General features: G+C 34.7%; 1 protein-coding gene, 1 long non-coding RNA gene and 1 pseudogene across 2 annotated transcripts; 1 reads left to right on the forward strand and 2 right to left on the reverse strand.

Annotated features, from left to right (window-relative positions):
* Positions 1–22,781: 22,781 nt before the first annotated feature.
* Positions 22,782–23,702, reverse strand: LOC134260399 (uncharacterized). The gene is made up of 3 exons (XR_009990541.1): positions 23,676–23,702; positions 23,134–23,234; positions 22,782–22,918 (listed from the first exon to the last, which is right to left on the reverse strand). It is a non-coding gene; the product is annotated as an uncharacterized LOC134260399 (long non-coding RNA).
* Positions 23,703–34,547: 10,845 nt separating this feature from the next.
* On the reverse strand, positions 34,548–39,026 carry LOC134260476 (uncharacterized; annotated as a pseudogene).
* Positions 39,027–43,531: 4,505 nt separating this feature from the next.
* LOC134260486 (uncharacterized) lies at positions 43,532–44,413 on the forward strand. The gene has a single exon (XM_062743038.1). It carries the CDS (start codon positions 43,532–43,534, stop codon positions 44,411–44,413), a length of 882 nt encoding a protein of 293 aa, XP_062599022.1.
* Positions 44,414–67,738: the final 23,325 nt, after the last annotated feature.

Here is a 67,738-nt window from a genome sequence, read left to right on the forward strand (position 1 = left end):
AAATGCCACCCAAAAAAAGGAGAGCCAGCAAAAAGCCACCCAGTGCGAGTACAAGCGGGGAACCAACTGGGGAGGCCCAAACAGGTGAAGAGGGCACTGTGGCCACAAGTGGGGGAACGAATTTGGATCTGCAAGTTGACACGCACAGGCGTCCCAGTTCCAAAAGAAAGAGAGCAGAAGCTGCTCTTTCATCACCTGAATCCAATCCTGCTTTACCAGGTATATCTGTGCCCACCCCCTTTGAATTGCCAAATTCAGTTCAATCAGTATTTTCACCTCTAGCGAGCATTGTCTCAAGTAGCATAAGAACCAAAATAGTCAATTCTACGTACATTGATATTGCAGTGCTCCTAGATAACACTTCAATAAGTGAGACAATGGAGAAGAAAATTTATTTTAATGATAAGGGGGAACTGATAACCAGGGAAAGCTCCCAAACTAAAGTCAAAATAACCTCAATAGATAAATGGACAGACGCATTTATCATTTATGCGAGCATTTACTCAGCATCCCACCCAGATACTGTTCAAGATCTCTTTAAGTATCTGCACGACATTAGGCTCGGGGCTTCCCGGGGGGGCAGTTATATGGGATGGAAGACATACGATGAGCAATTTAGGCTCCGTCGTAGCCTGGACCCTGCGAGGTCATGGGGCAATATTGATTCTGAACTATGGCTTATGTACATGTCACCTGTAAGTTCACCTTCTGCGGTGGGAGGAACTAATTCTAGACAAACGGGGCACAACAAATGTTACAATTTTAATTATCAGGGCATTTGTACTAAAGCTCAATGCATTTACATGCACTGCTGTTTAAAATGCGGTGGGCCTCACCCATTCTCTACTTGTCCAGGGGGCAATAATTACATGGGTCAAGCTAAACAAACTTATTCTCCAAATGTAAGAAGCAGTTTAAGGTTGCCTCAGGGTCCTAACAATTTTCGCCCTCGAACACCAGTCAACCCTCAATACACGCGACCCCTCAGACCACAAACAAATCTGGGAACTAGGAAAAACCCCAATTAAAGTAGGCAGACTTAAGGAACATTTGAAAGATTACCCTGATAAAAAGGTCGTAGAATTTTTAGAAGAAGGATTTACAAAAGGTTTTAAGATTTGCTATATAGGTCCTAGAATCCATGTTTTATGCAAAAATTTGTCTTCGGCAACAGAATATCATGATCAGCTTTTAGAAAAAATCAACAAAGAAATAAGTCTAGGTAGAATTTTGGGTCCTTTTATTGAATTATCGATAGCAAACTTGCATTTATCTCCAGTAGGTGTTGTCCCCAAATCTGATGGGGGGTGGAGGATGATATCCCACCTCTCTTACCCTGAGTTAAGTGGTATTAACTATTTTATCGATCCTGAGCTCTGCTCAGTACAATATTCTTCATTTGATGGAGTAATAGACATGATTGCTAGGTTGGGAAGGGGGGCGTTATTAGGAAAAGTTGATGTCAAGAGTGCCTTTAGGTTGATACCCATTTACCCAGGAGATTTTGATTTGCTTGGATTTTCGCTAGATGGATTGTACTATATAGATAAATGTTTACCTATGGGGTGTAGCATTAGCTGTAAAATTTGGGAAACTTTTGCCACGTTTTTACATTGGCTGACAGGGTACAAATCGGGACTTAAAACTTTGGATCATTATCTGGATGATTTTATTTTTGCAGGGAGAAAAGAAACTCATGAATGTGATCTTCTTATGTCTCAATTTATATCATTAGCCTTTGACATTGGGGTTCCGTTAGCCGATGAAAAAACCACAGGGCCTACTACGAAGTTAACATATCTGGGTTTTGTAATTGATACAGTAGAAATGACTATTAAAATACCCCAAGATAAAGTTGATGCTTTATTACAAACTATTGAAGATTTTCTTGTTAGGCGAAAAGTGACTCTTAAGGAATTGCAATCATTAGTGGGAACTCTTAATTTTTTTTGTAAAGCAATTAGATCTAGTAGGGCTTTTATTCGTAGATTTTATGACGCTATGTCTGGGGGTTGTAAGCCATTCCATCACATCAGATTAACTTTAGATATGAAAAGTGACCTAAAAATTTGGGAGATTTTCCTGAAGCACTTTAACGGGGTAACATACTTCTCAGATACGGATTGGCAGGATTCTAATATCTTAGAGTTTTACACCGATAGTGCGGGTTCTAATGCTCTAGGATGTGGGGCTTATTTTCAAGGTAGTTGGTTTTTTCTTCCTTGGCCCAAACATTGGGAGAATCTGGAAATTATGAAGGACATTACATTTCTTGAGTTAATTCCAGTAGTGATAGCAATTGAAATTTGGGGGAATTTGCTAGTTAAGAAAAAGGTCTTATTTCATATTGACAATATAGCTTTAGTAAGTATAATCAATAAGCAAACATCTAAATCCAAGAGAATTATGGAGCTTGTTCGGCATTTTGTTCTGAAACTCATGGTAAATAATGTTGTTTTTAAAGCAAAACATATTTCTAGTATTGATAATAACATTGCGGACTCTATTTCTCGGAAACAGTGGCAGAGGTTCAAGGAATTGGCACCAACAGCCAAGCCAAATCCAGAAGTCCCACCGGGGGAGTTAGTGAACATGATATACAATCTGAAATAGACCGTTTACTTCAGGCATCAATTTCTACGAACACCAAGCTGTCATATCAGACAGGACTCGCATCATTTCACAAATTCAGGTCTACTTTTGACTTGGACGACATCTGGCCACCATTACCTAGTCATGTGATTCAATACATTGCTTACTTGTCACGCCTAGGATACTCATCTTCAACAGCTAGATCTTATGTATCAGCAATAAGCTTTAACTGCAAAATTCAAAATTGTAATGATGTCACTAGGAATTTCATGGTTACAAAACTATTAGAAGGGATGAGGAGGCTTAACAAATCAGCTGATTCTAGACTTCCTATCACCCACACTTTACTTGATAGGATATTGCATATGTTACATTCAGTATGTTTCAATAGATATGAGACGTTGCTTTTTAAGGCAGCATATTCATTGGCTTTCTTTGCTTTTCTTAGAGTGGGAGAAATTTGTTTAACTGTAGGCAATGACAGTAATTCAATTTTGAAAATTTCAGATATTAAATTTGATCAAGATGAAGCAAATCTATTATTAGTCATTAAACAGTCTAAAACTGATCAAACAGGCAAGGGTGTTACAATATGTGTTGAAGAAGTAGGTGGCAATATTTGTCCAATCAGATGCTTGAGAGAGTTCCTGTCTATAAGGCCCAAAGTTAAGGGAGCATTATTTTGTCATTTTGGGGGTGAACCACTGACTAGATCACAGTTCTCATCAGTTTTGGGCAAAGTGTTGAAGGTCTGTAAAGTTGAGGGCAATTACAAATCTCATTCTTTTCGCATAGGAGCGGCAACAGCTGCATTTGAATTAGGTTGTTCAGAGGATTCTATAATGGAGGCAGGTCGTTGGAAATCACAGGTTTACAAGTCTTACATTAGGTCTCCATTGGCAGGCTTAAGAAGAAAATAGAATTGTTGTTATTATTATGTAATATTATATACAGGTCTGAGTTGTTTAAGTGCTTACTACATAACCTTGCAATAGTTATTATACAACTGTCACTTTATTGTTAGTTAGAACTTATAAATTCATTAACTTATCAACAGGTATAGTTTTTATGAGAACTTGGAAAGTTTTTTGTTTTGCAGCCCCCTTGCAAGTATGGCGTGTGGGTTCCTCCATTATAAAAAGAGCATTCTTTGAAGCCTTTAAAAGTCCCTCGGGGGCCAACCTTGCTTTAGAAAGAGTCGGATTAAATATATGGTGGCAGGGCTACTCTGGACTTAAATTTATTGAAGTAAAAAGAAAACTCTTGCACCTGAAGAATTTTGAAAATGATCCTAACTTTATTGTTTTACATTGTGGGGGCAATGACATTGGTACCAGAGCATATTCATTATATGAACTTATTAAAAAATTCCAGACAGATTTAGATGAAATTAAGGGTCACTTCCCCCAGACCATCCTTATATGGTCCCAAATCCTTCCCCGGGTTCAATGGCGATATTCAGAAGACTTAATGGCCATGGAAAACTATAGGAACCGTTTAAATAGGGCAGTGGCCAAATACATATTGAAACAAGGGGGCTGCTATCTGAAATATCCAGATTTGATCAAAGATATCACTCAATTTTTGCTTCCTGATGGTGTACATTTAACAGAAGTAGGAAACTCCATTTTTCTTAATACAATTCAGGGAGGCCTTGAATACTTTGCTCTAAAAAGGGGTTGCGTGTATCCAGACAAGTCTGTAAGTACATAGAAAAAGTTTGGGGGGTCTAGGGCAGTATTGGCGTGGATCAGTTGGCTTGCGGCTTTCCCCCTTGTGTGGGGTGACTGCAAACTGTGCCAGTATGCAGCCATGTGGCATCTGCGCACACCAAGCCAACTGTTGACAATGTTTGTGTGAAACTTGTACTATACTCAACTGGACTGTGTTGATGTGTGAACCACAGTTAAGTGTAGTACTATGTGACAGTGATATGAAATGTGAACTTAAAAAATGCATATTTGATTTTGAGATCTATTTGAAATTTAAATTTTGAGATATTTGATATTTGAACTAATTTGAGTTTGAGATCTGATGATTGATATGTGAACTTGATATTTGAACTTTGACATTTGAACTTTGAACTTTGTTTGATGTGTGCTGACCCTCCGCGGTAAACCCGGGACGGTTAGTGTATACACAGATTGATTTGAATTGATGGGTTTGCCCAATTGAAATGGCATCCCAAATTGTTTGTGAATTATTATGCCACGACCAATACTCGCCATAACATTAAATATAAAAAACAACATTTGGTGTTGTATTCTTATCTCTGTATAAATAATAGCATCTATTTGCTTATATACAAAATAGATGCCTTTATTTTACGAGAGAAGTATTTTGTTTGAGTCGGGCTCGGCCTGACTACAGAGGTATATAAAGACTCGGGTTTGTCCTTCACCTTCCTTCCTGCTGAACCATTCAAAAGGTATAGACGTTAAATTTTGTTGCTGGTAAATTTAAATAATTTTTCTAGTAAATCTCAAATACCCTCCCTCCCTCCACATCGATATTAAGTTGTATGTTCAATTGTTATTAAAACAAAAAAGTTCTGGTGCTTGGGGTTTTTCTCCTCTTTTTCAGGATTTGGAGCATCAATTCCATTTGGACTTTGTTGGATACATGCGTCAGGAACCGTCGTGGCACTATCTTAGATTGATGACCATCTGCGCACACCAAGCCAACTGTTGACAATGTTTGTGTGAAACTTGTACTATACTCAACTGGACTGTGTTGATGTGTGAACCACAGTTAAGTGTAGTACTATGTGACAGTGATATGAAATGTGAACTTAAAAAATGCATATTTGATTTTGAGATCTATTTGAAATTTAAATTTTGAGATATTTGATATTTGAACTAATTTGAGTTTGAGATCTGATGATTGATATGTGAACTTGATATTTGAACTTTGACATTTGAACTTTGAACTTTGTTTGATGTGTGCTGACCCTCCGCGGTAAACCCGGGACGGTTAGTGTATACACAGATTGATTTGAATTGATGGGTTTGCCCAATTGAAATGGCATCCCAAATTGTTTGTGAATTATTATGCCACGACCAATACTCGCCATAACATTAAATATAAAAAACAACATTTGGTGTTGTATTCTTATCTCTGTATAAATAATAGCATCTATTTGCTTATATACAAAATAGATGCCTTTATTTTACGAGAGAAGTATTTTGTTTGAGTCGGGCTCGGCCTGACTACAGAGGTATATAAAGACTCGGGTTTGTCCTTCACCTTCCTTCCTGCTGAAACGTTCAAAAGGTATAGACGTTAAATTTTGTTGCTGGTAAATTTAAATAATTTTTCTAGTAAATCTCAAATACCCTCCCTCCCTCCACATCAGATATTAAGTTGTATGTTCAATTGTTATTAAAACAAAAAAGTTCTGGTGCTTGGGGTTTTTTCTCCTCTTTTTCAGGATTTGGAGCATCAATTCCATTTGGACTTGGTTGGATACATGCGTCAGGAACCGTCGTGGCACTATCTTAGATTGATGACCATCTGCGCACACCAAGCCAACTGTTGACAATGTTTGTGTGAAACTTGTACTATACTCAACTGGACTGTGTTGATGTGTGAACCACAGTTAAGTGTAGTACTATGTGACAGTGATATGAAATGTGAACTTAAAAAATGCATATTTGATTTTGAGATCTATTTGAAATTTAAATTTTGAGATATTTGATATTTGAACTAATTTGAGTTTGAGATCTGATGATTGATATGTGAACTTGATATTTGAACTTTGACATTTGAACTTTGAACTTTGTTTGATGTGTGCTGACCCTCCGCGGTAAACCCGGGACGGTTAGTGTATACACAGATTGATTTGAATTGATGGGTTTGCCCAATTGAAATGGCATCCCAAATTGTTTGTGAATTATTATGCCACGACCAATACTCGCCATAACATTAAATATAAAAAACAACATTTGGTGTTGTATTCTTATCTCTGTATAAATAATATCGTTTTCAGTTTTCCATGATTCTGTTGCGTTAGAGGAGTGGACCGGTGCATTATCATCCTGAAATAAATAGTCACCATTCGGGAAATGGCGCAAAATAACTGGCCATAAATTTGCATCCAAAATGTTAATGTATTTCTGGGAATTAATATTCCCATCTACCTCTGTAAATGTTCCGATTCCTTCGTGAGTAATACACCCCCAAAACATTGCCGAGTACTTTCCGTTCATACCGTGGAAAGAACTAAGGATCATGTTGCTCATAGACATTGATAAGATGGTTGCTAATAGATTTCCATTTGTCAACCTTCATTTTCCCATTGTTTCAACTTGACGCTGCTACCAAGTATGTGTGGTTGACTATACTTTTCATCCAAGGACGGATTTGACCAGCCCCACGCTTTTTTTTTTATTAATTAATTAAAAATTAATGTAGGAAAGTCGATAATGTATCCAGGAAAAATATTTTTTTTCTTTTTTTAATTTCTTCCTTTTACTGGAGTTTTTAGCTCACCTGAGCTGAAAGCTCAAGTGAGCTTTTCTCATCACCCGGCGTCCGTCCGTCCGTCCGTCCGTCTGTAAACTTTTCACATTTTCAACTTTTTTCTCAAGAACCACTGGGCCAATTTTAACCAAACTTGGTACAAAGCATCCTTGGGTTAAGGGGAATTTAAATTGTTAAAATCAAGGGCCAAGACCCCTTCACTTTTTCATTAAGGCATATTTTCTAATTATAGACGTCACGTGGTGACGTCGTGATGAAGTGCTTCGTGTAGTATAAGTCTCATTGAAGTCTATAGAATGCATAATTATAACAAAAGTTTTATGCTTGACATTTCCGATTGATTAGTGTTACATCATTATAAAAAAGTCTTAATTCGCCGAATTCTGGTCCATGTGCTGCCTTAACATACCCGCGTACTGGAGTTTTTAGCTCACCTGAGCTGAAAGCTCAAGTGAGCTTTTCTCATCACCCGGCGTCCGTCCGTCCGTCTGTCTGTCCGTCCGTCCGTCCGTCTGTAAATTTTTCACATTTTCAACTTTTTTCTCAAGAACCACTGGGCCAATTTTAACCTAACTTTGTACAAAGCATCCTTAGGTGAAGGGGAATTTAAATTGTTAAAATCAAGGGCCAAGACCCCTTCCAAGGGGAGATAATCAAGAAAATACGAAAATAAAGTGGGGTCATTAAAAAATCTTCTTCTCAAGAACCACTGGGCCAGAAAAGCTGAAACTTATGTGGAAGCATCCTGGGGTAGTGTAGATATTAAATTGTTAATATCATGACCCCCGGGGGTAGGGCATGGCTACAATAGGGAATCCAAGTTTTACATAGAAATATATAGAACAAATCTTTAAAAATCTTCTTCTCAAGAACCACTGGGCCAGGAAAGCTGAAACTTATGTGGAAGCATCCTTGGGTAGTGTAGATATTAAATTGTAAAAATCATGACCCCCGGGGGTAGGGCGGGGCCACAATAGGGAATCCAAGTTTTACATAGAAATACACAGAACAAATCTTTAAAAATCTTCTTCTCAAGAACCAATGGGCCAGAAAAGCTGAAACTTATGTGGGAGCATCCTGGGGTAGTGTAGATATTAAATTGTTAAAATCATGAACCCCGGGGGTAGGGCGGGGCCACAATAGGGAATCCAAGTTTTACATAGAAATATATAGAACAAATCTTTCAAAATCTTCTTCTCAAGAACCACTGGGCCAGGAAAGCTGAAACTTATGTGGAAGCATCCTTGGGTAGTGAACATATTAAATTGTAAAAATCATGACCCCCGGGGGTAGGGTGGGGCCACAATAGGGAATCCAAGTTTTACATAGAAATATACAGAACAAATCTTTAAAAATCTTCTTCTCAAGAACCACTGGGCCAGGAAAGCTTAAACTTATGTGGTAGCATCCTTGGGTAGTGTAGATATTAAATTGTAAAAATCATGACCCCCGGGGGTAGGGTGGGCCACAATAGGGAATCCAAGTTTTACATAGAAATATACAGAACAAATCTTTAAAAATCTTCTTCTCAAGAACCACTGGGCCAGAAAAGCTGAAACTTATGTGGAAGCATCCTTGGGTAGTGTAGATATCAATTTGAAAAAATCATGACCACCAGGGGTAGGGCGGGGCCACAATAGGGAATCCAAGTTTTACATAGAAATATACAGAACAAATCTTTAAAAATCTTCTTCTCAAGAACCGCTGGGCCAGGAAAGCTGAAACTTATGTGGATGCATTCTTGGGTAGTGTAGATATTAAATTATAAAAATCATGACCCCCGGGGGTAGCGCTGATCCACAATAGGGAATCCAAGTTTTACATAGAAATATATACAACAAATCTTTGAAAATCTTCTTCTCAAGAACCACTTGGCCAGGAAAGCTGAAACTTATGTGGAAGCATCCTTGGGTAGTGTAGATATTAAATTGTTAAAATCATGACCCCCAGGGGTAGGGCAAGGCCACAATAGTGAATCCAATTTTTACATAGATATATATAGAACAAATCTTTAAAAATCTTCTTCTCAAGAACCACTGGGCCAGGAAAGCTGAAACTTATGTGGAAGTATCCTTGGGTAGTGTAGATATTAAATTGTTAAAATCATGACCCCCGGGGGTAGGGCGGGGCCACAATAGGGAATCCAAGTTTAACCTAGAAATATATAGAATAGATCTTTAAAAATCTTCTTCTCAAGAACCACTGGGCCAGGAAAGCTGAAACTTATGTGGGAGCATCCTTAGGTAGTGTAGATATTAAATTGTTAAAATCATGACCCCCGGGGGTAGGGCGGGGCCACAATAGGGAATCTAAATTTTACATAGAAATATATAGAACAAATTTTTTAAAAATCTTCTTCTCAAGAACCACTTGGCCAGGAAAGCTGAAACTTAAGTGGAAGCATCCTTGGGAAGTGTAGATATTAAATAGTAAAAATCATGACCCCTGGGGGTAGGGCAGGGCCACAATAGGGAATTTAAGTTTTACATAGAAATATATAGAACAAATCTTTAAAAATCTTCTTCTCAAGAACCACTTGGCCAGGAAAGCTGAAACTTATGTGGAAGCATCCTTGGGTAGTGTAGATATTAAGGGGGGACCTATGTCCGAAAAGTCTTTGTGTGAAATTTTCAAAACTTTGACATTTCTTTTCTGACCACTTTATCTTAATTTTTAGGTATTAAAAACAATACCTTTATATGCTTATTTTTACACAGGAGCACGTGCAAAAACAGTGTGAAATGCTAAAAATAGATTATTTTCAGATTTTATTGTTCTACACCAAATATGTGCTAAAAAGAACAAAAATGTCAAAACACATTCGAAATCAACATGTATTTAATTTATATGACTTGTTTCTTTAAAATTAGAGCAAATTCATTGTAATTCATCTCGCGTGAAAAATTATAAAGGAGCACAATGTAAGTATCACCTTGTTTTTCTGGTTGTATTTTTTACAATTCTGATATACATAACAGGCAATATCTTAAAAAGTCTTTGTGTGAAAATGTTGTAATTTATATTTTTTTAAAGAACAGACCCCTCTCTTTAATTTAACACGAAAAAAATTATACCTTTATGATAAAATAAACGAGAAATATGACGTTTTCTTTAATTTTCGTACTCTTCTGTCACAAATATTGACCTTTCTGCACTAAAAAAGGGTAAATTCGCACTGACAAACGTCTGAATATAAACTTTTTTGAAAAAAAAAATTGTATTTTGTTTTGATAAGAAATAATTTAAACAGATAAACTCTTTTCTTCTTCATTCTAATCATTCTGCCCCCCCCTTCCCCGTCAGCAACCAACACCTAATAGAACTTAGGCATGACTTTATACAATAAAATCTACATGCACTATAAATCAATAAGTAAATATAGGTACAAGTACATTTCTTTATTTTTCTTAGTTTTATCCAGAAAATACTATTAATAGTAATCATAAAATTAAACATATTTCCCTAATTTAAGCCACTGTCTTTGCTGAATTTTAACTTATATTTTTGCATTTCTATATATTAAGCATACCATAGAGGTATTTCTTTACAACTGAAATTGCTATTATCGACCAAAGGAAGAGAATTCTGATATTAAAAAACTCCATAAATCAAATTAAACTGTTTTAATTGATGAAAAAATGTTCTTTTTGTAAACTGTGTACGTTTTTGATTAATAACAATGTTATGCCTATGATCACAGTTGCAAAAGTCAGCGGGAAAAAACAAACATCGCTATTGTGACGTCATATTAAGCTGCTTTGACGTCGAACGACATAGGTCCCCCCTTAAATTGTTAAAATCATGACCATCGGGCGTAGGGCTGGGCCACAATGGGGAATCCAAGTTTTACATAGAAATATATATAGAACACATCTTTTAAAAAGATCTGCATCACCCAAGTTACTCAGGTAAGCGATGTGGCCCATGTGCCTCTTGTTCATTCTGATGTTTGTAAACCTAAATATAAGAGAATACTGTTTCTTTTTCATTTTTTTTTTACAGGTATCTGGGATTAATATGTATACAGAACATAAATAATTTTATAGCTTGGTGGAATCTGGTTATTTGCTGGAATTAATAATTAGTTTTGTTTTGTAGGGTCCCAAACCCATGACTATGTTTGTTTTGGAAGAAGTGGTAACCAGAAGATATGCTAATGGTGAGCAATCCTACGGCACAATGTGGATGGTGTCTAGTGACAGTAACTATCACACACTTAAGCAGGTCATCATCCACGAAAAGCACATAAAGATTTTGAGGAAGATGAATGCTTTTTTAGTCGTAAAGAACACTATGCTGGAGGATGGGACAGTAAAGCTTGGCCAGCAGACTGTGGTATGTCTTAATTAATATCATAAGTTAAAAGTATAGGAAAGGTATCAATATGATGAAATGCGATTTTACTTATACTTTATAAAATGAGATATCTATTTGGTATTAAGCAACCATTTTTAAATACATTGGTTATAGCTGGTGAAACTGAATTTTTTCTTGTGCATTCTATACTGGTTTTTCAAAAAATTATTATTGTGTGCCCTTTGCATTAGTATATCTCATTGCTTGTTGATATGATAAATTATTAATACAACATAAAATCTACATTGACCATTCTTCTTTTCCTCTTTCCTCTCTTTATATATACCTCTCCTCTATCCTCTCTTTGAGAAACAATTGAAATCTGAAAAAGAATAAAAATAAATGGTTAAAAAGTATTGAAATAATAATTATTATTCTCATATGTAGAAGAAAATGTTTTCTTTATCTTATTAAAATGATACCCACCTTTATTTAAATGTCTCAACTTTAGTATGAAGGTTTGTGTTAATTTTAAAATAAGGTTAAAAAAAAAAACAAAATGAACTAGATGCTGTCATGAGACAGTAATACGCGCACTCAGGTGTTTGCCTCTAAATACACGCTCCTACATATTGGGCGGCTTTCCAAAGAAATAGTCAAAATAATTCTATAATTTATGCCCTGTTCACACGACGAGTTTAATTCGCAGTAAATTAATGCGAAGGAAACTGATGCGAATCAGATTAATGCGAATTAAATTGCGTTCACACGACAGCTAATGCGAAGTGAACTAATGCGAATTAAATTTTTTCTTCTACGATCAGGCGTCAGAAAGTCTATTATGACGTCATTTGTAAATCACGTCATGTATGCAGAGCCATCCTTTGATACATCATAAAGTGGCTACAGGTATGCATTGATTTTAGTGGTAAGCATACTTTTCCTCAATTTTTGAACCAAATATAGCACAAATACCTATATATAACCACCAACACGTGTCCTGTGACTTAATTCTGGCCTTACGCATGCGTCAAAATTTAATTCGAATTAGCTTCGCTTAGCGTTCACACGGAGCTAATGCGAAGTAATTTAATGCGCAGTAAATAAATTCGAATTAAACTAATTCGAATTAAATTCTCCGTGTGAACGCTAAGCGAAGCTAATTCGCAGTAACTTTACGTTTAATTCGAATTAAACTCTCCGTGTGAACAGGGCATTACATGTATTCATCAAATTGAGTATGAAATTCTCAGACCCTGTGACCTATAATCCAGAACCTCTTATATTTATTTTATACATGCTTAATTCATTATATACCAGTCTGAATTTTATTAATGATGTAAATTCATGCACGGATCTGTCGGGGGGGGGGGAGGAGGGGGGGGGTCAGGACCCCCCCCCCCTGGAATTTACAAGGTTAAAAAATGTATATACTAAAACAAGGAAAAAGTTACAATGGACCCCCCTTGGAAAATGCAGATCCCCCCCCCCCCTGGTAAACACGAATATGTGTAAAATAGGTATGAAAAGTTAAACATTTGCGGCAATAGAAGTCACCACTACCCCCACCCCACCCCCCATGATATAGGTTTTTGACGTTTGGGTGAGATTTACTTTAGGTTTTTTTTTTTTTGATTGTCAATTTCTTGGATAGGATTTTTTTTTGACTGAGGTGGACCCCCCCCCCCCCCCACCCGGAAAAAAATATCTGGATCCGCGTCTGAAATTAGATTTTGATATATGTTTTGCTCATAATAGGACCTTTTAAAATTTACTACCCCACCCCCCCCCCCCCCCCCCCCGACACCACAATCACACAGCACATACTTTTTGGAATAGGCTAGATGGAAAAGGTTTGTTAAAATTTAATATCGTTTGTTATGAATTAATTTAAAATTTGTTCTTGTACTATACATGTGAACATGTAAATTTCTTCATCACATCACGTTGCGTCACCCATTATCATATTTATAGATTAAACACCATTTGGCACACCTCGGCCGATACCCACTTCATCTGATAAGGTGATGGAATCGACGAAGGTTCGCCAAAATGGCACATGGCTGCAGTCTGGTGTGCATTGGATTAATATTCATTTTGTGTTATACCGGTAATTGGATTTATATTTCATGAAGTTGACGAGACACAGGGAGTCGGTAAGTAGAAGTTTTAGTATAGTGGGGGGTAAAATACACCCAAACGATTAGGTTAAAGTTAAAAAGGGTCAAAGATCATCGCGTGCCACACTAGACGAATTTCATATTGTGAAGTTATCTCCCGTTGTCGATGTGACATTCAGTTACTGCCAATACTGGTGCGGATCCAGAATTTTTTTCGGGAGTAGGGAGGGGGGTTCACATCTCAGTCAAAAAATTCCAGCCCAGAATTTCGTGACAAGCCGGAGAAAAAAAATGAAAACAAATAAACAAATAAAAAAACAATGATAGTGAGGTCAATGTTTTCTAAGTTTATAGGGAGAGGATGTCAAGAGTCATTTTTTACTTGCTACAGTATATAGTCTTGTTTAAATAAAGCAAATGCCATAGGGGGGGGATTCCAATCTTCCTACCCACTTCCTGTCCCTGAAATAACAATGTATTTTGTGATTCCAGTTAAATAGTATATTTTTTTCCATTTGACTAATTATTATACATATTTTGTTTCTTGTGTTTATAGTATGTCTGTCTATAAGTCTGCAGAAATTAAATCCTAGCTAGCTTGCCCATAAGTTTTAAGTGGGATGGGCTATACAAATAGCTTCCACATTTTATAGGTTTATTTCTTGTGACAATTTAATAAGACCTTTTATTTGGGTACCATTAATTTTTACCTCTGATCGCTTGACATGGGATACACATTTTTACAAGAAAAATACCAAACTTTAAACTCTGCCTAAATTTTGATCAGTAGGTGCTAGGGCTTTCATACTTAATCATGACATATTGTATTCATTGTGAACTGTCAACAGGTATAAATATGTTTTACCTTGACCCTAGAGTTTGAACCACTTAAACAAAAAAATTAACCTTGGCAATTAACTTTTGAACAGGAATTACTAGGGATTTCTTTATTTCACATGTGCATTCCTTGTGACAAGACTTTCTTCTGATACTAACAATTTGAACCCTTTGACCTTGACCTTTGATTTTGACATATATTTAAGAAACTTCAACCTTCGCCATAGGCTTCCATACTGGGACATCAGTGTTTCACAAACACATCTTATCTTCATTATTATTTGGTGGTGTCTCCATAAGAGGGAAGATGTATTCACAACAAACAAACAAATCACTAAAGAAAATATAAAACATGAATATGTTGGTCATGCATATCTCTGCAGGAAAAAAAAACAGCTTTTCAAATACTCCAACCATATTGTAACCCTTTCAAAACACTCATTTGAGCTTTTTTGGTTTCCTTAGCATATAATGTCTGTTGTGACGTGTTGTCCATCTGTTTGTCTGAAAACTTTTTACATTTTTAACTTCTCTAGAACCACTGGGCCAATTTTACCCAATTCATATAGAAATATGTACATTTGTATGTCAGACTCAGTCCATCTGTCTCAATAAATTTAACCTTGGTTATCACGGTCATATCTAGTGAATGAGAAGAGACATTCATATTAAACTTATGTATTAGTATATTTACCTGTGAGAATGGCATGGTTTTTTTTTTTACATGTGACCTAGAAGTTTGACCAACTTGCAAAAAAAATAAAATGGTTATAAATTCATCATTTTGAAAGAGAAAAGTTAGGGCATTCATATCATAATGCATGTATATTATTACCTGTGATAAGACCTTTCCAAATAAATCATGACTTTAACACTGTGACCTTGACCTTGAAGTGATCAAGCCTAACCTACTTTTCAAAAATGTTGCATTTGCTTATAACTTTTGATTGAGATGAGATATGACTCTCACATTTGACATGTACATAAATTACTCATAAGAATTCAAGGTGTTTCCCAGCATGCGATGTTTTCTTATGCGCCCGAATTTTTTCAGGGCGCATATTGTTTTTGTCCTGTCTGTTTGTCTGTTTATCTGTTTGTCTGTTGTCAACTTTAACCTTGGCCAAAACTTTTGAACCGTAAGAGATAGAGACTTCATATTTGGTATGCATACTCCTCTAATAAAGTTCTTTCAAATGACATCAGGGTCAATGACCTCATGACCTTGACTGTGACCTATATGCTAAAAATAGGTTTTTCAACTGTTTGTTATAACTTTTGAACCATAGGAGATAGGGACTTCATATTTGGTATCCATACTCCACTAAAAAGGTTCTTTCAAACAACACCAAGGTCAATGACCATGTGACCTTGACTGTGTCCTTTATACTAAAAATAGCTTTTTCCACTTTTTGCCATAACCTTTGAACCTTAGGAGATAGGGACTTCATATTTGGTATGCATACTGCACTAATTAAGTTCCTTCAAATGACATCAAGGCCAATGACCTTGTGACCTTGACTGTGACCTATATGCTAAAAATAGCTTTTTCGAACTTTGTTGACGCCGGGCGCATAGTGTTTCACAAACACATCTTGTTACCCCTTGACGTTGATGTTTTACATAATTTTCAAAATATTTAACTCTCCTAAAAGATGATTAGACTTCTGAGTAACATTTAAGGAAGACTTCAAGGAAGACAGGGCTTTTTGCACAAAAAACGTCATTTTTCGACCCACATTTGACCCCCCGGGGCAAAATCTAAATTCCAAAACCTTACTGCACATCTACATGACCGCACCAACCATCCCCCAAAAGATGATTAGGCTGCTGAGTAAAATGTAAGAGGAGTTCAGGGAAAACAGGGCTCTTTGTATGAAAAACGTTATTTTTCGACCCCCATTTGATCCCCTGGGGCAAAATCTTAATTCCGAAACCTTACTGCACATGTATATGACACCACCAACCATCTCCCAAAAGGTGATTAAGCTGCTGAGTAAAATGAAAGAGGAGTTCAGAGAAGACAGGTCTTTTAGCATAAAAAACATCAATTTTCGACCCCCATTTGACCCCCGGGGCAAAATCAAAATTCCGAAACCTTACTGCACATCTACATGACCCCACCAACCATCTTCTTAAAGATGATTTGGCTGCTGAGTAAAATGTAAGAGAAGTTCAGGGAAAACAGGGCTTTTTGTATAAAAAACGTTATTTTTCGACCCCCATTTGACCCCCTGGGGCAAAATCAAAATTCCGAAACCTTACTGCACATCTACATGACACCACTAATCATCCCACAAAAGATGATTAGGCTGCTAAGTAAAATGTAGGAGGAGTTCAGGGAAGATGGGGCTTTTTGCATAAAAAACGTCATTTTTCGACCCCCATTTGATCCCCCGGGGCAAAATCAAAATTCCGAAACCTTACTGCACATCTACATGACACCACCAACCATCCCCCAAAAGGTGATTAGGCTGCTGAGTAAAATGTAGAAGGAGTTCAGGGAAGACGGGACTTTTTGCACAAAAAACGTCATTTTTCTACCCCCATTTGACCCCCCGGGGCAAAATCAAAATTCCGAAACCTTACTGCACATCTACATGTCACCACTAATCATCCCACAAAAGATGATTAGGCTGCTAAGTAAAATGTAAGAGGAGTTCAGGGAAGATGGGGCTTTTTACATAAAAAACGTCATTTTTCGACCCCCATTTGACCCCCCGGGGCAAAATTAAAATTCCGAAACCTTACTGCACATCTACATGACACCACCAACCATCTCTCAAAAGTTGATTTAGCTGCTGAGTAAAATGTAGAAGGAGTTCAGGGAAGACGGGACTTTTTGCACAAAAAACGTCATTTTTCGACCCCCATTTGACCCCCCGGGGCAAAATCAAAATTCCGAAACCTTACTGCACATCTACATGACACCACTAATCATCCCACAAAAGATGATTAGGCTGCTAAGTAAAATGTAAGAGGAGTTCAGGGAAAATGGGGCTTTTTGCATAAAAAACGTCATTTTTCGACCCCCATTTGACCCCCCGGGAAAAATCAAAATTCCCAAACCTTACTGCACATCAACATGACACCACCAATCATCCCCCAAAAGGTGATTTGGCTGCTGAGTAAAATGTAGAAGGAGTTCAGGGAAGACGGGACTTTTTGCACAAAAAACGTCATTTTTCGACCCCCATTTGACCCCCCGGGGCAAAATCAAAATTCCGAAACCTTACTGCACATCTACATGACACCACTAATCATCCCACAAAAGATGATTAGGCTGCTAAGTAAAATGTAAGAGGAGTTCAGGGAAGATGGGGCTTTTTGCATAAAAAACGTCATTTTTCGACCCCCATTTGATCCCCCGGGGCAAAATCAAAATTCCGAAACCTTACTGCACATCTACATGACACCACCAATCATCCCCCAAAAGGTGATTTGGCTGCTGAGTAAAATGTAGAAGGAGTTCAGGGAAGAAGGGACTTTTTGCACAAAAAACGTCATTTTTCGACCCCCATTTGACCCCCCGGGGCAAAATCAAAATCCCGAAACCTTACTGCACATCTACATGACACCACCAACCATCTCTTAAAAGATGATTAAGCTACTGTGTAAAATGTAGGAGGAGTTCAGGGAAGAAAAGTGTGACAGACGGACGGACGGACGGACGGACGGACGGACGGACGGACATGAGTAACAACAATATACCCGAACTTTCTTTAGAAAGTGCGGGTATAACAATAGGAAACTTCACGCAAAGAAATAAACAACAAAATCTAATTCCTAATGTATGTAATACCATGTCAAAGTAGAAAAACACACTAAAACTCTAAGGATTTCTTCTAGATTTTGCTTTTGTAGCTTTGTTCTGTTTAATTACTAATGTATATCAACTGTGTATCAACTTGATAAAAATTTATGCCTCACTACTTCTGACATGATCATGCAACTGAAACAACGTAAACTAAACTTTTCAACAAAAATGTCAGCTGCTTACACTGAAATATGTGTTGTCCTAGCTCCTTGTCTAAAAACACAAAGAGATACTTATTAAACCAGAAGTCTCTGTCGAGACTGAAGCTCTACTGGTTTGTTCTTATAGCAATGGAAGGGAAAAGTTCTTAAGCAGTTGGGAATTGAAACTTTACCACAGCAATAAACAGAATAATGATCCTTGATTAAGTCTTTATATGTTCTTAGTATAGTCTACTTGCATACCACATTATACATGTATCATAATCAGACTTAAACTGCAGGAGGAGTAGCATTTTGAGAGTTTTTAACAGAAATTTCTATTTTTAGTTACCATGGCAACTTCGTTCATTAAAATCAAAAACCAATGTACAGAATTATATATCTTAGTGTAGTCTACTTGTGTGCAAAGTTATATTGAAATCGGACCAAAACTGTAGGAGGAGGAGCATTTTGAAACAATTTCCCAGAAATTTCTATTTTTAGAAACCATGGCAACACTGTTCATCAAAATCAGAAATCGATAAACAGAATCATGTATCTTAGTGTAGTCTACTTATGTGCCAAGTTATATTGAAATCAGACCAAAACTGTAGGAGGAGTAGCATTTTGAAAGAATTTCACAGAAAATTCTATTTTTAGTAACCACGGCAACACCGTTCATCGAAATCAAAAACTGATACACAAAATTATGTATCTTAGTGTAGTCTACTTGTGTGCCAAGTTATATTGAAATCAGACCAAAACTGTAGGAGAAGTAGCATTTTGAAAGAATTTCACAGAAATTTCTATTTTTAGTAACCACGGCAACACCGATCATCGAAATCAAAAACCGATACACAGAATTATGTATCTTAGTGTAGTCTACTTGTGTGCCAAGTTATATTGAAATTAGACCAAAACTGTAGGAGGAGTAGCATTTTGAAAGATTGTTTACAGACAGACAGACAGACAGACAGACGGACGGACGACGGACGCATTACTATCGCATAAGCTCTTCTGGTCTCTGACCAGTAGAGCTAAAAATTATATAAAAATATTTACACCTGCAAAAGTCATATTTAATAGAACCGAGTCCTTTTTATTTTGCTGAAACAACAATCTTTAGATCTCCTTTCTTATAATCATCAGCAAGATTGTATGCATACACTGCTGGATCACTCTCATATTTAACATTATACCATTGAGGAAATCCCGGAACAAGAGATATGACAAAACCTTTGTAAACCCCATCAGTAAATTTAGGCTCAATTCTTTTTCCTACTGGAAGAGGTAGTCATTCATGTTCTTTTTCATGAGTTGGAACAGTAAGAGTTACCTGAATCAGTGTCAATACATTTTTTTAAGGGTATCTAATGGCAACTTTGTGTATTTACCTGATTCCGTCCTACAACTTAAATTGAAAACTTTTTTATCTTCATGCTTCTGATGGAGAACATTTTTACGGAATTTTATATAAGACTCCAAAGCTTTTCTCTTCTCACTTTCTTTATCCAGTCTCTCTAGTCCTTCATTGAGCTGATTTAAACTTTGAAATAATCCATAATAGCATATGTCACTTGTAAATGCCTCTGCTTTCTTAATCCTATCTGCTTCTTTCCTTTCCAATTCTTTTTGTTTTTCTTTTTGATGCTCCAATCTTTTCTTCTCTATGATTTCTATCCTTTCTTTGAACAAACAGCGTATCTTGGTTCCTTCTTTTCTTGACTCGCTGAGTAACCTGTCCTTCTCTTCTTGGTCAAGTCCACAAAGCCATTCTCTTGTCTTATTAAAACTATACATTAAAAAGCTTTCATTGCTTAATGTTGTTGCATTTGGTCTCGTTCTCAGCAGTTGATCTAATTGGCCGAAGGTAAACTCTGGTTATTTATTATGCTTCATAACAGATTGTGTTTGTTGTTTCAGCTCCTCGGTTGGATTCCAAAACTGTCCTCCAGGAAGATGATCCTCAACCATTCTTTCTAACAGTTCTTGTATTGCTTTGAAGAGACTTTGCAAAAAAGGGAGAAGAATTTCATCCACTTCATATCTTCACTTGCAAGATGTACAGTTACCCTGTCATCTTCATTTATTGTGGTATTAGATGGAGTTACCTCACCCCTGATAAATTTACAACAATAATCCCACATCATTAGATGCTTCTTTAAGGAAATCTGTTAATGTTTTGAATGTCTCATTCATTCCAAGGATGTGTCCAGGCTCCTCTAGTTTTCTCCATAGTGGTGCGGATATGAAGACGGATATTAATCCAAATGATTTAACACCAGCCAAAAATAGAACTTCTTTAATGTCCAAGCTCACTGCTTTCAGAAGACTATTTGTTGTGCCATGAACAGTATCAAGGAAATAACTTATATCTTTGGCATGGAAGTAAATGCCATTACCCAACACAAAAACTAAGTTAAACCTATTGTGTTTAAACCTTGTCACTAAATTTTTTTCATTTTTTTCCTTAAGATATGTTTTCCATTCCAGACTTGCTCCATTCTTTACATCTTCACCCACAGCTAAAGCCTTTGAGGAAGTTCTGAGCAACCGCAGTGTACCACTCTCAGATCTGTGGTATCTCTTTAGCTCGGCATGTACAGCAGATCCTTTATCTTTTCCTTCTGAATTGAAAAGTTCAAACTTTTTCTGCCATTCATACTAAGAGGTGGAGGCCACAAAAAACATTATTCATCTTTGAACAGGATTTCTTCTCTACCTCGTCCATGTCTGGCCATCCATCAATAACTTGAGGCAAAATTTCAAGTCGGTATTCCTCAAGTAATCTATTAAAAGCCTTTTCTGTCGAAGTTCTGTCCGACATAGTATCTCGGATGTTGGCCAATATTTGATAACCAACATTCATATTACCTGTCGATTCTTTTTCATGGCAGCTATTTGTTATGTCACTAAGTATCTCCTTGAATGTGTCTAATGTACAAACACCGATTTTATTCAACATTTCCCTAAGTCCAAGAAGATCACAGTTTTGTTCAGAGTCTGTAACTAAATACGCTTCTAAAGTTTTCCCATATTTACGTGTTTCATCTGTGTATATGGTAGAATCTTTTTTTAGACAAAACTGCAACAGCAATTTTACTGTCAACTATAGTATTGACTGTTCTTGTGGAAGGAATTGCATTAGGTATTTTTCCATGCAAATGCCCTACTGTTTGAATAACTTTCCCTACTTTATCAGATGGAACTTTAAGATCTGTTAAATTCATAACACATTCAACAGTGCTGTTTGTATACTTTCGCTCATTTTCATCAAAAAGTATGACTTCACTTTGATCTTCTAGCAAAGTTTCTAAGTAATGAATAGATAACTCCTGTGCTGTTTGTATACTTTCGCTCATTTTCATCAAAAAGTATGACTTCATTTTGATCTTCTAGCAAAGTTTCTAAGTAATGAATAGATAACTCCTGTTCATTGACTTTTTGCTGTAGACTACTCAAATTGTACTATCGGTCTCTGCCTGTAGATTTAGGATTTGCTTTTGAGCACTAGCAAGTTGAATTTGTGCTGATGTTAATTGATCTTTAAGTAATGAATTTTCTTGTCTGAGATTTTTATTCAGTCTGTAAAACTTACTACTCTTTGCTTTTTCTGAGTTTAATCTATTGTCATTTAGTTGTTTTACTGACTGTACTTCTTTCATAACTTTATTTTTTTCTTGGCATCCTCCTCAAGTTTTTGGATTTTAGTTTTAGAACTTTTTTCTTTGTCTATTTTTCTTTTCAGTTTTCTGTCAAGCTGCTTACATTTTTCATTCAAGTCTTTCACTTTTTTCTCCTCTCATCTAAGAGTTTTTGTGTACTTATATTAGGAGACTTTTCCTCTTGTAAAACAGATGTTTCTGTACTTGGTAATGTTTGGGAAATAGTACCCACAGGTAAAGTAAAAGTTAAGTCTAAAAATTGTTTTTTGTCATCGCAACGCTTACTTGCACTAGTCTTTAAGTGTCTGTGGATTTTTGACAGAAAAGCAGGTTGATTTATAGATTCTTTGGGATTGTTTGTTAACTTTGATATCCAAAGAAGCAAATCTTTAACTTCCAATTTCTTCATTTTCATATGATTATAAAGTTCTAAAATTACACCAATGGGTAAAGTATTTTTAATAAAGAGAATGCTTTCTGGGCTCTCTGTAAGACAATTTATAGGTATTTCCATTTCTCTGCATGCCTCCATTTTTGGTATTAATTAAATTTGCTTGTTGTTGCAATTGTTTGACAGGATTTGTTGTTTTGAAAAGTCTGGACAAGAACATTTTCTGTATATATGTGTTGAAAGTAGTTAATTTAAATGGTCCTCCCATTACTATTTGACATGATCTGCTGTATTTAGTAAGGAAGATATAATTGTTTGTGTTTGTTTTTCATTTCACATACCCATTTGCCTTTCATCCTGTTCATAGTAAATACCTGTTTGATATGATGGTTGAAATTCAATTGTCTGAGTTGAAACATTTTGATTTGAAAATTTGGCCTTTTTTCTGTAACCTTTTAAAATTGACTGTGAAAGTTCACCTTCTGATGAATCACTGGAATTGGAAAGTCAGTATCTGACTCACTGAAGAGTAGAGGACTTTCAGGTGTTACTGTTAGCTGATTTTCCTCAATAAATTCCTAGAAAAAAAAATTTAAAAAGTGGTCTGCAATTACAGTTAACTTGACAAAGACATTTCAATTTAACATTTCAGTTTTCACATATTCATTAGATTTATTCATATCTTTAACTTTAGTTAAGCATTTAAATTAGGCCTAATAAAATTCTTTTTTTTTTTAAATTATTAATCTGCAGAGCATATATCAATTTATTATGATAAAGGTGTTACACTGACCTGGGTCTTTTTGGAGTCTTCTTGAAGTTCTTCCTGTGGCTTTGGTTCGGACGTGATTTAATTTTCAGTTTAATTCACGGCGACATATGTCACATATCGTTCTGCAAGTGCAAGAGTTTTGAAATTCAGTGAATTTTCGGTCTTGAAAATTTGCAAGATAATGCAATTAAAGGACAGAATGAAATGTTTTCATATGTTTATAAATCAAATGTAATACATACTTGTCGAAGATAACAACAGGAAGACTCATTGAACCGGAAAAATCGGCGATTTAATGCTTTGTTGTAGAGACAAGCAAAGTACAAACAATTTACCGCGGATTTCAAAACATTAGAGTTATCGTTCTTGTTCGTTTGACCTACTGGATTGAAAATCAATATTACATTAATTATCCGTGTTAATACTTATTGCCTAAGTATTGTTTTAAGCTTAAAAAAGATAAAATAATTCAAAAATGACCGTAAAATCTGCGTATATTGCCGATTTCTAGTCTTGCCACCTATTTTCTCACTTAAAATATCGATAAGTTGCCATTTTCTTACCATGTGCTTTCTATAAATATCATATACGTCAAATTTGACATCCTGACTTTAGTTTCACACCATTATTTTCGTATTTTAGCCTCAGGTTTTATCATATTAGACCGGGAAAAATCCCAAGCGCAACGAGGTAAACTTTTTGAGATTGCGGGAAAACTTGTCGCCAGCGCCACCTAGCGACGGCGCCCATTGCTAATTTCATACTTGTTCCACGAATCTTCAAAGTAGACGCCGAAATTCTGGTCTACAGTTTATTTACACAGCCATCACAAACAGAAACATTCAGGAAAAATAATTCACAAAAAATCAAGTAAAACAATCACATGTACGTTTAGATCCAAGACAAAGGCATAGTTAACTAACTTGATCAAACATTAAGCGTTCTATAGTACAACTAAAACTCTATCGCGCTATATATACTTCACATCCCCTCCTGAGTATAGGAAATTCATTATACATGTAAGATCCTTAAGATCAGGAGTCAATAGTCATAACGGTCAGCAGAGGATGACATAAGAGGGGCGATTAATATACAGATAAGATTTATAGCATAAATTAATATAATTTATGAACATTTTTTTAATGAGGAGTGATGATAGGTAGTCCGGTGTGACCGTTGGGGCGAGCACAGTTGTTCCATCAAAAACACTTGGAACGTTAAGCCGCACGAGATATCGGTGCATTCGATTATAAGAACTCTTCAGACACTAGTGTCATTGTTGAGCATGCGCTATAGAGTATGTAATCGAATGCCTCGAGTCGAGCTCCAATGTTAACAAATATGGCTGATAACGTCGGATAAGTGTTTGCGGTCGATTACTTTTTTGAGGAAGAGGACATAGACGATGATATTGTCCCATATTTTTTGTTAACTTTATCAGAAGAGAGCGTGTCCCATCTATAAGAATATTCTACGAAGAAGTGTTACCAGATTTCTCTTCTCTTGACTTTAGTAAACATTTTAGACTAACAAGGCAAACGTTCACACGCTTATTCCAAGAGATTAGAACCAAATCTAGCCAAGGATATTCGGACACAGGGCAAACAGCCGATATTGACGGAGGAACGTGCCATGGTAGGACTGTGGTATTTATGTAATACAACTTCCATGAGAGAAGTTTCTTTACTGTTTGGAATTTCACAGTCCACAATTTTTGACTGTGTTCATGACTTTTGTGATGCATTATACTCAGTTCGGGATCGAGCTATATCTTGGCCAGGTCCCCAGCGTCAGCAAGAAATTTCTGATCACTTTGAGGCCGAATGTAAAATACCAGGAATCATAGGGATAATTGATGGCAGTCACATTACTCTTACAAACATTCCCAATGGAGAGCAAGACTACATCAACAGGAAAGGGTATCCCTTATTCCAGTTGTAACACAATGACTGTATAAATTATAAAGTTTAATTGATATATTAATTTGTACAGTACATTTATCTGTTTTAATATTGTGTTATGAATTATAATTGATACTATCAGTGTGTAGTGCGACAGACAATACTATCTTAATTACGAACTTGTTTACAAACTCTGGGAGGTAGAATACAATAACAGAGCGTCTTCATTTGACGGACAATTAGTTTTAACGATGTGTTGTTCTCAAGCATTAACACTTCCAATCAGACTTTGTGCAGAGCTGCAGCCATCTAATTAACTGAAGAATGTGCAAGATGCATATAATGTTAATGTAAACAGAGGACATTGCCATATCCTATAAGGAGATGGGAGACGGAGCTTCAGTGAGGGGCGGACAATATGAATATTAATGAAGTGACACTCTAACTAACTAATTGCTATTACCAAATATGTAAACCCTATGATGCAGCTTCTTGTACAAAAGGATGTGCGCACTAAGTATCAATAGCTTTTAACATCTTAGCTCCGAGACGGACTATAAGAGCTTTTACGATCCTAGCTCCGAAATGAATTGGGAGAGCTTTTACCATCCTAGCTCCGAGACGGACCATGAGAGCTTATACGAACTTAGCTCTGAGACCTATGTGATGCAATGACTATGTGAGCTTTCACCATCTTGGCTCCGAGATCTTTATAATTGAACTTTTTGATGTACCATTGTTTGTTTGATACCTTTGCTGTGACTTTGTAATAAAACTATAAACTTACAAAAGTCTTCTAATCCAAACACATTAGCTAATTGTGTTATATAGTTGCAAGTTATTGTAGACCATATGTTACTTATTACAGATAGCTTTGTTGGATGGCCAGGGTGTACCCACGATGCCCGAATTTACAGAAACTCGGATATCTTTAACGAGTTGGAAAATGGAATTTTAAATCCACACTTTTTCATAATTGGTAAGAAAATTTTAACTGAGTAAAATGTTTCAAAATTAAAGCACATTAATTAAGATTTCAACAAGGATACCTCTAGATCTTTGTTCTTTTTGTCAAACTTATTGGGGTTAACAAAGAAAATAGTAACTATATAAGTAGGTTAATATGCATGGTTTTCCTATTTTAATAAATTTTAATGTGTACATATACAAGAAACTTAATTTAGTTTTTCAAAACATTACAGGATATTCTGCCTACCCACTGAAGCCTTACCTGATGACCCCTTTCCGTGATAATGGAAGGTTAACTGCCCCCAGAGACATTATAATAGAAAGCTATCAACATCACGTCAGAATGTTGAAAGAGCCATTGGCCTACTAAAGTGTAGATTCAGAAGGCTCACGAGCCTACCCTGCTTGGATATAGAACGTGCTTGCAAAGTAATAAATGCATGCTGTGTTCTTCACAACATTTGCATTCTATCAAATGACTCTGTTAATGACATGCTGGATGACCTCCCTCCAAACAATAATGTCAACAACTATGGACCATTATATGGAAATGCACCCCTTGGTATAAACTTTTGCAATCAGATAGTTCAGTATCTACAAACATTGTAAAATCTAAATATTGTGCATAAGAGAAAAGACAATGATTAGAGACAAGATTGTATTTGAAAATGAAAGTTTAATAAAATTAGAAGTTAAACTAAATTTATAACCATGTATTGTTTTTAAAAAACAACTTTTTAAAGAAAATTGACAGGGCCTATTTGGCATATCACAAATGTAAATTAATCTTTAAAAAAGGAAAGAATTAAAGCATTAAATATCGTCAATCCATTTCTCTAATGAAGTGTTAACCATGTGATGGAATTTTAATGTGGAGACAAATACATTGTTCCCTATTTGTATATTGCTAGAGTCTGATTCTACATTTAAACATGTCTCTTTAAGCAAAGTGTCTGGCGTAAAACACTTTGTAGACATTTCACAAGAGAACTGAGATTCAGACGAAGCAGAGCAATATGAACAATATGAAAAGGGCGAATCAAAGCACTCTGTTGCTTTTGGTGATTGAAAAATAATCATATGCAAGTCCTTGTAGCAATCCTCAATGTTCTTGGTAAACTCATAAAATTCAACTAAGTTGTATCCAAATCTTTCAAATAATCTACAAAGACACAAAGATAGTAATTGTTTACAAATTCTTCACTATTAATTTTACTGATCATTTTTAGAAATTTTTGGTTGCAGACAATCGATTAACTTTCCCATAAGATTCATTTTTTTCCTCGTGTTGTTTTTTTTTTGAGACCTCCAACCTTTCTTTCCTGTATTCTTCTTGTCTTCTTGTGTACTCTTCCAAAGCAAGTAATGCAGACTGATTCTTATTCCTACTTTTGAGGGATTTCTTCGGTTGGACGAATTAGAATCTCTGGAGTCCTCTGCTTCAACATCTTCATCGTTATCTTTATTTTCTGTCTTGTTGTTTTGTTGCACTCTTGAAGACAGTGTAAATGCTGGCCTCGTACCACTTTTTTATTATACCCCCCGCAAACTATGTTTAGGGGGGGGGGGGTATATTGGAATCACCATGTCCGTCTGTCTGTCTGTAGACGAGACTTTGTCCAAACCATTACTCAGAAATTATTGGAGGGATTTGTCTGAAAATTTGTACACATATTATTCACCATATGAAGTTGTGCACCTGATATTTTCATCTTGATTAAATTATTATTTTGAATTTTACAGGTGTTTTTTCATTTCTCAGAAACTATTGCAAGGATTAATCTGAAAATTTGTAGACTTATTATTCACCATATAAAGGTGTGCACCTGGAATTTTCAACTCTTTTTGATTTTTTTTTTTTTTTTTGCATTTTACAGGTTTTATTTTTTATTTTAATTGACTTGTTCATTTTTGGGCTTATGTACAAGGTTAGAGATATGGAATCTAGAATATCTGTTCAAAAATACTACAGCTTAAAACTATTCATAAAAACTTAAAAAAAGAAACATCATTAAGTGTTAAAAACAGTTTTTACATTGCACAGAAGATAATGTAATTTCATTTGTCTCTTGGGAATTATGTCTGGACATGCTTCCAGTTAAAGATAAATTAATGAGTTTGGTGTTGGAAGTTGTTAAGGCATATGTCTTATCGAGTGTGTGTGTTATCTATCTCCAGGGAATAAGGCACAAGAATTAAAGATCTCTCTTCTCTTATTCTCTTAATTGTAATTTATTGTCTGTCAAAGCACTTCATTACTGGATGACCAGCTCTTTATTTTCAAAATGCATTTCAAATTGATATATCAAGATTAATTTGATTTTGAATGGTTTTTTTTTTTCAATAATCAGTTTGCATAGTGACATAACACATAATTGCAATATATTTTTTAAATGCAGTAATAAAAAAAATAAATTAAAAAAAATTTTAAAAATGTTACAATGGAATTACAATGTATTAGTATTGATGTTTCATTTGGTTGAACATTTGTTTCATTCATTAAGAAACATGATGAGCAATTCTATTTCACTGCAAATTTTTGTAAGTAAATTAAGAACACCTCTAGATCCATAAATTATTTTTGAATTGGCACCTTCTCTGAAAAACCTAGCGGGGGGTATTTGTCCCTATTGGACAGTTCTAGTTTCCATAGAGTTCAGAAAATTGTTTTAAAAAATGGCATGTATTTTTCTCTGATCCTGTCTGTGCATTATTGTCCACCGTTTTCTTGTATTCCCTTTTAAGCGCCTTCCACTTATTCATGCACTGTGTTGCTGATGCTGTAACACCAATAGCAGATAATTCCTTGGTAATGATTTCCCAAAGAGACTTGTGCACTTTGTTGCTGTTAAAGTCTTTCTCCATTCTACTTCTTATATCGAATAATGTTTTAGTGTCTTGTTTATTCCACATTTTTTGGTCCCTGATATTTTCATCTTGATGATTGGATTATTATTTTGAATTTTACAGGTGTTTTTTTTTTTTCATTTTTATTTTTTGGTTTTTTCTGGACCGTTTCTCAGAAACTATTGCAAGGATTAATCTGAAAATGTGTACACTTATTATTCACCATATAAATTGCCATAATTTCAATCTATGTAAAAAATGTAATGCAAAAAAAGATAAATGAAATGAGTATAAATTTCTTTCAAGATTAATTAAAGTTAAGCATAATCTTATGATTCTATACTGGTCACTTATACAATTTACAAATATAACAATAATTTTTAAATTATGTAAGTAAAAAATAATCAATACTTAAAAAATATTACTTCGCAAAATTAGCAACGAATTTTTCAAAAACCCTAATACTTTAAAAAAAAATGCCTGAAGAGTATCCCGATAGTATAGATATCGGCCTGATCTATAATGATAAGATCTATTTAAAACTTGTTCTGGTTAAATAAATTTAATTCAATCTTAATTTTCTGTATAGAAAATAAAAATGGTATCCAGTATCAATCACATAAAGCCCAAGATAATTGTGATTAAATATTCATGTTCAGTGTAATTCATTTATGTAGGTGTATAAGCTTTAATTCTTCCTTCAATAAATATTATTTCATAGATCAATTATTTCAAATCTATACGGGTACTGCTCATGTAAATGACCTTCGCATTGAAAGGATTCGTGGCATACTGCTCAGAAAAATATTCAGCTGCCTTTTATAGTTCCATTGTTTATTGGCAATCTCATTTCTGAGTTAGCCCAGCCCATTTAATTAATAAACCCCGCCCACTGGGACTGCTTTTTGGGACTGCTTTCTGGGACCGCTGGGACTGCTGGGACCGCTCTGGGACTGCTCTGGGACCGCTGTGGGACTGCTGCGGGACTGCTTTCGCAGTCCCAGAAAGCAGTCCTCGTAACTGCTCTGGGACTGCTTTGTGTCAGGTTGGGTCTGGTCGGTACTGTAATATCCGAGAAAACATTGTATACCTGTAAGATAGTAAAATACCTACACATTTATGTACAACTTTTTCGCTTTTACATATTTAAATTTAAGTAACTTACTTGACAATCTGTAATTAGATTCTTGAATCTTCACGTTGTCACGGTGGATCTTTTTTAGCTCCTCTGAGCCAAAGGCTCAAAGAGCTAATGCTATGGCCATTTGTGCGGTGTGCGTCGTGCGGTGTGCGTCGTGCGGTGTGCGTAAACTTTTTAGAATATGGGCCATAACTCAAGAACCCCTTGGCCAATCAGTTTCAAATTTGTCACAGGGTATCCTTGGCCCAAGGGCTACCATTTATACTAAGATAAGGGTTGGGGCCCTAAAACAAGGGGAGATAATCAGGAAAACAAAACCAAAAGTACTGGTTGCTAAAAAATCTTCTTCTCCAGAACCACCAGGCAGATTTTCACCAAACTTACATACAAGGATCAGGATATGTTGAAGATAAAAAATTGTTCAAGGCATGACCCTGGGGCAAAGGGCGTGGTCTCAAGGTCACTTTAAAGTTGACCTAAATTTATAATTAATGAAAAAGTCTATATTTTGCTTACTATAAGGACTAGAATCATCAAATCTTGTAAGTTGATACATCTTAGGACTTCACATCATGTTAACTCAAAAGTAGGTCACGATGACCTACTTTTTTAAATTTGCGGGTATTTGTTTTCAAATTGATTTGAAGGCATATTTTGGACACTTTAAGGCCTATGATCATCAAACTTAGTCAGTTGATGCATCTTGGGCCCTTGAACAACGTAAACTTAAAAGTAGGTCACTATGACCTACTTTTTGAACTTTATGACCTATCCTTTTTAAAACATTTAATCTCATTATTTCAGGCACTGAAAGGGTTAGAATCATCAAATTTTGTAAGTTGCTGCATCTTGAGACCTAAAACATATAAAGCAAAAGTAGGTCACTGTGACCTACTTTTAGAATTTTACAGGCATTTGTTTTCAAATTGTTTAAAAGGCATATTTTGATTACCTTCAAACCTACGATCATCAAACTTGGTCAGGCGATGCATCTTGGGACTCTGAAAAATGTCGACCAAAATGTAGGTCACGGTGACCTACTTTTGACATTTTATGGCTATATTTAAGTATCTTAAGTATTTATTGGCTTAGAATCATCAAACTTTGTGAGTTGATGCATCTTGAGTTTTCGGAGAGTGATGACCAAAAATTAAGTCAAAGTGACCTACTTTTGACATTTTATCGCTATATTTAAGTATCTCCGGTACTTATTGGCTTAAAATCATCAAACTTTGTGAGTTGATGCATCTTGGGTTTGCGGAGAATGTTGACCAAAAAGTAGGTCACAGTGACCTACTTTCGACATTTTATTGGTATATTTAAGTATCTCTGGTACTTACTGGCTTAGAATGATCAAACCTTGTCAGTTGATGCATCTTGGGTTTTCGGAGAGTGATGACCAAAAATTAGGTCAAAGTGACCTACTTTTGTCATTTTATGGCTATATTTAAGTATCCCCGGTACTTATTGGCTTAGAATCATCAAAAATTGTCAGTTGGTGCATCTTGAGTTTTTAGAGAATGTCGACCAAAAAGTAGGTCAAAGTGACCTACTTTTGACATTTTATGGCTATATTTATGTATTTCTAGTACTTATTGGTTTAGAATCCTCATACTTTGTCAGTTGATGCATCTTGGGTTTTCGGAGAATTTCGTCCAAAAAGTAGGTCATGGTGACCTACTTTTGAATATTACAGGTATTTATTGGCTTAGAATTATCAAACTTGGTCAGCAGATGCATCTTGGGACTCTAAAAAATGTCAACCAAAATGTAGGTCACGATGACCTACATTTTATGGCTATATTTAAGTACCTGGTTTTTCCGCTACTTATTGGCTTAGAATCATCAAACTATGTCAGTTGATGAATCTTGGGTTTTTCGGAGAATGTTGCCCATAAAGTAGGTCATGGTGACATTTTATGGCTATATTTAAGTATCTTATGTATTTATCAGCTTAGAATTATAAAACTCTGTCTGTATATGCATTTTGTGTTTTCCAAGAATGAAGACTAAAAAGTAGTCCTAATTGGCTAAGAATCATCAAAGTTTGTCAGGTGATGCAACCTGGGTTCGAATACTTAGGGTTAGAGGCTTCAAATACAAGTGATAGGTTGTATAATTTATCAGAAGAGCGATTCAAGGCCCTTGGGCCTCTTGTTGTTATATGTTGCTCCAAACTTTTCCATCCCCGACCCGTATAACTGATCTGTTTATTGCATACCTCGCATTAAGCTATCCCTTTCAGATTTACTTTACGGATATATTTTGATGTTGGTTCATTATTGACGACCTTTTCTAAACATTCCCACTTCCAACTATTTCGGAGGCCCTTGTCAATGGCCTGAACGTCTGATTGATCTCGTTGAACCACATGGCCAGACATAGTGTAAATTATCTCGGTCGTTATAAAAACGGACTTCTGATTGGAGAAAATGAATAATTCAACCAATGAATAAGCCGAACACATAAAGAAATAAAGGAAGTATTTTGAAGAAAGTAAAAGTCAAACTAGTTACGGAAAAAATCCGAATTACTTTAAAAGCGGATTTGAAAAATTAGAGCGGAAATTATAAATCCGGATAGCGGATTTCCGCTTCAAAGCGGAAAAAAATCATGTCTGTTAAATTAACTTCACGGGTAACAGTTAATATGACTTCCCTAAATACATGTACTATGATAAGAACACTTACTGGTATTTATCTATTTGGGGATACCATAATCAAAGAAAATCAACAAGAGAAACTATCTTATTAAATTGAATAAGGTGGTGCATATCTACAAAGTAATTTATTCATTTACAAAATCGTCTAATATTTACAAAAGTTTTTATTCATATACAAATTGAAACAGGTAATATAAACATACAAAGCACTTATTGTTCCATTAGTTCAAGCAAAGTTGTGATATTTTGTTCATCATCCAAGTCTCTTTTTTCAGGACACAGCTCAATATCCAAAACTTTGGTATCGATCCCGTTGTTTAGGACTTTTCTTTTGCAATAGATGTAGGAAAATCCACACCTTTCTTGCTCATAGGTAAAGATGGTGTTGTTACGGGCACGCAAACCTTTGTTGAAGCCAATGGCGGACTTGCGACTTTTTAAATGTGTAAAGTGGCGCATTCACAGATCGCTTGGTTATTCCCTTACAGCTGAATTTTACGTTGTGGTATGTTCTGGGACGAAAGGAATTCAGTTGCTTTGTTTTCCTGTTACAGGCTTTTCTAAAAAGTTGGTAAGCTTTCTGTTGAATCCGCGGATCCCGAACGTTTCTTTGGCTTATCATATATGTCTTTGACCAAAGCCCTATCATTTCGTCAACAGTCTATTCCAGTCTGAATAATCCCGGGGTTTACTTGTCGTGTTTTTTTTTTGAGTTTCTGGCAGCATTCTCGGGGAAACCAGTGCACAAGATGGCCTGCCTCTATTTCTGTGTCCGTACAATAATCCATTAATCTATGGCTGAATTCACCTGGGAGTTCTGGTTTAACGATGGACTCCAGGTTACGCCCAGATATGGTCATATAAGCACTATCAATTTCCATTTCTCAGTAGGAAAAGTCGCTGCTCTCCACAAACTTGTCAACAAAGTCATAAAAAATTGCAACATCCGTAATTTGGCATTAACCAAGTTGTACAGGGAGGACATAAGAAATTCTACTTTTCGTTATTTTTATTTCGAAAACATGGTGTTCTAGATCTGTCAAATTAATGAATTTTGAATCATGCACTTCTATGGTGGCTTCTTCAATTCCTTTCACATATTTAATTTCCCGATGTTTAGACTGATCCATAGCTAAAATTACCTCTAGCTTTGACGTACCGGCTAAAATTACCATAGATGGATCCCTATCTCCAAGGCGACGGTCGTTGGTCACTTCGTGCACAAAGTCTCGAAAGCATCTACTTGGGGTATATTCAATCACCTGGTAAATGCGGGTTACATCCAATCTGTGGTTGAGATACCATTTCAAGAGTGGTGTAACAAGAAGAATTTTTCTAGCACGTAAGCCACCTACGAGAAGTCGACGAGGATTTTCAATTAGATTGTTTTCACGTGCGTGATTCTGCATTTGAGAACCAATGGCGTCGAAGGGAATGTCTGTAGTGCAAAATATGGGTGTTATCTCCTGAAAATATTCGTATGGAGTTAAACTTTTTTGCATGTGATCCGGCCACTGGTCAGGAATTTTAATGTCCACTTCAACCATTCCTAAAGGGTTTCATCCAGAACGCCTTGTAATATCTGATTTTCGGTCACACATCCCTTGTATTTTTTGTAAAACTGGTGTTTTGTCAGTAATTATTTTCTTTAAACAGGCACTTTGTTGCTTGAACACATTGTACTCGCACTCCCATATTTCCTTCACGTGTAACCGGTAGTCCGGTAAAGATGAATGAGTCCGTTGTGGAAAGTTGATAGGATTTATTCAATTAATGGTTCATGAATACCCTGTGAATAAAATAGTCAAATTAATAACAAAATAAAATGAAATACTCATATCGTAATCTTTAGCCAAGAATCACTTTACTTTACATTTTCTTGCAGCTGTTTACAAGTAACTATCATAAAATCATTTTACTTCTTAATTGTGAAAATAGTTATTTCTGATAATCTTTGATAAAATAGATAATGAATCAGAACATTTTCTACATTGTGCATCATTCCGAGTATTTCCAACATCAAAGATAGTTTCCAGTTTCCTCTAGACTTGTCAGACCCTGGTGATGCATCATCAGAAGGGCCCTCATTCACATTGACCAGTGGATTTTCAAGGGGAATTAGAATGCTTCCAGCCATCCTTCTCAGTACTTGATGCAGGACGGATGTAAATACATGAATAATTAGTGTCAAACGACCTAACTGATCCATGTATTTAGATCCAATAGGACTCCTAATGGATTCCATGTCTTCTGCACTATCCTAATCATCGCTGCTTTCCACAACCATGGCCGAGGACTGTCCCAACACGTCGAGCGTACTTTTTCCTCTATCTCATTTAAATACTCCTGTGCTTCAGGAGAAAATCTGTATACTCTAGGAAAATCTCCTTCATGTTCACGTAATATCTCCTGATACACAGGATTTAATGAGTGCAACAAATACTGAGATCTGAATTCCTCATGGGCTGCCTTATCTTCCTGATGCAATTGTTGCATATAATCATGAATAAAAATAAAGACACTCACTGTGAGGCTTATAACAAGGCAAATTAATTGTTAAGATTAATTTTCCTCTACGTCTCTTTTCTTTTTGTGCTTGCCATAAATGAATTTTATTCGATAAAAGAATGCTGTTAATTTTCTCACCATTTTTGTTAACCAATTAGATACAAGTATCAAAAAGATATCTTCAGTATTAAACACAATTTATTCATTTCTGTTCATTTCCGTACTCTAATAATAATAAATAATCTAAACCCAATTAGAAACTGAAGAATGCAGTGTCGCCATTACAGGTACCTGCTTAATTTATAAACTACAGTTTAACCTCCAGAGTAGATATATCATGGCAACATCCAAAATAAAAATCTTTCAAACAAGCTGCCACTGTTCTCTTTCATTTCATAGATGATCTCAGCCATGCAATATGGCTGAGTGAATCCTCTAACATAAGGCCAGACTTTGAAATTTCAACATCTGCCTTGCTGGCATAAGCCACACTATGTCCCCTCCCCCACCCCCCCCCCTCCCAATAGGGTGAGGAGTAGCTGTCGTTCACCTGTCTTACAATAATGAGAAAAAATCTATATATTCAAGAATTTCACCGTTTATAAAATAGTAAAATATATACAATAATTGCTGTAATACAAAATGAAAGTAGCAAACAAAGTGGATAAGATGCCCTTGTGGTTCAAACTAACTAAAATGACAAGAATTATGTGTAGAAAAGCAGAACTATTCTGTAAAGTATACATCACAATCCAATCAACTGCGTTTCATTATTACTGATTTAAACAAGAATCAATTTCTGACGCGGAAATAAAAATGAAACACAGTTTAACGGTCATTATCCTCTGCACACTCATTTGCAATTTTTATAAAACTTTTATGAATTCCCAAAGCAAATGTATATTCAGTATAATTTACCAACAACTATAGCAAGACTTGCAGGGCAAAATTGGACAAAAAGGTACTTAACAAATTTATAAACGAACAATGGACATTTGTGTCATTAAGACTTATTTCCCCTTATAGCAATGTACCTTAAAGACAAAAACTTCACGTATATTATATAGCAATATTTAATTACATATTCACAAAAAGAAACTGTTAAGAATCTACATGTGAATTGACTGTGTTCGTCGTATTTTATTTTCATGTGGGCTATCTGGGACTCGTATTTGGAATGAACATTTTTATTTTATTCCTATAATCAAGATTGTGTGTCTACTGCATCAAGCCAACACTAAAGAATCAATTTATACAAACATGACACTCTGATATTAAAATTCATCTAAAATTATTGTCAGAAACTTTATGAAACTTAACTATTTAAGTGTTGAAAATGACTTAAATATTGAGAAAAAGACATGTCAAATTCTACACTCCAATCGCACCTCTACCAGTGGAGCTGGGAAGATGAGCATGATACTATTACTTAAAAGACTATGTACACTTTGTAATAGCAATGATCATGTAAATGTACTACTGATCTTGTAATTTTATATTTTACATCAGATACGCCCCTATTTAAAAAAATTTCCTACCAGATGAATCCGCCTGGCTGCGCCTCGGCATGGAACTAAGAAATTGGCTAACTTAATCAGCACAAATGATCCCTCTTCCTCCGAGGTCTTTCTGCACTTTCAGAAGAGCTGTCTTTGAGCACTCAGAGACGTGAATAGGCTTTCCCGACTCCTGTGATATAGTTTCTAGGGGGCTGCCCATTGCAAAATCAAAGGTAGGAGACTTTCCACTCCCTGGGTTTGCAACACCTATCAAAAGAAAAAAAATTATCTGAGCTTCTGTTTGGATATCAAGAAAATCAACTTAGCAGAAGTCTGCATTATATACGTTTTTTCTTAGAATCAAAAGTTAATATTGCCGCGCTTAAACCCATCCTTCAAATGTCCATATATAGGCTTACATTTAAAACTCAAATGACATTGGGATGTATTTAAAAATTAAATTAATATGTATTTAAAATTAATCATTCATCTTTATCTTTTTTTAATATAGAATTCATTTGTTATGTTCGATCGATCTAAGGTTTATGTTAGCTAATTGAGAGTTTATATCATTGGAATTTTGAATTTATACTTTCACAGTTGTTGTTTTTCCAAAGAAGAGGGATGTGTTTTTGTTTCAGCCTTGGTTCAAAAACTTTGGTTTTCAGAATTGGAAATATTTTATCTGTTAGGTAAGCCCCACATGAACTTGCGAATTCCTCTAAAATGTCTTGTTACCTTTCCAAATAAGAAACCCTCTTTTCTACACTGAGTAGACCAGTTTTTGAAAAAAAAGTGATTGGGTGACAGTGTTTCTTGTTTTTTCAGGAACATTACTATTCAATAGATTTCTTTGAGCATTTTCCTGCAAATGCCGAACACAGAGAATATGCTCCGAATTTGGGAAACATGTTTTTATTGCATTGATGAGTGCAGTTTCCTCATCTGTGCCATAAATAATTTTTCACAGTATAAATGAAAACCTAAGGCGGACCTAATTTTTGACAAAAAATCACAATACATGTATGTGGCATAAGAGCCATCCCAATGCAATAAGACTAGACCATAGAAATTGGAGAAATACCCTGTCCCTTGGGCACTAATTTTGGATTTTGAAATATGTGACATAACAGGCCCCTAAATTAAATGTCCTATCTATCCCTATAATTGATCTATTCTGCATGCAAGATCTAAGATCAAGCATTTGTTCCTCAGAATAGCAGATGACATTCGGAGGTTTGTTGTCATTATTTGCAATAATTTACTCAATGAAATCATTTGATTGAAGTTGGGAAATAAGAATTTGAATGGCATCAGCAGTATTTTGTTGGGATGAATGTTTTGGATTTGTTTTTGTCAAAAAGGTATTTTGCATTTCGGATGACTTTAATGTCAGTAGGGTTTTCGGGATCAACTTTGTTGACAATGCCAATGATATGAATAGGCTTTTTGCCATTTTTTTGATACCCTCCTCAATCACCTGCCTCTGAGGAAGTGTAGTGCGAGTGTAGGGTTGGGCTTCTAGATCCGTGCATGTTCGATATTGCTGGCTTTGTTCGAATTAACAACGTTTGAATGCATGTATATTCAAATTCAAATAATTTAATTTTAGTTGTTACACGTCTTTTGATTGTCTAAACGATTTTATCCATTTTGTATAACTTCACTTACCTAGGTATATGTCACAATGAGTGAAGTGAAAAGAGTATGACTCTGTTTGACGTTAAATTTTAAAATATGCAATATTTGTAGCCTATTTCCAAAGGAAAATATCGAAAAAATGTCTCAATGTCTACATTGAAATTAAATTAAAAGGAATGAAGCTTATTTTATCATATGTTATACAATATAACATAACCTGGGGTAGTTTACGCTTTTTTAGGAACGGCTTAATCTTAAACTAACCTAAGTTATTTTGTATCGTAGAGCAAAAGTTGAAATAAGCTTCATTCCTTAATTGTTTCTTAAAAACTTACCACTTTATACCTTTCCAAGAGAAGTAGTAACATGAAAATGGGTTCTTTTTCGCTTCTTCCTCTGTCCTGTTTCTTCCTCTGTAATTCTCTCACCATCAATTTCCAAAAGAAAGGATCTCTTTGGAAAATCTTTGGTGGCAAACAAACCAGTTCCTTTACTATAAATTTGGTTTCTATATAATTATGTACAGTGATAATACATTGATTTTCATTAGTATCATGATGAAATTCATTAAAGAAATTTTAGTGAGTAGCTATATTTTGTGTTGGGACATTTTAAATTAAGTTCTTAAGAGGTGTGTTAGGGGGTGGGGTTGTTATCTTTTAATGAACTCAGTGATTAATCATCATAGTACCTCTATTGTCCAGCCCTTCCTCACAATAAAATGCTGCCTCCTCTGTTGGGCTCATTCTGCGTTTCTAAAGGATTATTTCACAATAAAGGATTGTGTTACATATATAAATATTTTTTTAATCCTTAGGAATTGAAAGTTAATAGATTTTAACAACAAGGGCTTTAATACACTGAAAATCACTTTTCATTCGCAAGAACTTATTTAAGCGTAATTATGTGATGATCGAGAAATTTCACTTTCGCGTATAATAGAATTCTGTTAGATTATATATAGAACAATGACCACAAATCGTGGACATTTTGTCCTTGTAATGAAGAGTCAATGACTATCACTTGAAAATACTGTGTCGTGAAAATTAAATGATCTACAGTAAGATCAATTTACTCTATTGTCACAATCATGATTATAGCCACTGCTGACTAAAAAACATTTTAATGGATGATACAAATTCTGTTTTTTAAGGTCTTCTGTTTCCAACGGAAGACCTTATTGTTTTCGTTCGGTTTCTTTTCCCTTATTATTATTATTTTTTTTTTCTTACCGATTTTTGTGCAAGCGAGTTCTAGGAAACGGCTTGGTCGAATACACGAAACTTTCAGATCTGATAGATATTGGTCTGAACCTTAACGTAAATTTTTTATAAGTTCGTCGTCACTTCCGGTCGTGAGATATGGACGATTTACTGATTTTAAAAGGGTCAGCTTGTCCGGGCAATCACTAACCAGAAGTCTCTGCCGAGACTGAAGCTCTACTGGTTTGTACTTAAAGCAAAGGAAGAGAAAAGTACTTAAACACTTTGAGATTGAAAGTTTTCATTTTTTAAACGCAAATACACCTTGAACTCAAGAGCGCTAATGCGCTCCTCCAGATCATCGAATCTGTGGTGATCAAACGACTTCCACGGAATAGTGTTCTAAAAAATAATAACACATGTGAGAGTTTGTTCTTTGCTGTTTTAAACGTATATTCTTATTGTTCTTCACAAATGCGTCAATAATATTATTTCGGGGGAAGTGAAAACTTGTATACTGAGTGTATAAAGATTGATAATATTTTATGTATCGTGTCACGGGACCTCTGTTTATACGGTCTCGCAGCATTGTTAAGGCTTGAATAAGGGGGCGGGGCCTAATTTATACGGGAAAAGTTTACTATGACGTCAGACAAAAATATGACATTTATGTAGTTCTCATTATACGTGTAAATGAAATAATCCGCAACGCTGAACAGTATTAGCATAATAAACAACATTATAACTTATCAATGCATTAAAAAAAGTTGCTAGTTAAATCCCATGTAGCTTGTTGTAGACAAAGCACTCGTCGCGATGAACTTGTAAACATGACGTCATACTGGTAAAAATGACGTTCTTCATGTGCTGTGAGAGGCAAATTGAAAAATTCTTTACCAACGAAAAATGTGTTTTATTATTAAACAGAATATTATTCACAGATTTTAAATAGTCGATTAATACCAAGATATAGCCTTTGTTTAGTGCGATTGTTGATTAACTACAAAGAGAATGTATTTTATTAATTAGGTCGTGTTTTATGTACAGGTTACGTATATTTTACATCGAGATGCCTCATAAAATCGTACTTTCGCAAGGGCATACACTGCATAGATCTGAACCGTTTTTTTAAATATAGGTAAAGGATATATTCCTTAACTTGAAAAGTGCTGCTGCTTTCTTTAAATCGAGGCCGTGATTTTATAAGTGCACAAAATATTTGGTAAAGTTCTAACATATTTCGACATTGGCCTATTTACGTAAACATTCAAGTATTAAAACGCGAATTCTATTCAAAGCAGCAGCACTTTTCAGAAACTACAAAGTATACAGAAACAATTAATAGCTTGAATTTTTAATTTCAATAAGGGTATGCCCTTGCGATATTGAAATTTGTTATTGACCTACATTCCGTGTACCTGCTATGCGTTTATCACGTGACTGTCCATCGATGGGAGAAAACTCGACACAGTACAGAGTATGTTATATCATGCTATTTCCATAAGTATTTAAGTTCTGTGATAATAGAATTGCTGAATAAAAATAAATTCAATTTTAAAAATATCCCGTTTTTTGCACTTTTATTTTCCGTTGATTTCTCATAGTAAGCCTTAACAGTGCTGCACTCATCTGAAGGACCGGTCTCCACGTGCCACATTGGGATTCGAACCGGCGTCGTAAGAATTGACTCCTTAGAGAGAGGCAAACTTTTAACAAGGAAGGGACTTATAAATTAATCGTTATTAAAACTCCCAATGCACCCTAAATCATTGTAATTAAACACTCGCGAGGATCTTCTCTTCAATTTTGTATCTAATGATTGGCTTCGATACTGACCAGTCTTCATGAAAATGTGTTGATGAGATTTAATATATAACAATATTGAGTTTAAAGTTTGACTAAATCTGATAAAAGTTTAAAAAACAATGTTAATCTCAGCAGGGTTTCTAATGTGTACTCACTCCCTACATGTAATGAGACATTTGTATATGGGTAGTCCACTTGATCCGCGTGCTTAATTAAATGGATCACGCAGTTCTTAACTAAGATTGAATATGTACATGGAGTGAATTTGCATAGAAGGACGAGTATTTCTGACAATTATGTCTAGGTGAAAAAAAAGATACTGGAATAAACTATAATAAATTTGCTACCGAAGTAGATATTGCACGAAAACATGTTTCGCCTTACCCATTTGTATATTACGTACTCAAAGCACTGATCAATAACGAACTTTCCGAAGTAAATGCTCAGGAAATATTGATGAATACAATTCATCAAGTTTTGTGAAAGACTATTAAAAAAGTTTAATCGGGGCACTTTTTTATGAGCATTAACACAAAATGAAACTTGCCTTTTATGATACGATTGAATTTTTGTATCGGTTGATATCCGAAAATACAAAGGAAAATGTGGATAAGTCAATAAAAATAATTCAATAAATAAAACAAATTTATTGAATTTCATTACTAGTCATCAAACTTCAAATCATATTATACAAAAGAAAGTATTTGAAATAATTGTTTTATTAAAACTACTCATATTCTTTGATTTTTTATTTTCAGAAATGACAGAAATATGTGACCTAAGAATTTAATGTTCTTAAGTTTCAGGTTTACGACAAAATAATTTTGACATCAGAATTCAAGCTTAACATTCATCTTTAATCGTTAATCAATATATATCAAATTAAATAATCAAAATTTAAAACAAAGCTACAAAAATGTTTCTACAAAATGCGACTACATTTTTCTTAAAAGAACAAATGTTGTAACAAAGAAAAAAATCGTAAATTAAAATAACAAACAAATTAAATAATTATAATTTAAAACAAAGCTAGAAATTCTTTTCTAAAAAATGCAACTACATTTTACTTAAAAAGAACAAATGTTGTAACCAAAAGAAAAAAAAAACTTACAAACATTAGTTAAACAAGACACTTATGTGTTTAAAATACACCTGATGTGAATGTGAGACTCGCTATATAAAGTTTCGGGTTTACGACAAAATAATTTTGATATCAGAATTCAAGCTTAACATTCATCATAAATCAAAATAACAAACAAATTAAATAATCAAAATTGAAAACAAAGCTATAAAAAAACTATTATCATTTTACCAATTTTTTTTTTTTTTTTTTTACAAAATGCGACATTTTACTAAAAAAAAAAAGGACAAATGTTGTACCAGAGAAAAAAAATCTAACAAACAAATTAAATAATCAAAATTTGAAAAAAAAAGCTAGAAAAAGTTTCTACAAAATGTGCCTACCTTTTTCTTAAAGGAACAAATGTTCTAACAAAGAAAAAAAATCGTAAATTAAAATAACAAACAAACAAGCAAATTCAAAGAGTTGTGGTCCCCCGCTTTCGGTGTCTTTGTGGGTGAGATGTTATCTTTGATGACATATTGTGTGTAATATGAACATCCTATCATATGTTATTTACTAGTATTTAGAAAGTAACACTGGAGTTGATTTTATTTAAGGATGAAAACCCTTATCCTGACCGTTAAAAAGTAACGGCCAACTAAGAAGTTTTTTAAAAGTAGGTCAACTCCAAGGTCAAGATCCAAGGGTCAAAATTGTTGATATCCAAATGAATATAATTTTTTTCACAAGGATTACATATGTGAAGTATGAAAGCCCTAGCCCTCACCCTTCAAAAGTAATGGTCAAGGTTAAAGTTTTTTCATAAGTACGTAAATCTCAAAGGTCAAGGTCAAGGTTGTTTGAATCCAATGAAATGTCTTGCAACAAGGAATACATATGTGAAATATAAAAGTTCTAGCATCTACTGTTTAAAAGTTGTGACCAAGGTTAAAGTTTTTTGAAGTAATAGTTAGATCATGTTAAGTAAAATTTTAGTGGTTAAGAAGGGGCGGAGGGAGCGAAGCGACCGAGCCCCCTTCTTAACCACTAAAATTTTACTTAATAATGATCTAACTTACTTAGAACCTATCACGCTTTTTCATTGGCTAATTAGTCAGCCCGCGGAGATACTGCGCCAAAATACGGGTCAGAGGTCAGTTGGAAAACAATTAGACCTAAAATGGAAGGTTCTGATGACGAGAGCGACATTTTTAAAGATGTAGACTTTTTACTCTGTTATTTTTTACCGGATGATGATGCAAATGGTGTTTTATCGCAAAGCCTTTTGAACATTCCCACTCAGCAGCTTTTCAAGGTAGAAAATGAGACCGATCATGCAAGATTTGCATCACCAGTGTCGGGAGCGGATCTCAAAATTAAGCAAGCTGCCGGGATTCCGAAAAAGACTCGTCAAGCAAATAATTGGGCAGTCCGTTTATGGACAGATTGGGCTAGATTCAGAAATACAAGACCCGAGACACATATGGAAGGTGGTGTTATTTCTGAGAATATATGCTGTCTTTCAAATGAAGCTTTGAACTTTTGGATGCAACGATTCATAATAGAAATTCGCAGAAAGGATGGAACGGCTTACCCCCCTAATACGTTAACTCAGATTGTAGCTGCATTACAGCGGTATTTAAGGAGTAATTGTTATGACAGACAATTTAATTTTTTTAAAGACGACGATCTTGTTTTTCGGGATTTTAGAAAAACTCTGGATTCACATATGAAAAGCCTGACTAGTCAAGGTATCGGTGTAAATAAGAAGAGGTGTGATCCCGTCACAGAAAAAGATGAAATGAGGATGTGGGAGACAGGAGTATTTTCCTTAGAAACCGCGTCAAGATTGAGTAATGCAATTTTTTTCTATAACGGTAAATGTTTCGCATTCCGTGGAATGAGTGATCATAAACAATGTGACGCAGACCAGTTTGAAATCGGATTCGATCATGAAAATTCTCGTAAGTACGTTAAATATACTCCAAGGGTAACAAAAAATGTGCAGGGTGGCTTAAAGCATCGGAGAATTGAATCTGTGGTTCTTTCTATGCCAAAATGACCTGAAGTTCTTTGTTTGTGTAATTGATCAAAGATTTTGCCTTGTAAAATTTGGGGCACCACTAGCTGTTTTTGTTCACCACTAAATCTGACTGGACGTTTCGGTTTTCTGTAGAGCAACCCTTCGTCAATAACAAGAGAATCCCACTGACACAAAAGAACTCTAGAATCTGGATGAAAACCTTGAATTTGGGTCTTTGATGGTTTTTCTGATGAATTTTTCAATAACTCTATAATAGGCTGAATGACAACGTCACCCTCTTGAAAAATCTGAAGTTCTTCCCTAGACCAAGAGTCAAGCCAATTAGGAACAATTGGACTACAATGGTTGGAACATTATTGTTGACAACTTACACGAACGATCACGTTATACGAACGATTCCGCAAGATTAACGCCGCAACTTTGTTAAGGACGCCCATGAATTAATATATGAAATAAAAGCATTAAAAACCATTCAAATTTTGACATATGATACAGACCCATCCCATAATAACAATCAAAAAACATTAGCACCGTTATGTTACTATAGACCTCTCATACATTTCTGACTTGAATGTAGTCGCGTCATCAGCTGAGTGTCACGTGATAGGATAAAAATAGATAACCTTAACATGACTGTATTAATCGCAAAAGTTCAAGGATATACTGACCATATTGTAAATTGATGTTCATATATTATCAAAGATAATAAGTTTCTTAATCTGAAAAGTGCTGGGAGCAAATATAACACGTCCCGTAACATACAGAATTGATGCATTGAATAGTCAAGATTTAGTGATTTCACGCACACCAACCTACATCTGGGTCAAGAAACGGTACTTATTTTCAAGACACAACTTGCTCCCAGCACTTTTCAAGCACAATAATGTTCAGATTAAATATTAAAGGAAGCCTCAACCCTAAAAAATGACAGGATATCTTTGGACTTTTACGTTTTCGACAGCAGTGTTTATTTTTCATGTAGCCGAACTCAATTAAAACGCACTGAAGATCAGGATCAAGGGCAGATAATCCCTGTGTCAATTTTGAGAGGCACGGTAAATTTGAAAACGTTAAATATGCGTTCATGGCGTACTTCTTTTGATATTTGTACTTGTTTATCAAAAAAATCTTTTTTAGATTTTAGAAAGTGTTTTTATTTTTTGTTCAATTTGGTTGTTTTCAACATCATGAGGGGTTAATAATACTACTTCAAACATGCATCATAGGCCCAAGGAAAACGAATTCGTTTTACAAACCATACAGCACAACCAAGACTGTGTCCCATATTTTCTGTGCATAGTAGTAATTATAATGAATTATATATTTTATTTTCAATATTTGCAACATTTATAGAGGGGTTCTATGCCTCTTTCAGTGTAAAGGCCCTGACACTGCATAAACCTAGCGAATCCAGCAGGCTGATGAGCAACAATAAGGCATTTGAACAAATACTCAGTAATTAATTGTAAAAAAATATATATATATAATTCAGACAAAGAAATACACACACAAAAATAATATTTCAGCATACACTGTATTTTATTTTTAAGTCAGTGATGAAAAATTCTACACATATTGTGTCCTGAAAAAAATCTCAAAGCAAAAGCATTTGAACATTATGGAATGTAAAATAAACATTAAACAATATTAAAGTTGCTTCCAATTAAGTAAAATATTCAACATTAAAACTTTCAATCAATTTTAAAGTCCAAAACAAGTTATAAATTCATTTGATAAAAATTATGAAAAAATAAAACAGCTACCAAATTAAAAAAAAGATAATAATCATGAACTAAGTAATAAAAAAATATTCTTTTTTAGTTTTAAATTTTTTTAAAATTTCATTTTAATTTTTTTTTTTAATAAAATTTTAATTTAGAGATTATTTTATAATATGGCTGACAACAACATTGACCTTGAATAACAACAAGCATTATTCATAAAAAAAAGTCTGTGAGTACAACATATTGATTCAGTAGCATGCAGCCATTTAATATTTAGGAATCAAACTTAATCAATTCAACTAATAGTAACCAACAGGAATTTTAATTCACTCAGGAAATATTCAGTATACTACAAAAAGAAGCTAAACAAAACAACAAAAAAAATGTTTTACTTCAAACAAAGAACAAAGGTCAATGTGTAATTAGTTACCAACCAACCAAAATTTTTTACAAGAGGCCCATGAGCCACATCGCTCACCTGAGAATCTTTTGTCATATTGTTCTTTACCAGATTTCCCCCTTGTAATATATATTGTGGCATCGCCCAACCCCTGGGGGTCATGATTTGAATAATTTAGAATCTACACTATTTCAGGGTGTTTCCTCATCAGTTTCAGCTTTTATGGCCCAGTGGTTCTTGAGAAGAAGATTTTCAAAGATTTTTCCTATATATTTCTATGTAAAAATTTGATTCCCCATTGTGGCCCCGCCCTACCCCTGGGGGTCATGATTTGAACAATTTAGAATCTACACTACCCCAGGGTGCTTCCACATAAGTTTCAGCTTTTCTGGCCCAGTGGTTCTTGAGAAGAAGATTTTTTAATGACCCCACCTTATTTTTGTCTTTTCTTGATTATCTCCCCTTGTTGTATGGAAATTGGCCCTCCATTTTAACAATTTAAATTCCCCTTCACCCAAGGATGCTTTGTACCAAGTTTGGTCAAAATTGGCCCAGTGGTTCTTGAGAAGAAGTCAAAAATGTGAAAAGTTTACAGACGGACGGACAGAAAGACAGACGGACGGATGACGGACAAAATGTGATCAGAAAAGCTCACTTGAGCCTTCGGCTCAGGTGAGCTAAAAACCAATTCATTAAGAATCAGGACTATATATATGAACAAAAGAAAAACAAAATGTTTTAACACAACGAAAAGCATGCATTATTCCCAATTAATGGACAATAATGGTGTAAAATAGCCAAATGTTTAAATTTGGTCAGGAATAAGACGTCAATGTTTAAGTAACATTACATCATCATGAATTTTTGCAATTTTGCCAAAGTCATCATTGGGCGTAGCAGTAAAGATCCTGAAAGTATCAATGGGTGGTCTTCAAAAGATGATACACTGCTTGATTCTGTTACCAATCAGAAATCATCAAATGTATCTGCATCATTTAGATTTCATTTCTACAATAATGTAATGAAAAAATACCCAAAGATGCATTTGCCCTATGACAAATTTGTATGTCAATTACCAAGAGTTCAAAATTATATTACACAAAATAAGTACTGGAAAAACAACAATAAATGTAGTGAAAAAAAAGAAGATTTCATATCAAAATTTTCACTTCAACAATGGGATGCCCCTCCTCACAAAGACAAACAGCGGCATACTGTATACGACTGTGTGCCTTGTGAAACCTCACTGATCAATTACTCTGTATTACACAATTTTACTACAGAAAACACAGAACAGTTGGTTAAAAAAAACAAATGAACTTGTTAGTGAAATGACTCATAACAACAGTAATGGAGCAGAACAACTCCTTAATGTGTTAGAACCTATCATGAAAAAAAATTTCAACACAGATTTGAAATCTTCAGTAACAAAAAAATTTAACCTGATCGAGAAAAACACAAGTGAACAAAAACGAAAACAATCAAAAAATCAAAATCACAAGAGAGAGCACAAAATCTATGAGTCAGCTTATAGGAAACAACGAAAATGAAATTCAAAATTTTCTTGCTTCTGGAAAATCCTATAGCCAATCTGTCCGAGACAGGTTATCTATCTTCTTTGAGGCACCAAATGTAGCAAGAAAGAGAATAACAGAAAATTCAAAAAAAATGTTACAAGGGACGAAGAAGGCCAAGAAGCATATTGGCAACATAGATAATTACCAGTTCAAAAGAGAAGAATTTCTGAAATTTATGAGAAATTTAGCGCCAGGGTCTCGAGTCATCTGGAGATATCTTGCCCTTAAGTTTCAGGTGAAAAACAAACGAGGGATAATTCCAAATAATGCAGGTCAGGTTCTACAGATGTTTGCAAAATTAAATGGTGTAAACTGTGACCAACTTAACACGAATCAAGGGATCAGTGGTAGGGACTTTCTCCAGAGAGTTCGCAGAGCAAGGCAAAAAGTTTTTCGGAAAGTTTCAGTACCCACCCCCAGACCTGCTAGAGCACTGAGAGAAATTATCAGTAAACTTGGAAGAAAGGAGCTGTACATTGGAGAGAGAATTGTTCCTAAAATCTACAAAACAAAAAAATAGATGAAAATGGTAGACTTATTGACAAAGAGATGACAGTGTATGGTAGGATGATTCCTTTAAAAAATATAATGAATGCTATGAGGGACAATCATCAAGACTATCAGAGAAATACTGAAGTAGCCGCATTAACATCAAATCAGCTGCAGACAATTTTTGAGAAACTTGGAGAAAAAAAAACAGACTCGGACACAGAAGCAAAAGAAAAGCTGCAAAAGATGGAGAATACAAGACACCTAAAAATTTGGCACGACCACTCTGAAATATTAATCATAGCTACTTCACCGTAATGACCAGTACCATCTATGATAATGCCAATTTCCTTACAAATGAAGAGTACATGAAAAGGTTTCCTGAGCGCCCCCTATAGACATACAAGGAAAGGTGGAGAGACCATACCTTTACATCCTAGGACAATCCTCAAGTTTAGATATTGACCAGCTATCGTACATGCAGGATAGGGTTGGAGACCTCAAAAATATAAGAATGCAGGATGAGGAAGTTAAGTTTGTTCCAAGAGTTTTTAGTGGGGATAGCCCCGCTAGACAGTTTGAGGCCGGCCATCAAAGGGGTGGGAACTACAGCTGCCTGTTTGGAGCAAGATCAAAGGAGCATCAAAATTTAGATTATGTTTACAACATCGGGAACCCTTCCTTAGATGACCGAATGCAAATTTTCAAAGATGGAGAACTATGGAAAAGATTTTCAGTAACAAACCCATCCCCATTGTCCAATCTAAAAAAGACAGACCTTGAAGCAGAATTAAGAGCCAGAGGCCATGATATCCTTAACAAAAACAAAATTGAGATGCAGGAAGAACTAACAACAACTCTTCAAGGTATCCAGAGACCACCTGCCCTTATGCCAACCAACGAAGATATTACTGATTTGCTCCACCTATACGAGATACCACCCTACGAGCCTCTACATGACATAACCAACATAGTACAGAATTTAATTTTATAACTACCTTGCCATATTGAGAACTTAACAACACAGAAAGAATTCGAACAATTTTCTACATCAACGATTGGGGACAAAAACCAGCTTAAGGGGTCTGATGCCCGTCTATTTGCAGTCAAGCTAGCCATGTTTACTCATCTCAAATTCACGGAGAAAAAAATCAGCAAAGAAATTTCAGAACTCTGTATGGCTTTGGTGGAAATCATATCTATATGTTACAGTGAATACCAGCAGAGAACAACAAAGAAAGGACTACGATTATACAACCCTTGTTTTAAAATCTCCATCCTCTCAAAATCTGTCATCGGAATTCCAAAGAAGATGACCACCAGAAGGTTCTTTGGCAGCCACTTTCACAGTTTAACAGTACATTGTCCTGAAACTTATAGACTGTTCTGCCTTAGATCCTTAGTCCCGGAACAAGAAGAGAGATCATTTGGTGACTTAAGGAGTATATCGTTAAATACAGCTAACAGACGGTGTGGGAAGGTATAATGCAGTTTTACGGTATAATGCTCAACAGATGGACGAGACCAAGAAGGACTACCTTAAGCATCAAGAATCCATTGTCAGTCATCAGGCGAAATTCTTACCAAGGTCAGAAAATATGGAATTTGATCTTGATTTGATACTGAAGAGACCAACACTTTTTCAAGTCCACTACCAGAAAATCTCAGATTTTATGTATGGTGGAGAGAACATGTGGTGGTCTTTACATGAGGGTGCAGTTATGTTCCATGATGGGCCTGAAGAACCAGATTTCCATACATACCATCCCTTCCGCCACTTTCGTTCTTTGTCAGACAAGGACCAGCAAAGACTCCTGGCAGAAGATTGGAGGAAGTGTGTTCAGGATTGTGAAGCATCAAAACTCAGCTTCCCACTGAACAAAATCAAAATATATGAGGAGGGACAACAATGCAGGATTCATAAGAATGAAGGTACATATAAATACTTAATTTTTTCAATACAATAAAATATCAATTTAAATAGAATTTTTTTAAAACTCTTCATTTCCACATATTTTACAGAATTTTTTTTTTAACTGAAATCCCATTGGTTGATTACTGTTAATTTTAACCCCCATTTGATTCTACTTTTTATATACATGTAAAATGTATAATGTGAAAATCCTTTGCCTGGAAGTAGCTTGACCTCATTAAATACTTCTATGATTTTTCAGCATTCATTCGAGTTGCATCAAGTGTCTCAGAAAAAAACACAAAAGCAGGAGTGGGAATCAGGCGAACACAATAGAGAAATGGCTTTCGGTCTTTCCACTGGAGATTCCCCTACAAGAGCAGTTCTGGAGAGTGCAACCAGCACATCCGGTAATTCTGCTGTTGTTCAAGCAGACCAGGCAACTTATTCTCATTGGTCGTAACATATATCGGTGGTTGAAAAGTAAAATTGATGAATGCCATTGTAAAATAGCGTGAAACATTGAATATTTATTTTTCTTCTGATTTAATTAAATTTTTGGTTTCAATTATTATTTTAATTTTAGATACTGCGTGCGTTTTCTTTTAAAGTTTATAAAGTTAATACACTACAATACCTTTATATTGTTGTATTAGAATCTATGAGTGAAAGATGAGATAAATGATACATATGAATAAATCAGCCGAGTAACCGGGTACTCGATCGGAATATTAAGCGAGTAACCGGTAATTAAAAATTGTGCGATTTGCCAACACTAATTTATACATTACATATTTATGTATAATTAATATACATACATTGTAGACAATTCTAAAACTATTATGGAAAGTCATACCGCCAAAAGGTGGTCCTTCTATTGATGCAGGATCACTGCAGGAGTTGATTTCACATCCAAATGAAGATCAAAGCACATGTGAAACTCAGAATTCAGGTAGTTCTACAAAGTTAATGTAAAATTAATACAAACAAACAAACAACCCCCCAATTATGTTCCCCAAACGAAGTTGGGGAACATATTGTTTTTACTCTGTTTCTTATTATTATTAAGGTCTTCCGTCTCAACGGAAGACCTTATAGTGATTCTACTGTTTCTTATTATTATTATTCTTTTTTTTGACAAAATTTTGTGCAGGCGATTTTTCGAAAACTGTATAGCGGTTTTTCATGAAACTTTCACAAAATATGTGTCATTATATGAAGTTGTTACATCCGAAGAGAAATTTGGAAATTGCGCATCTGGTGCCAAGTAATGGACAATTTCCTGATTTTAAAATGCGATTTTGTCGCGCACTTTTATCGAAAATGAATGTGGATATGAACTGGAGACTTATTGGAGATGATAGATCCTGACTTTGTGGTTTGCAGAATCACCTTTTCGTGCATCGTCAGTACTTCCGTCCGATACGAAATGCAAATTTTAAAAAAATGGTATTTTCTAACTCTTTTGTTTTTCAATATTTTTCATATATTTTTGGTATGTTAATAGAAACTTCTCTTATAATGCTTACTATATAATTTGCTTGAATGCTGATAAATCTTAACTCTAGATATTAGCATTCAAAAATATGAAGCGGGTCCAAAATGGCGGCTGTCTCTGTCAACGCCGACATTTCGCAATAGTGGTTTACGGAGGCAGCCGAGCGTTTGCTTGAACGAAAATAACATAAGGATAAATGAAAGGTAAAGGAATACCTGGATTGTCACGTCGTAGTTACGTTGCAGTTCAGTGTCAAACTAGCGTCTTCTATAATTGGTTTTGGCTGGTTCTCAAAGTAGAAAAAGAAAAGACTAAATGTGCAAATGGAATTCGATACCTAATATCTTTTGTGCATAACGGAAAAACAGATCGTAAATCATACTTATAAATAATACTTTCTCAAAAAAGAAAATCAATTATATCAATGTCAATATCAAGTATAAATCTTAACCACTTTTTTTCTATGCATACTTGTGTCATATTAAACTAATAAATAAGACAAAAATAAGAAAAAGATTTTTTTGAAGATCGCTTCATGAAGTTTATCAGACCTGCCTACCCTTCCGCTTTTGGCGGAATTCTTCCGCTTTTTACCACAAAATTACGCTATTACGCCACTGATATTAATATTACGCTTTTGCTATTTTGGTTTAAATCCATTATAAACGTCTAAATTTAAGAGTCAAAGTACAAGCAGCTGAAATAAAATGAGAAGTTCTAATTAAAGTAATTAATAGAGGAACAGTTTGATAACTAACGTTATATACCTAATACTTATATGGAAACCGGTGTGGCAAAGATGAGGGATGACTCCTTATTTCGCGACTCTAGAGGAGACGCTCTAACCACTGCGCCACGCGGGCGACGAAGAACACGAGATGGTACTGCATGCTTACTTCAACTGTTAAATGATATTACAATAAGTATGCCCATTTCTATGCCCAAGTTAATTCACTTTACCATTGCTTCGAAGAAGAAAGAGAAATGTGAGTGTTAAAAAGAAAAATAAGTGTTATTATGATCAATTTGTGTAAACATTAACATGCAAACTCAAGCCTTCAATGAAGTGATCTGATACACATTGACCAAATGCTGATTAAGGGTGTGCGGTTAATTTGAGTTTAATATAAGATACTGATATTTTACAACACTTTTTTGCCAATAGATGATTCGAAAAAGAAAAGGTTATGCCAGGTTTGTTTAGTTATGTACAATTTCGGTGGGTCTGAAAGAAATAAACTATTATTGTAAAACGACAAAGTAGGAAAACATGATTGATTACGCTTTTACCTCTGAAATTCCACCAAAAATTTTCTGAAATTACACCCTTGAAACGAAAAGGGTAGGCAGGTCTGGTTTATTCTTGCATTCTTGTCTCAAAGACCTGATTCAGGTTATTAAGCATAAATGATATCTGATTCTCTGACCGTCGTTTATGTAGGGCGAGTCATGTTTTTCGGCGAAACGTTTCAACCTTTTTCGATTAACTTATCGGGATAGTTCACTTTGGGGATAAACAGGAAATTAAAAAAAAATTATAAGCGTTTCATCGCTTTAGTGTACATTATGGAATTTGTAAAATGTGTTAAATATACTTTCTAAACTTCGAAGCCTAGGCTATAAGAACGTTCTTTTTTAAATTTCATTGAAGCTATCACTTCTATTTAAAAGAACATTCCAAAGAAAAGGTGCGAAGATTAACTCGTGGTGTTTGGCGCTAAATTTTGAATAGTGACCCGCCATTTGATAATTCAAAGAGAGAAGCACTGTTTCGTGAATATATACAAGTGGATTTAGAGTAGAGGTTCCAATAGCGTAATATTAAGAGTGTTGGAAATTCATGCTGGCGACTTGCGTTCCATCTCCCTTGTGTGCAATTTTTTTTTATATTTTCAGCTCGATTTTACGTTTTCTTTCCGGAATCGGACGGAAGACCTCTCGTTGCTCGCAACGAGTTCATTCTAGTTCTTATTATTATTATTTTTTTTGACAAAATTTTGTGCAGGCGATTTCTCGAAAACTATTCAGTGGTTTTTCATGAAACTTTCACAAAATATGCGTCATTATATGAAGTTGTTACATCCGAAGAGTAACTTGGAAAATTCGCTTCTGATGCCAAGTTATGGACAATTTCCTGATTTTAAAATGCGATTTTGTCGCACACTTTTATCGAAAATGGCTAAGGATATGAACTGGAGACTTATTGGAGATGATAGATCATGACTTTGTGGGTTGCAGAATCGCCTTTTCGTGCGTCGTCAGTACTTCCGGTCGTTACGAATTGCAAACTTAAAAAAATCGTATTTTCTAACTTTTTTGTTTTTCAGTATTTTTCATTTTTATTTGGTATGGTAATAGAAGCCCTCCTTATAATGCTTACTATTTAATTTGTTTGAATGTTGATAAATCTAAAGTCTAGATATTTGCATTCAAAAATCTGAAGCGGGTCCAAAATGGCGGCTGTCTCTGTCAAATCCGCCTTTTCGCGAGTAGGGGTTTATGGAGGCAGCTGAGCGTTTGATTAAACCATTCTGACATAAGGATACATGAAATGTAAAAAACTACTTCGACTCTCACGTAGTAGTGAAATGGTTGGAGGAGTTACCTCCGTTACTTGTTTATATTATAATAGATAATCAATGTAAATATTGTAATTAATTGGTCAATTGACTAAAGAATTATACAAGTGTTATATATAAATGATGTTCTGTTAGAAAATAATAATAGTGTTGCCAAAAGAAAGATAGTCTGTTTTATTTTATCAATATGATATCTGATAACTTGTGATCATTGATTAAGTTGAGGTACAAGGGGGCAGTACAGCCAACTGGCTAATGTTTTCACTTTGGTACAGAAACCAAATGGTTTATCGATCAAATAGGATTGTGCAAAGTTGCCGTAGTCAGTGACTAGTTAAAATGTAGCTGTGTAACATTAGCTATAGGTTTGTCATTAGGACAGAGAAGCTCTTACAAAGTTAAATCATACTGTGTAAGTATATTGTAGCCACTTTAAAGACACCAGGCAGGTGTCATATTATTATCTGTATATATTGCATTCAATCATATACCCAGTGTAATCCGAGCACGGACCTACTGACCGCTCATATCCGACACGTTACAGTAGTACGTTGCAATTGAGTGTCAATCTTAAAACTTAATTTCCGTTTCACTGCTTTAGTGTAACTGGGCTAGATACGATATGTAATGTGTATAATGTGTTACATATACTTTCTTAACGTCAAAATAAAATAAAGGCGCTAAGAATGTTTTATTTTTAAAATTTAATTGATGCTATCATACCTATCTAATAGATCAGTCCAAAGAAAAGGCGCAAATATTTACTCGTCGCGTTTGGCGCGAAATTATGAATGCTTTTTATAATTCTTAGACAGGTGAACTGTTGCAAAAGTACCGTGGTATACACAAGTATATTTAGAGCAGTATTCCCAATAGCTTAATGGTTAGCGTTTTGGGGATATAAAAGTAAAAAAAAAATGCGCATTCGCATTGGCGACATGGTTTCAATCCTCCTTGTGACCAAAATTTTAAATCTCTTTTCAGCTCGATTTTACGTGGGTTTCTTTTCCTAAAACGGACGGAAGACCTCTCGTTGCTCGCAACGAGATAGTTTCTAGTTATTATTATTATTATTATTATTATTCTTTTTTTTTCTTATTTCTTCTCCGGTACTTTTTTGTCCGCGAGTGTTCTCAGAAACTGTTCACCCAACTGAGCTAAAACCTTTTTAGGGTTAATAGGTGTGTTGTGTAGATGTGCTGAACGAAGGTCATTTTGCGCGCATACGCCTGCACGTGCGGGCACGTGAAGTGAGTGAAATGACTGTTATAATTAATATGGCCGTAACTTTTACATTTTTTGATGAAATGCTTTGAAACACATCACATAAAGATATATTAATAGTGTTAATATCGTGACACTGTCAAATTGCACGAACTCACGCGCGTGCACGTCAGACTTCGCTCTGATTGGCTGAAACAAAAATCGCAATATATCTTTTGTTTTTTGACGAAATGCTTTCAAATTTTAAACATAGTCATGAATTATGATATCCTACAATACGATATAGAAAAAGTTTCATGAAATCACGCGCATGCATGTGTGCTTCAATCTGATTGGATGAAACTTTAAATGACTATATCTCCTTTGTTTTTTGACGAAATGCTTTGAAATTTAAAATATAGTGATACATTAAGATGTCCTGCAATATGATATACAAAACATTTCAAGAAATCACGCGCATGCACGTGTGCTGCAATCTGATTGGCTGAAACTTAAAATGGCTATATCTCCTTTGTTTTTTGAGGAAATGGTTTGAAATTTAAAATATAGTCATTCATAAGGATATCCTCCGGTATGATATAGAAAAAAATTCATGAAATCACGCGCATGCACGTTTGCTGCAATCTGATTGGCTGAAACTTGAAATTGCAATAACTCCCTTGTTTTCCAACCAAACGGGGTGATTTAGAACATAGATAGATGTAATAGACTTTACAAAAGGTATGGTCACCATGCTCGTGTATGCACGTGCGTGCACGTGAAGTGGGTAAAATCAAATATACACTTGAATGAGCGTACTGCTTTTTTTTAATACTTTTGGATTAAAACTGTTCATATTTAGTATATTAAAATATATAGATTGTGTAGACAAGATGATATGGTCATTACGCTGATGCATTCACATGCACACGCGTGCAATGCTAAAATTTAAATGAACTTGGTACACTTCTGGGTAAATGTTGTTGAAGTCTCAAATGCATAGAGTTTGTCTTATTTAATGAGGCTTACAGGGATATGGCACCAAAATTAGTTGGGGAGCGTAATATTTAGCGAATTGGGATCCCCCTTGTGCGCAATATTTTTTTTCACTTTTATTTCGTTTCGCGTTTCACTTTTACAATTAGCACTAGTTTTTATTGTCTTTCAGTTCAAAACAGATATTTCAGATAAGGTCGGAAGATTTTTTACCCAAAACTTGATTTTAAATTGTGAGATCATACTTATAAAATCTTTTGCAATTTATTTTCCCCTATAATTATTTTTTATATATACTGAAGACCTCTGTTTTGCCTTTACATCAAACATATTGCGATTGATTTTTGTTTGGCGTTTTTTTAAGAGGCTCAATCTGCACCACATGAAAGGAAGGCAGCATGGTTGTTGTTGTGCCATGTGCATCAGTTTCAGGAATGGCTCCAACTGTTGAAATCAAAACTCTGAAAAATCAAATTCAAAAAACAGGTAAACTTTACTTGTACATATCAGTTTATCCATAAAAATTTTCTTAAAACTTAGTATATATAATTGTGCAAACTATTTTTCATGAATGAATGCAAATAAAAATCTTTACTTGAAACTACATGTCCTAGATACATGTATCATTTGAATAAAAATATATTTAAACTACTAGAAAATAATTCCCTAAAATATTTATAGCTTAATTCATTGTTCTTTTGTGTCATGTACAGGGTATTGTGGCCCCTCCTTTCTCTGGGGCTCAAGATTTCAACAAACTTCAAACCGGGAGAACTCTTATTTAATATATATTCCTACATAAAGTATTTTCACTCTACCCCTTGGAAGTATATTAAATAAATATTGAAAATGACTTTTTTTTAAGGTCTTCCATATAGCGGAAGAGTTCTGTTAACATTGTTTTTTTTGTATTTTATTATTTCCAACTCCAACGGAAGAGGGTGATAACTTTCAACAAAATTAAGATAATACCGATTTTGTACACATATCCCATCTTTTCATGCCCGAAAGTACTATCTGAGTAAATATACATGTACTGATTAACCTTGAATACCTAAATCTTTAAAAGTGAGAATGACGGGGACTCCGGCCGTGTAAATATATTACTTATTATTGCATGTTCGCTTAAATAAATCTACAATGATTGAAATGGACATCTTATAATAATATAAATAACATATATACATGTACGTTAATTCAAAGAAAGCAAGCATCATTGATATTATTAAGGTGAGGACACCCCTTATTTGAGATTTTTTTTTTTCTAATTTAATTACACATTTTAAACACCTGGAGGCACGCGCCCAGTGCGTTGGTGCTCTCTTCAATTGTCACATCTATATATCGGACGTGAACAAAAACAGAATTAACTGCATGTTTTTGATTTAAGCATATTTGTGATACATGTACACTGAAGCAGAATTACCTTAAGACCTGTGCAACAATATATATGGCCTTTGTATGAACTATATATTACAGACAGTAATATAACCATCAGTAATATAACAAACCATCTGCTAGCTGGCTGCACTCATTGGCCGATAAAAATTCTCACTGACAGAAATGTTAAAATATCGAATATCCCTGTCCCTGCTTTTGTACGACAGCGACAGGAAATACCAGTCTTGTTAATAAAAGATCTGTATTTTCTCGATTGTTCATTAGAGAATTACGGAGAAGGCAGAGCATCTGCATGGGTGAACCTAACTGGCTGACAGATTCTGCTTTGAATTATATACCATATTGGACCATGTGCAAGATTGACCAATATTTTGGCTAGCAATTGATTTGCTAATGTAGAAAAGACAAAAATTAATCTCCCAATAGCGCATGTGCAACATGCTCAGAAACAGACGTTATGCATTTTTAAAATTTTCCTTACAAAAATTTTTAGCCCGTTGATATTAGATATTACCGTACATTTCTCGGAGGTATTTCACAAGTCTTATTCCAACGGATTTCTCCTCCTTTATTCTGGCATTACTTCCAGGTTCGGAGATCATTTGCATTAGTCTGGAAACACTGAGCGTGTTGGTTCCATTTGTAAATAAGTACTTTACGTTCGTTCGTTCAATCAGCTGAAAGTAGTGAACACCATTTGAAACATACATCGAAAGTACGGCAAGTTATTTTTTATTACAATGTATATAGACATTTTTCCAGAAACTTCACATACCTGAAGGACACCCGTCCTCTCCAGTCCGCGCCTTAACTGGGAATGGGCGTCTGTGCAGCCATCAATAATATTTGGTAGGCCCCCTAACAGAGGGCCTCCTTGAAGAACGCTCAGGCCTGTACAAATAGAAACAATAATTATTCTAGAACCGAAATAGAAACTTGTTTTTAAGAAATGACTATTAAAGATATAATTCATAACCTACCGATTACGAGGCCAGCGTAAAAGTAATGGTGCCTTGCTAGTGCTTCTTCTTGAAGAAGTAACTCTATGGCACCCGCATTTACATGGAGGAGTCGGTGTTTCACCTCCTCCATGAACGAGTGGAAAAATTCCCTCCTGGGGCCGCCCAAATCCACAGCCGCTTCCCCGTGGAAAGTCACCTCCAGGGGAAGACGTACATTCTCCAGGGAGGAAATTTCATCTACTGCATCATGGAAGAGATTGAGGCGGCTGATGAAGATGCCGGCACTCTCCCCCTCCGTGGGAACACTTTCGTCCGTGATGTCTAAATCTCTTCCTTGGAGGAAGAGATTTGAGTACAGCCTCAACAGATCCCTGGGATCTGTTAATGCAGCCCTGTAAAAGATATGTTTATTGAAATAAAAAAAAGGTCTATGTAATTATTATATTATTATTATTAGTTATTATTATTTTTAAAAATTTAAAAAAAAATTAAAAAAGGTCTATATAATTATTTTATTATATTTTCCACTAATTTCCATCTCTCTTTTGGCTTATCCAATTTTGTGCACGCGATTTCTCAAAAACGGTTGGTTATATTGACCTGCATGACGTAAAAAAACTTACAAGGATTTATTTCCTCTCATTTTGATCTAACGTACTTCCGGTTCGGGAATTCAAAATTGATTCAAATTGTTTTAAAAAGCTATTTAAACGACAATGATTTGTATTTTCATGTGAACAAAAATAGCAATATATATTTTAGGTAAGGGTGGTAATTAAGAGGGTATGCAGGGACATGTCACACCCCTCCAACACTTTTACTGAAAATTAATTTTTTTTTTTACTTTTCTATTATATCGTTTTTCTTGTAAATATTTTGTTCAAAATCTATCCTATAAAAAGACTTGACATTATAAATTTCTTTTATGTCTTCTAAAATTGATTTTAAAAAAAAATCAAATTGATACGCCTGGAATTTGTTTATTAACGTTTTAAAATGCTACTCTCTTCTATTTGAGTAGGACTTGATAAAATGTCCAAGTAATGCGCTGTATCATTTTATCTTATCGGCCAAAGCGGAAGTAGTAAAACAATTATTTTTGCCGTTCTTGTCAATACAATGATTTAAAATCTCTGGGAGCATAAATAGTATTTTCACCTCGCCCTTCGTCAGCTCGGTTCCGGCAAACCGGAGATGGCAATAAATTGTATTATTCAAAAACCAGCAATAATTGCTTTAATATTCACTGATGAGCGTGATTTGTCATTTGGTGTAGAAAATTATGAATGCTAAACAACAGCAGCTGCTTTTTATTCGTTGCTTTGCATCGAGTTTTATATCTAGTTAAGGTCCATTTGACACATGTTACATGTATTATGTTGAATTTTTTGATTCTTAAATTTTTTTTCTTACCGATTTTAATTTTTTTTATAAAATAGTATTTCATGAAACTTTCAGATCATGAAATAAAAAAAATTATAAATAAATTTTTTTATTTTCATGATCACTTGTTTTGTTATAGATTTTGCTTTATATACATCATTGTCCGGCAATGTTCTCATATATTAATTTCTTTGAAAGAGAAGTATAAAATTTTACAAGTGGATGGCAACCTTTGGAGAAGGAATCAGTACCAGTGGCCAGCTCCTTACGCTCGACGGCGCGAAATTTAAGTCCTATCAAGAATTTCAAAATTTTTAACACCTTTTAAAAGTACTTTCTCCAACATATTGAATATATCTATGCTACAGCACTGAACAAGATCTTGTTAGAATGAGTGATGAAGGCTGTTGGGATACCTTCCCAGTTGAAATGCAAAGGATTTATGCCAAAATCATTTTGATGATTCCTACTCGAGAATAGCAATGGATGCCAAAAATCACACTGGACGTACTATCAGACAAAGTTGTACAAATATCAAGCTTTACCTAACGGTGTATATAAATTATAATTAAGCACTTTTTGAACTGTAGTCAAAAATTTACTTTATGTTTTTGCTGATCATGAAGCTTTTTTGAATATCATATGTCCACAGAATGAACTGTTGACTGTTTCAAGCGTCATCGTGATATTCAAGCGTCCAACGGAATTGCACGACATCTTAATTTTGCTTTATAATTAATCAAATTTAAATAAAACACACAAACAACCATTTTTGGACTTATTTGTCTTTATTAATTTAATCTTTGTATTATGTGTTCAGCTAAATAATAGACAAGTATGTGAATTCACAGTTGTGCTCTACGTTATTATTCTTTTTGTGTTTTTACCAATTTTGTAATTATATACGTACTCGATGGTAATAAAACACTTATTCAATGACTACTCGGTAAAACTTGAAAATGTTGTTCTCGGTATTTGATGACGTCACTTCCGGTTGGGAAACTATTGCCCTCGATTTTATGATTTTTGAAGGGTCAGGTTGTCTCCAGACTTTCTCAATAATGGCTCAAGATACAACTATGAAACTTTCAGGTATGATAGACCAAAGTGTATAGATATGTATAATGTATTTCATTTTGTATTGCATAGTGCTGCAGCCAGGTGATATGATCCGAAAATAGTCGTATCGGGAATTTCAAAATTTTTAACACCTTCCATCAGATATCTTTTTACCTGAAACATATTTTGCTCCAAACATATCACAAAGGAAAAGCAAGCTTTGTAGAATAAGATTTGGGAAACATGATATCATGTGGAACTGCCAACGAAAAATCAAGAACTATCGTATTCTTTTTCCTTTATATCCTCAAAACGTATTGAGAATTTGTATTATGTCAAAGAAGCAAAGTTGTTCAAAATGTCAACCTTAATCTACTGAAGTCGTCAAAAAAGTTCGAAATTTATAACTTGGCCAAACCGTACTACACATTAAAACTTGTATTTTTGCCGTTTTTGAAGAGTTTTTGGGTAACATTGTCAGCTTCTTGGGAGCATAAAAATTAATTTTTCGTCCGTCGTCGCCACTTCCGGTCAAACCGGAAGTAGCAAAAATGGCTTATTTTTGCATTAATGAACTTAGCTTTAGAGAATTCAAAGCATTTTTAGGCGTTATTTCTCATTTTTGTTAAAAATGAAAGGTACTTCCGGTCAAACAGGACGGAAGACCTACCGTTGCTTTGCAACGAGCTTTGCTCTAGTTATTATTATTATTATTCCTCCCAAATTTTGTGAGCGCGATTACTCAGAGATGGCTGGATAGATTTTCACAATTTTTCTCATGTAAGTAGGTTAATATATGAAGTTTATATAAAATTCCGTTTTTTGAAAAATTCACTTCCGGTCCGAAGTTATGGCCGATTTTCGAATTTTAAAATGGACTTTTGTCCGGCAGTTTTCTCGGAAACGGTTTGAGGTAAAGATATGAAATTTACAGGAGTATTAGATCATGATATTCTAATTGTTTTGAAGTTGATTCCGTGTGTTTCCAGTACTTCCTGTCCGAACTGGAAGTGAATTTGTTTTTGGTCAATTTTTGATTTTTTTTTTAGATATTTTTTCAAGATATTCATATGTAAAACAGACATTTTTCTACAAATATTAAATATATAATTTGTTTTTAAATCAGATACAGCATTTTGTATATTTTCGGTACCGAAATTTTCTCTATTTACGTAATATGTATACGGTGGGCAAAGAAAGATAACTCTGACCTGTGAATGAGAATAGAACTTTCGAGATAAAGGCGGAAATAGTATTGATGACGTTAGAGACATATATACGCTCTCCAGATCAACATATTTACACATTCAATATTCTCTCTTTTGCATATTACTTAATTCACTATATGCATATTAGTTTAAATTTGGCTGTGCATTGTTAGTCTGTATATTGAAAGTTTTTGATTTACAAATTTATATCTTTAAAAAATATCCGTTCTGTGTCAACTAAGCACTTTGAAGAAAATAATATTGTACGCAGTATACATTACAGCGATGTATATACAAATTATTCTACAAAAATACTAAACATATTATTTATTCAATCGGATTCTGCATTTTGGAGATTTAAGGTTCCGTCAATAAATTCATTTTCTCTATTTACGTAGTGACAATGAGCACAGATAGATAACTCTGACTTGTAAATGGGAATAGAACTTTCGAGATAAAGGCGGAGGTAGTATCCATGACGTCGCAGACGTCTATATCCACACTTTTCACATAAAAAAAATGTTTAAACTTTGAGTTTCCATAGCCACTTCTGCATGAAAGATTACGTTGGTTAATGCTTTCAGTATATGCATAGTTTAAAGTTGTCAGCGTAGTGTAAATCTGTAATGTCTGTTATGATTATATTAAAAAAAATATTCTTAATTCATTCTCTAATTTGAATGCGAAATTATCCCGGAATCCGAGTTTTATTTTCGATTCTAAAATATTATATGTACTCAAAAGGGAACTGAGAGATAGAAGAGTAATGGTGTAAAGCCTTTAGAAATAAATTGATATCTGCAACTTAAAAGAAAGAAAATCAATCTATAGATTGGATTTGGTTTTAACACGTATATTTCATTGATTAAAAGTCTTATATTGTTATTTATTATACATGATCTATACTTTTATATACCCGAGAAGTTATTAAAGATGAGACAAAGCGATTCTTGGATTTTTGTGAAATACTAGTACTCAAAGGATTAACATTATGTGAAAGTTACGCGTTTCTGTGTGAAATAATGCTACGCTAAAAACATGATACAAAAACATCTGCAAAGGTCTGTTGATATGTTAGATAAAGTATACGAATGAACACAATTTTATGCAATGCTATATAATTATATGTATGTACATGCAACCTTAAGTATTTTCCTTTTAATTCATAAAACATAAAATTACCGAGTATGTAATTCTTTTGAAGCCCCCCCCCTTCTTGATTTTATTCGGAGACATTATTGCAACTATAGGCCTTTGAATTATAAGTTTGTTATACAATTGAATCTGGAACATTTGGTTATAATTACCATTAACATGTATACAGAATTCATATTCTATAATAGTAGATTTTTCATTACGCAAGATACTGAAATTTACATGTCTGAGAGAGAGAGAGAGAGAGAGAGAGAGAGAGAGAGAGAGAGAGAGAGAGAGAGAGAGAGAGAGAGAGAGATTTCCTTTTTAATCCTGATTATCCTATCCATTTACATAGACAAAAAATCAGTTCTATATCAGTTGTACACATTCTTTATTAAATATTTTCTGATTTCATAGTCCGTCATAGTCACGCTCTGTATATTTTCTGCTAAGTGCACATGTAATCAATCAAAATCACCGGACGCTGTATGCATTGCAATAATGATTTTTATTAAGTATGATCTTATTAAGTATGATCTTTAAGAAAATCTGATGCAACAAATTTGAGAAATGAAAAATAAAACAAAAACATGGCTAGAGCATCATATATCTGTATTATGGACTTCAGTTGTGGGACGTGGAGACCGGTCCGTCAGATGAGATCGTTAAAATCGAGGTCCCGTGTGTCAGATGGTACTGACTCAGAAAGATTCCTCACTGCTCAATGGCGATTAGAGCCAAATTATAGGACATTTTGCAGTCTCCACCGGCGAGTGGAGGCTTCTCCATGTGAAAAATTCTCTAGAGGGACATTAAACAACATATAATCAATTAATCGATTGCTGAATAATTCCTATAGTTGAATAATCTTTCTGCTGACAAATCTGGATGGTATTACTGTAAAAATCAACGACTTTACGTTTAATGTGGTACTAACTTAGTTCATGACATTTTTATAACACCATCACAATTGTGCCAGAACATAAACACAGTGAAGTTTATGAGAGTACGGTGTTCGTTCGTCCGTTGGTTTGTCTATGATACACGTGTGGCTCTTACGAGTGCCAAAATGCATAACAACAAGATTGGTCATGAAAATCAAAGTACCTTAAGTACTGAAAGACCTTTTGCAGTTTTTTTTCTTTCAGAGTACGAGTATGATATCTATGTGTTTTGCAGAGAAAAAAAGCAAATTCTTACAGATTTAGAAGAACGGAAGACTTATTTGTTGCCATGGCAACAAGATTCTAGTTATTATTATTTTTCTTCTTCCTGGGAAAATTTTGTCCACGAGTGATCTTGTAAACTACACATCCAACTAAGGTAAAATGTTTTTAGGGTTAGTAGACATGTTATGTAGATTTGCCGAACGAAGGTCATTTTGCACGCACGTGCTTGCAAGAGCGCGCACGTGCAACACATGAAATGACCAATATAATGGATATTGCTGTAACTTTTCTTTTTTTAGATGAATTTTTTTGAAACTCATAATGTAAGGATATATTAATAAGTATAGCAAGATGGCATGGTCAAAATGGCAAGATCTCACGCGCATGCACGTGCGCTTCGCTCTGATTGGCTGAAACTAAAGTCTCAATATCTTTCTTGTTTCTTGTCATAATCTTTTGAAATTTTGAACATAGTCCTACATTATGAAGATCTACAGCATGATATATAAAAATTTTCATGAAAGCATCGGCATGCGCGCGTGCTGCAATCTGATTGGCTGAAAATTTGAATGGCTATATCTCCTTTGTTTTTTGACGAAATCCTTTGAAATTTAAAACATAGTCATGCATTAGGATATCCTAAAATATGATATAGAAAAAAATTCATGAAATCACGCGCATGCACGTGTGCTGCAATCTGATTGGCTGAAACTTTAAATGGCTATATCTCCTTTGTTTTTTTACGAAATGTTTGGAATTTTAAAATATAGTCATTCATTTAGATATCCTTCAATACGATAAAGATAAAAATTTATGAAGAAATCACGCGCATGCATGTGTGCTGCAATCTGATTGGCTGAAACTTCAAATGGCTATAACTCCCTTGTTTTCCAACCAAACAGGATGGGATTTAGAACAAAGATAAATATAAAAAACTCCTACAAGAAGGTTTAGTCATTATGCACGTGCGTGCACGTGAAATGAGTAAAATTAAAATTACCCTCGAATAAGTGCATTTTTTAATACTTTTGGATTAAATGCTTTTGATATTAAGTAAATTAAAATTTTAGATAGTGTAGACAAGATAATATGGTCGTTACGAACATGAACACGCAATGCCTATTTTTAAATATATTTTGTATTTTTCTGGGAAGACCTTGATTAAGTCCAAATTCCATAAAGTATTTCTTATTTAATAGAGATTACAGGGAATATGGCACCAAAAGGGAGTTGGGGAGCGTTTGGGGAACATCTGTAACGGTCCCCGTTACAATTAGCACTAGTTGTATTCGGGGCTTAAAAGTAATTTATCGAACAAAAATTATAATTGATTGTAAAATAAAATTCATTTATTTTAAATAACTTAAAAAATGCAGTAACTGAATAAAGAAGAAGACACATTTCGGAAGGAAAACGCAAGTTAGTCAAGAACTTAAAAGGAGGGTGTTGAGGGTAGGAATATTGCCATTTTCGTCCTAGACAACGTAATATGATCTTTGAAGTAGCCCCTTATTATCATTTTGTTTAATATTGAGATCAATATCTTTTAGCAAAAGAGCTACCGTATATTTCTCTGTTGTAAAAGTAAGCCAGTAGAAATGTAAAAGTCAGTGTCTTCGCAAAAGTCCATTACAAACATGCAAAATTTGTGTATCCAAGTCTTCTATGATGTTTATATTCATTATTATACCAGGGTACTTCCTTGTTAAATACTAAAATCTGATTTGTTTCAGACACATCAGCAACATTCTTGACGCGAAGATAATGCAACATGTATGTACATGTAATTATGTATTAGTTGTAAATTCCAGAAGTTAGTTGTGATTTAGAAAGAAGCCATATAATCTTCATATCAATCAAGGCTTAAAAAATACTCTTGTGAAAACAATGAGTGGTTTTTTGGAGGAAAATGTCATACAATGCACATGTATTGTCATGAAAATTACATTATTATTCAAAATCCTTACGCTAATGAACTATGTTCTTTGACTTATGAAGTTTTCAAAGTAATTACTACGAACGTTTATTTTATATAGATTAAACTTGGTTTTATTTTTGATGTTTTATTTAGCGTTTGTATTATATCAAAAGCGATTGAGAGTAAGAACTATACTTTTGCACTTAACTTTAAAATGGCGACTATGGGGTTAACATCCTGCCTTGAACAGGATCACATAAGCCGGCAATTGCTCTTTGAGCAAAAGCCGGCTTAATATTGGAAATGATTAGAGCGATTTTTATGAGATATATTCAAATGATTTTATTTTGAACAGTTTATATATCTTTAAATTTTAAATCCGCCGGATTGGACATTAAATCATACATAAAGGTGGCAAAGAACCCCCTTTAGCAAGCAAAAGAATCGTTTCTCTGGGGTTTAAAAGGGGGGCTCGATGGGGCCCGGGGAAATCAAAAACTTTCATAAACCGGTTAATACCTGCCTGCCAAATATGGCTGATAGATTGCCGACCTTGGCTTAAACATTATAAAATCAATCAAAATCTGTTTTGTGTAACTTGTAATTATGAAAAATTTTCAAAATTTTAATAACATTCTGATTTCTAAACCAGTTTCTAAACGTTTTTTAAAAAATACAAACATTTAAACATTTGAAATTGGAAAAAAAAATATAAAAAATTTCCCCCT

The sequence above is a fragment of the Saccostrea cucullata genome, unplaced genomic scaffold (assembly GCF_032062105.1).
Source record: "Saccostrea cucullata isolate Sc308-1 unplaced genomic scaffold, CSIRO_AGI_Scuc_v1 ctg2085, whole genome shotgun sequence".
Lineage (NCBI taxonomy): Eukaryota > Metazoa > Mollusca > Bivalvia > Ostreida > Ostreidae > Saccostrea > Saccostrea cuccullata.

Excerpts from the sequence above, each read along its gene's own strand:
- LOC134260486 (XM_062743038.1), top strand. The coding sequence starts at position 43,532 with ATGGAAGGTTCTGATGACGAGAGCGACATTTTTAAAGATGTAGACTTT.